The 65,202-nt window shown below is 42.1% G+C and overlaps 1 protein-coding gene across 2 annotated transcripts; it reads right to left on the reverse strand.

The window, feature by feature from the left end:
- Nucleotides 1-17,372: 17,372 nt before the first annotated feature.
- Nucleotides 17,373-45,951, reverse strand: LOC141148337 (up-regulator of cell proliferation-like). 2 transcript variants are annotated; one of them, XM_073635719.1, is made up of 3 exons: nt 45,748-45,951; nt 32,625-32,925; nt 17,373-25,125 (listed from the first exon to the last, which is right to left on the reverse strand). In XM_073635719.1, the coding sequence occupies exons 2-3, from the start codon at nt 32,917-32,919 to the stop codon at nt 20,450-20,452; spliced, it is 4,971 nt and encodes a 1,656-aa protein (XP_073491820.1). In that variant the 5' UTR covers nt 32,920-32,925; nt 45,748-45,951; the 3' UTR covers nt 17,373-20,449. The 2 variants fall into 2 exon arrangements, with proteins under 2 accessions (XP_073491820.1, XP_073491821.1); XM_073635720.1 differs by lacking the exon at nt 45,748-45,951 and having other exon boundaries at nt 32,625-33,195.
- Nucleotides 45,952-65,202: the final 19,251 nt, after the last annotated feature.

Here is a 65,202-nt window from a genome sequence, read left to right on the forward strand (position 1 = left end):
GTGTGAGTGAACTCTATTTCTATCACATTAAACCTAATTGAATTTGTATTGTTTTAAGTATATTCTTGTTTTGAAACAACATTGATTCTTTCTTAAAAATGGGGGGGTCGCAGTTTGCCATCTTCACCCTGGGCACCAAATGGCCTTGTCCCAGCACTGGTGGTCAGGCTCGGGGGGGCCCAGGGCTAAAGCTGTGTAAGGGGCCCAAAAATTTCTGATGGCTGCCCTGATTGCAAAGCTACAAAAATAAACAAACAAAACAAGTGAAAGCATATACTGTAAGTTGGAAAAATAAAGAGTAGGAAATACAAAAATAGGAGAAGAGGAAGAATTTTTAATTTGGGATAATTAGCATTATAATAAGGGGTTTAATAGAAACAAATTTAATTGATTTTTTTTTTTCAGGAGCTGACATTATGTTAAAATAGGTCAGTGTTGTATGTCACCACAGAGTGGTACTGTGAACATACTATATAAAGCAGTGCTTCATCCTAGATTACATAGTATATGTTGGAGTGAGGAAAAATTGACTTTTTTAGCACAACAACACTCAAATACGTTTAAAAATATAAGTATTTTATTGGACATACAAAAAATGAATTAAAAATCCTTTATCACTATTTACTAGACATATAACAATCTTATTCACTGGACTATATTCTAATAAAAAGATGGAGACAACCAAGTAGCTTGAACCACAGGTATAACATGGGAAAACATAGCCCTACTGTAAGCTACCCATGGAAGGCCATTAATAGGGTGATGATATCCAGTTTAAGATTCAGCTCTCAGCTCGACATGTTTCGTGCAGACCGCGCTTCTTCAGGAGTTTATCATATTAAAAGCGATATTTCTAAATATAAATAAATATAGAGGGTACAATTAATGTCAGGGTCACAGTCAAACAGTTGTTATATATACATTGTGCAAAAAGTGCCAGTGAACCTAGCTGTACTTACAAAATGATCTACAATAGCAACCAGGCAGAAGGAGCACAAGAGGTCCCCAAATAGGTAGAAGTTGGGGCAAACCTAGAGATGATAGTGAGGATCAAATGGCAATCTTTTGCCATTAACCGTATAAACATTCACTAAGCAAACATTCACCAATGGCAAATTCTACTTACTTTAGTTTTAGTGGTAACTTAGGGATAGAGCTGGTAGTAGTGTATGAATGGCCTCAATTTTGGGAAATGTCCTAGGGGTTAATGAAGATTAAAAGGGTTGTAAACCCCCCCCCGTTTTTTCACCTCAATGCATTCTATGCATTGAGGTGAAAAACCTCTTGTAGTGCACCAGCCCCCCAGAGCCCCCGTTTTTACTTGCCCGAGCCAGATTGTTCCTGCGCCGGAGATGAGCACACTGGAGTCTCGGGTCCTGATTTGATAGATTGATAGCAGCCATTGGCTCCCGCTGCTGTCAATCAAATCCAATGACGTGGGAGCTGGGGGGTGGAGCCGAGTCCTGCTATCTATGTCAATGGATGCAGCAGCAGGACACGGGAGAGCGCCCGCACGGGTGCCCCAAGGGAGAACGCTTCTCCGACAGGGCAGTCGAGAAGAGGAGGAGCCAGGAGCACCACTGAGGGACCCCAGAAGAGGAGGATCATGGCCCCTCTGTGCAAAACCAACTGTACAAGTAAAAAGTATGACATTTGTTTTTTTTGTCTTTAAAGCGAACCTTTACATATCCTTTTATGTATTATCAGAGCATAGCCACATTTGCTGAACAGCAATACTTAACATCTATTTCTAGATAGAATGCGAGGGTTAAGATGACTAGACTATGATACTTTAAACTCTTACCTCTAAATAACTGAAGCTGAGTATACTTTTTCTAAATGCAGTGCTCATTGGCATAAAAGCTTTCATATGTATATACACCGGCAATATCAATTGGTATCAATCAGTAAACATATAGGAGCTCAATCCACAGTGGAGACCTCCAGCTGTATCATCCCTTATTGGGGAATCTTCCCTCTATAACTGTTATATGTCTACTAAATAGTGATAAAAGATTATTTAATAGATTTTTTGTATGTCTAATAAAATATTCATATTTTTAAGCATATTTTTGAGTTGTTGTGCCAAAAAAGTATTTTTTTTCCTCACTTCAACATATACTATGACATTATGTGTAATCTAGGACCATCCTGTGATCTGCAAATTAGCTTTAAATTAAATAAAATACTCTTACAAGTTTTTATGAAAGAAGCCTGCAACATCCATTTGTAGGCTGCATTTAGAAAACTAGGGATGGGCGAACGGTTCAGGCCGAGCATTAGTTTGGGCTGAACATTGGCTGTTTGCCTGTTCGACGAACACCCAAATGATCGGGGCGTTGGAGCATTTGTTCGGCCCGCCGAATGACCACAATGCACTGCACCGCCACACAGTGCATTGGAATCCCTGATTGGCTGAAGCAATACAAGCTTTGCCCAATCAGGGCACAGAGCACTGTCAGAGCCATGATTGGAGCAAGTAATGATGACTCTATCCAATCATGGCTCATTGCTTAGTCCCACCTTACACGATAAAAGTATTTGTTTAATAGCGGCCATTTGTAGTGTGATATTGGTGTGGAAAGGGATAGAAGCGGGCTCTGTTCATTGCTATTAGACAGTTAGTGTGCTATTCTGAGTCTATTGTTAGTGTAGAATATCAGTTTAGTGTGAATCTAGTAATAGTTCAGTCAATGTGAGTGTAGAGACCATTCATTTTTACATTAGTAGCAGTTTATTTTGTCAGGGCAGGTTTACTGCAGGATATTTCAGTGTGTTACGTGTCTTTTAACGCAGAATATTTCAGTGCGTTACGTGCCATTTAAAGCAGAATATTTCAGTGCGTTAGTGCACGTTTAATGCAGTACATTTCTATGCTTTACTGCGTGTTTAACGCAGTACATTTCTGTGCGTTAGTGCACATTTATCGCAGTATATTTCAGTGCGTTAGTGCATTTTTAACGCAGTACATTTCTGTGTGTTGGTGCACGTTTAACGCAGTATATTTCTGTGTATTACTACACATTTAATGCAGTATATGTCTGTGCATTAGTGCACGTTTAACGCAGTATATTTCTGTGCGTTACTACACGTTTAATGCAGTATATTTCTGTGCGTTAGTGCTCATTTTACGCAGTGTATTTCTGTGCGTTAGTGCACATTTATTGCAGTATATTTCTGTATTGCTGCACACCTAATGCAGTATATTTCTGTGCGTTAGTGCATGTTTAACGCAGTATATTTCAGTGCGTTACGAGCCGTTTAATACAGTACATTTCAGTTAGTTACTGCACATTTAACATAGTATATTTCAGTGCATTAGTGCACATTTAACGCAGTATATTTCAGTGTGTTACGTCACATTTAACACAGTATATTTCAGTGCGTTACTTCACGTTTAACGCAGTATAATTCAGTGCATTAGTGCACGTTTAACGCAGTATATTTCAGTGCGCTACTGCAGGTTTAATGCAGTATATTTCTGTGCGTTACTGCACGTTTAACGTAGTATATTGCCATTTAACACAGTGTATTTCAGTGCGTTACGGCACGTTAAATGCAGTATATTTCAGTGCGGTACTGCACATTTAATGCGTTAGTGCACGTTTAACAAAGTATATTTTAGTGCCTTAGTGCATGTTTAACGCAGTATATTTGGTGCGTTAGTGCACGTTTAACACCAGTATACTTCAGTGCATTACGTGCCATTTAACGCAGTATACTTCAGTGCATTAGTGCACGTTTAACGCAGTATATTTCAGTCCGCTACTGCACGTTTAACGCAGTATATGTCTGTGCGTTACTGCACGTTTAACGCAGTATATTTCAGTGCATTATGGCACATTTAACACAGAATAGTTCAGTGCATTAGTGCACGTTTAACAAAGTATATTTCAGTGCGTTACTGCACATTTAACATGGTATATTTTGCTGCGTTAGTGCACGTTTAACGTAGTATATTGCAGTGCAGTTTTACTGCAGTGTATTGTTGTGTACAAGAAAAGGACAATTCCATAGCTCAACTCACCAACCAGTCTGCTGACCAACCAAATTTACCTGTCTAAACTAACTAACTAACTAAACCCCTGCTTTTAACACACGGTTAGACAGGTAAATTTGGTTGGTCAGCAGACTGGTTGGTGAGTTGAGCTATGGAATTGTCCTTTTCTTGTATGTATATGCCCTCCATGTGCTCCTTACTGTGAAGGCCAGTTATGGGTGTGGGCGGTGACCAGTGTCTTGTTACCGTTTGTATATTTGGGTCGGGGACACACTGGACGCCTTTGCTGCTCTTGCTGGGTGTCCAGTGTGTGTCCTGTCCCTTTAAGGGGGCTAGGGCGGCCTCCAGGCTCACCTGTCTCACACCTATCCATTCAATGCATGTGCTTCCACTGTGGAGACACTTATAAATTTAGTGTTAGGACTGCAAGTAATACAGGGTGCCTTGACGAGGCCTTGCAGCTTTCACATGCGTTTGCAAATGTGTGCTAACTAAACCCCTGCTTTTAACACACGGTTAGACAGGTAAATTTGGTTGGTCAGCAGACTGGTTGGTGAATTGAGCTATGGAATTGTCCTTTTCTTGTATGTATATGCCCTCCATGTGCTCCTTACTGTGAAGGCCAGTTATGGGTGTGGGCGGTGACCAGTGTCTTGTTACCGTTTGTATATTTGGGTCGGGGACACACTGGACGCCTTTGCTGCTCTTGCTGGGTGTCCAGTGTGTGTCCTGTCCCTTTAAGGGGGCTAGGGCGGCCTCCAGGCTCACCTGTCTCACACCTATCCATTCAATGCATGTGCTTCCACTGTGGAGACACTTATAAATTTAGTGTTAGGACTGCAAGTAATACAGGGTGCTTTGACGAGGCCTTGCAGCTTTCACATGCGTTTGCAAATGTGTGCTAACTAAACCCCTGCTTTTAACACACGGTTAGACAGGTAAATTTGGTTGGTCAGCAGACTGGTTGGTGAGTTGAGCTATGGAATTGTCCTTTTCTTGTATGTATATGCCCTCCATGTGCTCCTTACTGTGAAGGCCAGTTATGGGTGTGGGCGGTGACCAGTGTCTTGTTACCGAGTGTATTGTTGTGTATCAGTGGAGTGTGTCTGTGTACTAAATCCACAGGTTAAAGTGCACCAAACACCACTTTCTATTGAATAAAGTGCATCCACGTACACATTTCCACATATTAACAGAGGTAACTTCCCTGGTTATTAGCAGAGGTAATTTTCCTGTTATTAACAGAGGTCATTTCCTGGTTATTATCAGAGGTCAGATGCGGACGCCATCTCCCGCCCCCCCCTGAGTTCACGCACGTGGCGCTGGTGGCATACCTGTACATATACCCTCAGTCAGAGCCGGCTTTTCACATGGCCGGTCTCTGCCTGGGGCTCCTGCACACCAGCTACTCCATCGCCTGGTGTTGCATGACATGCAGCTTGGGTAAGTGTCCTTTGGTTCAGACCCACACACAACACGGTTGGTTTTTGCACTTTTTTGTTCATACCCATTTGTTTTTTACACTTTACTTCACTATTAGTTTTTTTTTTTTTTTTTTCTCAGACCATTTTCACATATAGGTTAGCCGACTTAATACACATTACACCATTCACACTTCACATTCCATCCTTTTCCTCCATTATTCACACATGCTGACACATTGGGCTTACAATTTTACACCACTATTACTTTTTCATCATTTCTTCATCATTCCCTTCACACATACCTTGCTTGTTTCTACACATCCCCATCATCTCACCTCACACACATTTTCATTCTTACTTTCAGATGTTTTGATTTGCCAATACTTCCAAGCCAGCACTTATATTCATGGGGACCACCTTAGGCACCATACCACCACCCCAAGCTGCCCATGTACAGTTACGCCGCCTCAGCTCCCGCGATGTGGTCTGTGCTTCCGGTTCACCGTGTCTCGCTTGCCCCTTATCGCTCCCACTGCCGGGGCTGGTGAGTGTATTTGGCTAATCTTCTTTAAATAACATTCTTTACTCTTATACATAATGTGGTTTCACCATAACCATTTAATCTACAGGAACCTGTTGCATCTGCTCCTGATGAGTGGAGACAATTCCACGAAACGCGTAGAGCTATTGGATGCTGCAGAGACACGCACTACGCTTTGACGATGTTATAACATGAACCTAACATTTGTAGATTCCTTCTATGTGATTATCAACACAGGTGCCGAGCATGCTGCGTTTAGCATTTTAAGGCCAGATTGCTGTCATATACCATTCATTCACCTCATGAATCTATCCTATTTATGTTTATATTTATATACTTTGTATCACTGCGTCTATACCTTGTGCTTTTATGTATATATAAAATTACCATATTTACCTTGTTATGAATAAAATTGTATATTTATATCATCACCTCCGCAGTTCAGCCGCTTCATTTAAAGTCCCATCTCCCTCTCGATTAGATTCAATTTAGGGATGGAGGTGCCCACCCGCGCCTCATTTAAAGTCCCAAACCTTCCCCCCTTTTTTTCTACAGTTTGTACAGGGATGGAAGCGGCTGGAATATTGGATTAGCAGTGTTCCCCTGCCATCCATGCGTGAGGTGCAATTTCAGATGTGTGCATTCCCTACTTAGGGATTTACACATCGGGATTGGCTAAGCAATGTTAGGTATATTGATACATGTATCTATTCATTTTATTAGCGACAGCAATTGATGGCATTCTCGGCATAGGTCTTACATCTAAACCCCATAAGTTACATTCCCTATATGATTACACAATTTATAATCCTTATATCCATGCGCTCCTGCCGCTCTGGCGATGTGTGCAGGTTTGGGGTTTGGAGCCTGTTCACGGTGTGTGGGGGTCTTTTCCTTATCGCGGGAGCTGCGATGCGCCTCGTGGGTCCTCCCTTTTCCCGTTGCACATTGGTGTTCGGGGGATCGGGAGGACGCCCCTTCGCGCATCGGCGCCACCGTCCTCACGTTCAGCGCTTGACGTCGATCATGACGTCATCACGCTGCCATTGAGAGCACCTTCTGCGTGACCTCTGTGGGAGCGGTTTGGCGCCAATCACCTGGCGGTTTGACCCAGGTGCGGACGCCATCTCCCGCCCCCCCTGAGTTCACGCACGTGGCGTTGGTGGCATACCTGTACATATACCCTCAGTCAGAGCCGGCTGTTCACATGGCCGGTCTCTGCCTGGGGCTCCTGCACACCAGCTACTCCATCGCCTGGTGTTGCATGACATGCAGCTTGGGTAAGTGTCCTTTGGTTCAGACCCACACACAACACGGTTGGTTTTTGCACTTTTTTGTTCATACCCATTTGTTTTTTACACTTTACTTCACTATTAGTTTTTTTTTTTTTTCTCAGACCATTTTCACATATAGGTTAGCCGACTTCATACACATTACACCATTCACACTTCACATTCCATCCTTTTCCTCCATTATTCACACATGCTGACACATTGGGCTTACAATTTTACACCACTATTACTTTTTCATCATTTCTTCATCATTCCCTTCACACATACCTTGCTTGTTTCTACACATCCCCATCATCTCACCTCACACACATTTTCATTCTTACTTTCAGATGTTTTGATTTGCCAATACTTCCAAGCCAGCACTTACATTCATGGGGACCACCTTAGGCACCATACCACCACCCCAAGCTGCCCATGTACAGTTACGCCGCCTCAGCTCCCGCGATGTGGTCTGTGCTTCCGGTTCACCGTGTCTCGCTCGCCCCTTATCGCTCCCACTGCCGGGGCTGGTGAGTGTATTTGGCTAATCTTCTTTAAATAACTTTCTTTACTCTTATACATAATGTGGTTTCACCATAACCATTTAATCTACAGGAACCTGTTGCATCTGCTCCTGACGAGTGGAGACAATTCCACGAAACGCGTAGAGCTATTGGATGCTGCAGAGACACGCACTACGCTTTGATGATGTTATAACATGAACCTAACATTTGTAGATTCCTTCTATGTGATTATCAACACAGGTGCCGAGCATGCTGCGTTTAGCATTTTAAGGCCAGATTGCTGTCATATACCATTCATTCACCTCATGAATTTATCCTATTTATGTTTATATTTATATACTTTGTATCACTGCGTCTATACCTTGTGCTTTTATGTATATATGAAATTACCATATTTACCTTGTTATGAATAAAATTGTATATTTATATCATCACCTCCGCAGTTCAGCCGCTTCATTTAAAGTCCCATCTCCCTCTCGATTAGATTATCAGAGGTCATTTCCCTGGTTATTAGCAGAGGTCATTTCCATGATTATTAGCAGAGGTCATTTCCCTGATTATTAGCAGAGGTTATTTCCCTGGTTATTAGCAGAGGTCATTTCCCTGATTATTAGCAGAGGTCATTTCCCTGGTTATTAGCAGAGGTTATTTCCCTGGTTATTAGCAGAGGTCATTTCCCTGGTTATTAGCAGAGGTCATTTCCCTGGTTATTAGCAGGGGTAATTTCTCTGGGTATTAGCAGAGGTCATCTCCCTTGTTATTAGCAGAGGTCATTTCCCTTGTTATTAGCAGAGGTCATTTCCTGGTTATTTGTAGAGGTCATTTCCCTAGGTATTAGCACCGGTCATTTCCCTGGTTATTTGCACCGCTAATTTTTCTGATTATCTCTCCTTCAAGATGTTTCACCGCAGCCAAAACTTTATTCCGCATCAGGTATGGGGAATGATGAAGTGTATGATTCTGTCATTTCAGGATAATAAATGTCCCTCCCATATATAGGCCCAGTTTACAAAATGCCATCTGCCCACAACCATTATGGGGGTTTGTTCCACCCAAGTAAAGGAAACTGAATTAAAAAAAATAACAAACAAGTCCCTATCCTTAAAGCGGAGTTCCACCCAAAAGTCAACTCATTTGTCTCCTCTCCCCCTCCGGTGCCACAATTGGCACCTTTGGGGGGGTAGGGGGGACAGGATACCTGCCCACTTCCGGGAGTCCGGGCCATGGCCTGTGGCATCACCGTGGGGCTCCCTCCTCCTCTCCCTGTTGCCGGGCCAGTAGGAGAATGGAGCGGGGCTTCGCGCATGCGCAGTAGGATTCCCAGTGTGAAGCCATAAGGCTACACTGCCGGGTACCCTTACCTGCAATGGGCTGATAGATGTTTCAAACCCTCCCCATACTGCTAAAAAAAATGCTTTTTTGTTGACCCTTTACCCATACCTCCTAACTTTTTGAGATGGGAACGGGGGACACCTATTAGCAAAAGTATGTAGGCAAAGGACATACCCCCTGCCACACCCCCTTAAAGGAGAATTATACAAAAAAATGATTGGTTAAACCCACAAACTTTTTTTTTCTTACCTCTACTATTCCTTTATACTGGGTTTTGACATTTACAAATTAAGCCATTTAGAAATCAGATGAAAGGTTTAGCACTGGGAAACACTTTTTGAAAGATAAATAGTGCATTTTATATACAACTATATTGATCAGACCAAAATGAGGGACAAATGAGGAAGAAAGAGGGACAGAGGGACATTGCTTCAAATCAGGGATAGTCCCTCAAAATCAGGGACAGTTTGTCTTGTGCTATACACCCAAAGTAATTGTGTCACCCACAATAAGTGACCTTCTTTTGAAAAGAAAGCCATAGTATGCTTTTTAAGCAAGTTATTCCTCATTCCTGGGTTCAGAACACCGTGTAGAAAAAACACCGATTAAAATATACACAAGTTCAAAAAAAGCACACACATCATGTTACTGCTATGATGTTACAGACCAGAGATTCCACTTTTTTAAAAACATTTCAAAGCTCTGGGTATTTTTTATTTTTTTTTGCTTGTTTTAAAATGGGCACTCAGAGTAAAAAATAAATAAAAAAACAGCCTAAGCTGCAAAACTCACCTGTTATCAGGAGTTTGTCCCCCCCACAGTACCTCTATTGTACCACAAGATCCCCTCAGTCAGGGTGAAGGATACCTAGCATCATTCAACCTCATTAAACCTGGAAGACTGAAGCCATGCTATAAATTAATGGGTATGTAAGCAGGTTAGAATTAGCTAGTTAGATGCTGCCCCGGATGGGTGAGCTAGGGTTAACTTAGTTCTCAGATTTTTCAGTTGGCTGGATCTTTGGGTCCAACCCACTGCTCCTGTGGATATAAAATGGGACAGTGGGCCGGAGCGAGGGAGCCGCTGTAGGAGTCTGAGAGCTATGCTGCTGGTTTGTCAGCCATGTGCCTGGAGGAGCACAGCCACCAAGGAGCTCCAGAGATGTGAGAACCATTCAACCTGGGGTTCACTTTGAAGATAACAGCCAGTGGAGCTTGCCAACCATGGACTTCTTTTCACATAGACACTACCTCTGCAGGTATCCTCGGGCAGCACAAAGCTTGAGTTAGGATTAGGGACTAGGGATCAAGGAAAAGACTGTTCTTGATTTGTTGGTACTGTTTTGCGCTTCATTCAGTAAAACATTAAAACTTAGATTTCTGCCTGGTCTGAATTATTTAAAGAAGCGTAATGCAAGTAACCGGCACACTTCTATAAGCTTTGGGTCTTTAGCATATTGGGGGTATGAAGAGTCAGCATTTTAAGAGTCATCCTAGTGCAGTTCTGCATGTGGTTACCATGGGTAATGGAAGATCTACAGTCAGTCAAGCAGGCTGTCAGTAGTGTGTACCTGTTATAGTTGGAACAGCCTCAAGCAGCGAGGGAGATGTTGTTAGCACTCCCTACACTGCGTTCTGTCTCCCATTGCGATGGGAGCGGATCTGCACTGTAGAGTTTCCCATCCTGTACAGAAGTACAGAAGTTTAAGAGTTAAGTCAAGTGCACGTGTGGAGCTAGGTGCACGGCAGAAACAGTACTGAAAAAAATTCTCAAATCGCTAGTCCACCCACCTGGCCGCCCAATAGTGTTCTGCATAGAATCTGTCACTTCCAGAGCTGGCAAATATATAGACAATTTTTTGCAGCCAATAATTGCCAAAACTCCTGCCTATCTTGTGTTTGTAACCCTAAAAAAAAAAAAAATAGATCCTGTTCCCATAAAGCGTAAATAACAGCACAGTGCTTGTGCTGTGTAATTTGGCCTCCTGTATAACCAAAAAAACCTGGCTGATCCTACCTGGTTCCGCCCTCCCCCATAAACTGACCTTTTGCTACAACGTAAAGTAGTGAATGTACAGCTTGTATAACAGTGTACATTTTCTGTCCCCTCAAAATAACTCAACACACAGCTATTAATGTCTAAACTGCTGGCAACAAAAGTGAGTATACCCCTAAGTGAAAATGTCCAAATTGGGCCCAAAGTGTCAATATTTTGTGTGGCCACCATTATTTTCCAGAACTGCCTTAACCCTCTCGGGCATGGAGTTCAGCAGAACTTCACAGGTTGCCACTGGAGTTCTCTTCCACTCCTCCATGACGACATCACGGAGCTGGTGGATGTTAGAGACCTTGCGCTCCTCCACCTTTCATTTAAGGATACCCCACAGATACTCAATAGGGTTTAGGTCTGGAGACATGCTTGGCCAGTTCATCACCTTTACCCTCAGCTTCTTTAGCAAGGCAGTGGTTGTCTTGGAGGTGTGTTTGGGGTCGTTATCATGTTGGAATACTGCCCTGCGGCCCAGTCTCCAAAGGGAGGGGATCATGCTCTGCTTCAATATGTCACAGTACATGTTGGTATTCATGGTTCCCTCAGTGAACTGTTGCTTCCCCAAGTGGCGACATGACACTCCCACCACCACACTTGACTGTAGGCAAGACACACCTGTCTTTGTACTCCTCTCTTGGTTGCCGGCACACACGCTTGACACCATCTGAACCGAATAAGATTATATTGGTCTCATCAGACCACAGGACATTCCATTAATCAATGTCCTTAGTCTGCTTGCAGGCTTTCTTGTGCATCATCTTTAGACGAGGCTTTCTTCTGAGACGACAGCCATGCAGACCAATTTGATGCAGCGTGCAGTGTATGGTCTGAGCACTGACAGGCTGACCCTCCACCCCTTCAACCTCTGCAGCAATGCTGGCAGCACTCATATGTCTATTTCCCAAAGACAGCCTCTGGATATGATGCTGAGCACGTGCAATCAACTTCTTTGGTCGACCATGGCTAGGCCTGTTTTGAGTGGAACCTGTCCTGTTAAACCGCTGTATGGTCTTGGCCACCATGCTGCAGCTCAGTTTCAGGGTTTTGGCAATCTTCTTATAGTCTAGGCCATCTTTATGTAGAGCAACAATTCTTTTTTTCAGATCCTCAGAGAGTTCTTTGCCATGAGGTGCCATGTTGAACATCCAGTGACCAGTATGAGAGAGTGAGAGCAATAACATCATATGTAACACACCTGCTCCCCATTCACATTCAGACCTTGTAACACTAATGAGTCACATGACACCAGTGAGGCAAAATAGCTAATTGGGCCCAATTTGGACATTTTCACTTAGGGGTGTACTCACTTTTATTGCCAGCAGTTTAGACATTAATGGCTGTGTGTTGAGTTATTTTGAGGGGACAGCAAATTTACACTGTTATACAAGCTGTACACATTAACTACTTTACATTGTAGCAAAGTGTCATTTCTTCAGTGTTTCCAATGCAATACTCCCAACACACATGTTCTTGCACAAACGGCTGTATTTTAAATTGGGTGCTGAAATGAACTTCCTACAGAAAACCGGTGTTGCCATGGGAGCCAATTTTACTACCAGTGTGGCCAGTTTATGGCCCACTGGGAGGAGACGGTTATCTTTGACACACCAAGGAAGGAGTTAATTTGTTGGCATCGCTACATAGACAACGCCTTATTTATCTGGAAAGGTCTGGTTGATACATTACTTGCATTCATGGAAGAATTTAGAGAAGGTCCAGCCTGGGTGAAAAAAACACTTACCTGTCCAGGGAGCCCACAATGTCAGCACCCCAGCCGATATTTGGATTGACTCCCGTGTGCTGCAGCCACCATTCCTGGTAAGGGAACCAGGCAGTGAACTGAGGAACCAGGCAGTGAACTGTGAAGTGAGGAAAAAGGAGGGGAGCTGAACTTCTGGGAGATTGGGCCGCGGCCTGTCTCCCGGAAGTGGGGAAGGGGACCTGTCAAAAACAGGTTCCCCCCTCCCTCCTGAAAGGTGCCAAATGTGACACCAGAGGCGGGGGATGTGTATAAGCAGAAGTTCCACTTTTGGGTGAAACTCCGCTTTAATTCAAATGAGTTGGGAATAAAATGAAATTACTGTATGAATATAGCCGCTCGGAAGTCAATTTTTTGGATTTAACTATAATGGGACAAAATTATGGTTTCAGCACAAAGAATTAAAAAAAAAAAAAAACACATAGGAATGGATACATTACACTGCAAAGCTGTCACCACCCTAGCTGGCTATTACATTGTTCTAGTACCAATTATTTTCTATGACAATCAGCGATTTGTGGAAAAGGGTTATCCTGAGAGCACTTTGCATAATACAATCCAACAAGTGACATCTATGGACAGGGGATAAATATTAGCACCTAGAAATAGGGGGGGGGGGGACTGAAGGAAGTTATGAATGTCCTTCTGTACTACCTATTCTAACCAGTACAAAGTGGTTAACAAACTACTTACTAGACATTGGGACATTTTACAAAATGATGAAGTCCTGGAACTGGTTCTTCCAGATCACCCTAAAGTCATTTTCAAAAAAGTATCAGGGTTAAGACATCCGATAGCCCTGAACGTTGTTGAACAACCGGTCAGACCTACATTTTTTGGGAATCTGAAAGGGTTCTTTCCCTGTCGCAGGTGTCCTGTGTGTAAATGTTGTGGGTCCAATTCTATTAGAACCCAAACATTTTCTTCCACTACTACAGGGAAAACATACAGGATAGACAGTTTCATAACATGTACCACAAAAAATGTAGTTTATCTGTTACAACGTAACTGTGGAATGCAGTACGTAGGAAGAACCAAAAGAGCCTTACATGTTAGAATAGAGGAATGTCTTGCAAATATTAAAAAATGGTTTCCTAAACTTTGTTTGTCTAGGCATTTTCCACTCAAACATGGAAAGGACCCATCTCAGGTAAAGGTTATAGGAATTTAGGCCTTTTCACCACACTAGTGGGGCAGCAATGTAGTTCACCATATATCCAGGCGTGAAACGCGCTGAATATATGAACTTGGATCCTATTGCCCACAGGGGTTGAACATTGAGAGGGATATAAACAGCTTTATTAGCAATAGCCAAATTAAATTAGACTATTAGTACTTTTCGAGCTGAAACATCTCTTCGGGTATTATGTCTTTTGATATTTATTATATAATGATGATTTATTGTATTCATTTTTTTTAAGTTGCTATTTAACTGATTGAACATCGATTTATCAATAATATTTATATAAGCCAATAACGGCCAGCAAGTTCCGCGCACCTGAACTTAATGTCCCACCACTGCGCTCATGTGAATATGTAATCCTCCTTAAAGCTGCCACTTGAATTAAAATTGAAATAAAACATATTTAAATGAAAAAATAGTGGCGCTGTGCTCACAAAATTATAGTGACAGCAAATCTACCTTTCAATACCACCACGTAATAGTGAAACTGTGAATTACTACTTAAGAATGTGTATCCTAAACATCAAATAATTGTGTATTGACAACACACATAGATAATAGAATATATATATAAGGTGTAGGATTTTAGGCAATTTTTGCCATTTATTGAGTTGTTAAAGGCTATTTACTAACAATAGCCTAATAATTAACTTGGTATGTGGATGTTATCTTCTAAGGACCCATATGGTTATAACATCTCATAGTGATTCTATTATTTAAAGAGTCTGGGAGTCCTATTGATTCTGTAGTGTTTGGTATAATACCAATTGGATATCTCCAGAATCAGTATATCCAAATTAGACTTTGAGTTTAGTGGCCGTTACAATTGTGTTTATTAACTTCGGGTATTAGTATTCAGCGTGGCTCCAATAGGGGTCGTCCCGTTTGAAATGTTAATCCACTTCTCATAGTCTTTTCTATACACTTTTTAATGATTTTAATTTTAAAGTATATTGAGAGTAACTGGATGTAACTCGTGAATTGTATTTTAATCATCTGTATTAATACCATTGCTGTTTGTTTTCAGCCATTAGATAGGGGCATGGCTCTGAAAATATGGCCGCCGTATATATAAACAATGAGCTACGGGAATATGGCTATGCGGTTCACGGTGGTTAGAGTATTAATTGTGGAAGCGATGCTGCCCTCTGGTGGCAGAAACCAAAACACGTAAAAGGAAGTAATGTGTACACCGATATCCCCGCTGCCTCACAGAAGCGTCTGTTATGACAAAACGTACCGCAGGCAAGGCAAAGGAAATAGCGGTGAGGCTAACACGGTGTAGGACGGATTGTGTTTTCCCATGCTTGTTTTAGCTTTGTTGCTGTAAGTATATTTTTAAATAAACTTCTGTTTAACTCACTGGATGTTGCGCAATGAGTTTTTCCTCTTCTCGTTGCCATGCTAATCCATTTGGTGTAATACAACTGAGGACAATTCTATGTGGTGCTTCCCGGTAATGCCAACTTAAGTGCGGTGGAAAAACGCTATGGTGGCATAAAAACCTGGAGTGAGAGGTGAAATTCACTAAGGTGATTATTGACCTTAATAGGTCTAATATCCTGGTAAGAGGCTATGTTTATTTGGAAAACAAAAAGTGTAGCGCTAATATATAAAAAGTGAAACCATAACAAATGTCAGAAAAAAAGGGGTAAAACCCAATAATCGATATTGAAAAAATTATAAGAATAAAAATAAATAAATATCAAATGCAATAGACCCAGTGACTGGTGATCAGCATCCAAACAAAACCCAAGTGAAAAAATAAATATAGATGTCAAGATGTGATAATGAGTCCCATATATATGAAAAACTTCATGTGGAAATCCTGACGGTGAGCAAAATGTAAACTTGAAGTGAAGAGATACCACCACCGAAAATAGGGAGGCTTACCAGAACGTTTGAACCCGAAAGAACATATGTTCAGTGGGTCAAACAGGCTTATGTTGTACGGACAACCAATGTAAACGTGGAATCCTCTGGAAACTCTAACAGGAACTCACGGCCGACCACAGAATGGTGTATCTCATAGAAGTAGTGACCCGATGTGCATGGACGGCAAGTGGATTTAAAAAGGGGAGAACAAAAAGGGCCACATAGCATGATTCCGTAAAATATGCAATAAAATGTATTTGAAAGTAGAAAAACTCACATTTGAGCAGATAAAATAGCGCTTTTGGTACATAAAATGACGGCAGTGGAGTCCTTCCCCATGGGTTAAATATGTTTATTTGACCTGAAGAGGTGAGCACTGAGTGTTTTTTTATCACTGGAGGATTAAAGGAGTCATTTTGGCACATTCTGGATTATCACCTTACGGACTTTTTCTGAACTAATTTTTCATACTTTATTATTATTTTCACTTTACGTTAATTATTAATGGAGGCATTTGTTTAACCACTTCCTGCCCACCTTATTGCAGAATGACAGCCAGAAAGTGGTTGTATTATCCTGACTGGGTGTCACATGACGCCCAGCAGGATAAGGCGCCAGCACGCGCCTGCGGGGGCACGCAGTACGGCGATTGGTGGTCTGGTGTGTCAGTATGACAGACCTTATCTCTGATCCTGGTAAAGAGCCTCTGATGCCCACTAGAGACACCCAGGGATGCCCACTAGAGCCCACCAGGGATGACAATCAGTGCCAATCAGTGCCCATTAGAAACGCCAATCTGTGCCCATCAGTGATGCCTGTCAGTGCCTCCTAAGCAGTGCTGCCTATCAGTACCACCCATCAGTGCCCTTTAGTGCTGCCTATCAGTGCCCATCAGTGCAGCCTATAAGTGCCCACCAGTGCCCCCATTAGTGCCCACCACTGCTGCATATCGGTGCCATATATCAGTGCCCATCAGTCCCACCTATCAGTGCCCATCAGTGCTGCGTATAAGTGCCTTATCATCAGTGTCCATCAGTGACACTTCATCAGTGCCGCCTCATCAGTGCCAGTCAGTGCAGCTTCATCAGTGCTAATCTTGTGAAGGAGAAAACTTACTTATTTACAAAGTCTTATAACAGAAATTAAGATCCTGTTACAGGAGCCTAGCATAGCCCAACTGGTTACTAAGGAGCGGGCCGGGATTTGTGAAAAAACAGCCTGGGGGTCCCAGGTCTACTTTATTTTTGGAAACCTTGCTTGCTTGGTCAAACATACTTGGATGTTTTTGCAAACTTTTCAGTCTCTCTGTGGGCTCATGGAGTCTTCTAGATTGTGCTACCAGTGACATCACAATGCCACCATGGAACTGCAATAAAAGACAAGACACCTTAACTGCATGATATCTCTATTTCTGTTTATTACACTGTAACTATCAAGTCAATTTGTGATCCAGGCTTACATACAGAGAAGGCAAAATATTGTCAAAATGAAAGCTTTCAGTGGATTACTAAAAATAAAACTTTTGAGAGCTTTAAAGCTCATTCTTTAGGCGTTATAACATATATATAATATATAAAGATGAAAATTACTATTTGATTAAGTCATATAATTGCAAATAGACAGTTTCAAGGCAACATGAGTCTACTGTAAACAAGCATCAATTGTGTTTAATTAATCATCAGTAAAAACATACCAGCCATCTGTGCCTTGACGAACAAAATAAAACTACTTCAATTATCAGTGGTGGCTGGTGCTCAAACTCTTTTGGGGGGGTGCAAACAAAACTGAAAAATTTTGCAAAGATACTGAAAAAAAACATCAATTGCAGCCTCACTGTTCCCATCAAATGCAGCCACTGTGCCATCAAATGCAGCCACTGTGCCCATCAAATGCATCGGCTCCTTTGTCCTCCATGCTTCCGCAATGCGTCTTTTCTTTCCTCCTGCTAGGCGTCCAAAAGGAGCGCCTGTCCTTTCAGCCAATCGGGTGATGGGTATCAGACCCGCGCTTCCTGATTGGCGGAGAGGCGGTTCAGTGTTAGAAAAGCAAATATTCATTTGCTTTTCTAACACACCTGGGTGGGCTCCAAGCGCAATGCTCTGCGCTCCAAGTCCACCCTATTTTGAAGCCTACTAGAGTCTATGGCTTAAATCAGGTGCTTCAAAAAAACACCCCGGCCGCTGTAATTCAGGCGCCCGGCATCCTAAAAGGGGCTGGATGCCTGAATAGGGGCTGGCGCGATAGAGGGGGCGGCGCCCGTGTGCCCTTAATGGATGGGCCACCACTGATAATTATAATAATAAAAACAAATGAAACTACTACATTATTACTCTGCTGATACTCATTAAAAAAAGAAATTCCAATACAGAATATAGGAATTAATATAAAATGTATTCATCATGATTTACAGTATATCCCTAGACAAACCTTTTAATGGTTTTACCTAGAGCAGTGAAGGTTTAGAATCTCTACAGTTTTTTTTCCTATCTGGGAGATTTAACTTCTTTTTCTGTGTACTCGACATGAAATAAGAGGAAATCCTATGTTAGTTGTCTCTTAAGCAGCTGCCCTCAGTGGAAGATTAGTTCTTTATTCCCATTCCAGTAACAACTGTAGCTATTTTGATTTTTCATCCTTTTTAAAGTTCCAATTTATGAAGAGGGTGAATCTCCCCAGAAAGGGCACAGAAAGCAATAAATACCAGAGAAAGAGAAAAGGGCTAGAGCTCCACATTGAAGAACTGAAGTCCAAAATCAAGTTTATTCCAATAAAAGTTCTGTAGAGTATGTACAAATATCTACTGCATATATATTGGTGGTTCAAAAGTGCCCCCTTCATTAGGGCTTGAGAATGAATGGAAGGTCCTAAGCCAGCCATGTATTGATCTAAATATCCAACACATGTTGGTGGTTCAAAGGTGCCACCTTCATTAGGGCTTGAAAATGAATGGAAAGTCTTAAAGTGGGAGTAAACTCCCTTGGTTGACTTTTACCTATAGGTAAGCCTATAGTAAGGCTTACCCACAAGTACAATAAATCTCTCCTAAACATGCACCGTTTAGGAAATATCTACTTGTGAAGCCGCTGGTGACGTCATCGGAATATGCATTCTGAAGGAATGGCATACCCATGCCATTCCTTCTGCATCCTGTGCCATAATTAGCGGCTCCCGTGACAACATTGTGGCTCGTCCAATCAAAGGACTGGAGCCCGCCAAACCCAGAAGGAAGACCGGGTGAAGATGGAAGCCCTGTCAGCAATGCATACTAGCACAATATAACATCGCCCTGCAGGTTTTTGTTTTTGTTTTTTTTTTTAAAGCTGGTGGTTTACTACAATTTTAAGTCGGCTAAGCATGGATCGAAATTCAGCCAGTTCAACAGGGACTGGACAAATTTTGATCTATATATTGGCAGACTTGTTGTACAACCAGCCTTGTGTTCAACCAGCCTGCTGGAAATTTTTATTTTGATCAGCCCCACCAGCTATAGCCTGTGGCGCTGATGTGTGTATTCTGATGGTGGGGAAATCTCCCCGGTTTGAGAATATAAAGGTTCAGTGGGAGGAATTCCCCCATCCACATACACAATCGAGGCATTTTCTTTCGCTCAACCCACTGGGCTTCATGGGCTGCCTTAATTCTTGGACTTGGGTTATTAAAGGTAACAGTATTGCCAATACTCAGAAGCAACAGCTGATGGTTGCATTGGCTAATTAAACAGATTCTACTTTCATTGGAATAAAATTGTTTTTTAAAGCTCCAGCTCTTCAGAGTGGAACTATAGTCCTCATTTCTTCCTCCAGTCACAGCCCAATGAAGTCTTTAATGTAGTAGGGCAGACAGCTAAGTGTCACCATACCATCAGGAGATAAAGCTTGGATTTCCAGTGCCAGTTATTTACCCTTCCAGCAACCAAAACCAGACCGGGGTTCTAACTTTTCTTTATTCTATCCAACATTGAAATGACAAAGTTTTGGCTAGAAATACACTTCAAAAAAGATTAAGGGAAAATACAGAAGTAGTTGATGTAGAAGGTATACAAATAAATATCTTCCTATGGAATAAATTACATTCCTAGGGTGATAGGTGATCTACAGACAAAAAGCTAATTGTACAAATAAAATACATATATGGGAGTTGTTTGGCTTGCCAAAAGATTTGTGATGATACTGAGTGGCTCAAAAATCATTGAATCAGGTTGTCAATTAGGCAACTAACATTTTCACCACTACAGACACTGCAAGACAGGTATTGTTGTTTTTCAGTTTGTAGAGAAACATGTTATTTTACCTTTTCATACTGGGGCCCAACCCATGGTGGGTTGTTGGAACATTTCATGTTATCACCTAACCTGGCCTAAAGAACTGAGAGGCTGGAAAAAAAAAACAATCAGTGGCAGGTGGGTTATTCAAGGGGGTGTCTTTGCTGTACTTTCTATCTAAACTAAAAATACTATTTTCCTAATTTATTAGTCAGTTGTCTTGATATTGTTCAAATCTTTTTTAAGCTGTAAAGAGCTTTTTCTTTGGTTATTAGCCCCCACTGGCTGGGCAGTACAGCTGGCTCAGTGCCGTACTCCTTTGCAAACTCCTCATTAAACATCACAAAAATGAACTTCCAGTAGTCTGTTGCCCCAGTGGAAGTGTCAGGTTTTATCTCCCAATCTGGGTAAAGTTCTTTGTACTTCTTATATTCGTGAAATTTCCACTCTGTATCTGAATTTTTGAATTTGTCCCCAGAAGCTACAGAAGTGGTGCAGATCCCCGTGGCCAGTGTGTTTGTTTTGATCATTTTTAATCTTCCCAATCCCTCTGGTCTGTGGATAGAAGCAGAGTGTTTTTGATGATTTATGCCTCCGTCCTCACAGGGGGCTTTACAGAATGGGCACTGCTTCCTGCAACCAATCACCTTCCTGAGCAGTTCCTCCTGAGGCTTCAAGGTGACCGATTCAAGTATACACTCAATTCTTATGGACTGCAAGTTTGACAAAATATTTTCTTTCCTTTCCTTTAGCAATGACTTGATGTATGATGAGAACTCTCCAACAATTGCTTTGCTGTGGAATGTGATGAACTTCAATCCCTTCTTGTTAATTACTAATTCTCTCTTTAGCATCTCATAAACATTGTCTAAATATTTGCCTATATCTTCACTCTGGAGACACCTTTCATCACTAAGAACAACTGTGATCTTTTTCTCAATGGAATTTAAAATTTCCTCTTCGAATTTTCTGAGAGTCGATGAATTTTGGTATTTGTCTGAGATGTACTGAAGTATCCAGTCAGCTAAAAATTGTTCGTATGAGTGAATGTAGCGGAGATATTTCTTAAATGACATTTCTTTGAGGAGACTCTGCAGGACAGTAAACTGAAAACATGTTCTGCTGGTGAAGACCTCCTTGTCAGAACTTCTTAGAATATCATCAACAATTTTTCCACCAAGCTGTTCAAAAATGTACACAAAAATAGCCGGCTCCAGATAGCTCTCACAGAAGACCTTGGCTCTGCTCTGACATTCATCTTTTTCTCGGAAAATGTTCTGAAACATTAAAAAATACAGAGGCTTCAGTTTATTCAGATAGGTTTTAGGGTCGTTCTCTTCTATGAATTTTTCATGCATCTTTTCAAAACTTTGTGCAGCTTTTGCTAAAATGAAATGCTTGATATCCAGCTCAAATATTGTGGTGAAGTTGAGCTTTTCACTGTTTGTGTTAAAGTGTTCATTGATCATGTGCAGTAAATCCTTACAGTACATATCTGTATAATCTTCAGAGCTGTTAACCTTTTCTGTCACATATTTATTGCACCATTCAGTTAGTGAATGTGCAAAATCTTCTAAAGATTTATAGTGTTCTTGATCAGAAAGTGGCACACCATGTATTTTTGGGGTCTGTGACAAATCAATGTACTTTTTGTCTTGTATTTCAAACATGACTGCATACTTTTCGAAATTGTTAATCTGACACAATTTTTCTTGTAAAGCAGATCCTTTATTTGTCATGTCCTTTCTGAGTTCCTGAAACATTTCTCTGCTTACGTTGCGTCTCTTTATTTTCTCAAAATGCGAATCTGAGAGTGTATTTTCCCACATTGTGTTAAATTTCTTCTGTAATTCTTCATCATTGAGTTCCCCCTTCTGACTTTTGATTTGTAGAAGCTCTGTGATTTTATCTTCAATCACATTCTGGTATCTATTTTGAATGTCCTCAATCTTAGACTTTCCCTTCTGAATATTAAAGGCCTCTTCAAGCTTATTAAGTGCATTTATTTGGTGACTTTTTATTAGAACAGATATATTTTTTACAAATACTTCTCTGTATTCTTCTATTAATTTATTTTCAGTTTTATTCTCATAATAATGTTCTAGCAATTCCACCATTTTATTGAATTCTTCAGCCAAAATGTTTTCAAGTTCTTGTGTGTACTGGTCATATGTATCGTCATCGAGAGTGTCTGCAGAGTGATTTTTAATATCATTTTTTATGCTGGTCACCACATTATTGACCTTTTTGCTCAGTTGCCATTCCCACTGAGAAAATTCACTGCAAAGTTTGTTGTAGGCATCCGCTACTAAGCTGTTTTTGAAACTAAATATAAATTTCTCATGCTTAACGGCCTTCCACAAATTTTCCATCCAGACTATGAATTCTCGAATGTTGAGTGCTTTGACGGTAGATTTTTGGGTTTTCATGAATTGAAATAAAAACGTTTTCAATTCATAAACATGTTCACTGTAGCCAATATTTACTGAAGCCATAGGGGGCACTCCTTGAAATAATGCTGGAATGTACCAGTTGTGATTTTCAAAGTCATAATCCATGACATCACCAAAAATCACTTTACTGGTCTTCTTTTCCATTTTTGCTGCCAGTTCTGTCATTTTGTCCAGTAGATCCAGAAGTTTCTTCCTGTCTCTCATATTCTTATCATGTGCAGACACATCACTGACATTATGATGTACAAACTGGCAGTTGGGTTTCTTTCCTACTTCTCTCATTCGAAGAAAAGCATGGACCACAATATGTAAAATATCCTTCATATCTGTGGTGGTTTCCATGGCCATATTGATGATGGTGATATCACTCAAACCAACCACTAATGTGGCCAGTTCATTGTCATGTTCATAACTGTCCTCCAAAGAGGCCAACTCAGGAGCTTTCAAACCTTCTGTGTCAATCACCAGGATGAAGTCACAGCCCAGCTGTTCCTGGAGGTTCTCTTTCACTTTTAGGAGAGTCATGAAGGCTCCTCTTGTACATCTTCCACTGGCCACTGGGAACTGCAGACCAAACATGGTGTTGAGAAGGGTGGACTTCCCTGTACTCTGCACTCCCAGTATAGATATTACTCTCATTTTACATTGTCCTCCTGTCTTGTTGTCCAGCTCAGTCAGAATATCAGTTATCCATTGTATAGGAATGTTGGAGGCATCGCCATCAATCAGCTCTAACGGAAACCCATCCAACAGAAGATCAGCTGCTATTCCTGGAAGCTCCATAAATTCTCTCTTTTCTTCTCTAGCACTGTTATATCTACTTACATAACACTCAGCCTCATAAATCTGCCCTATCTCCCGAATGAAGTGTTCAGTTCCTAAACAGCTGTGGGAGGTACTTTGATCTAACTGCTTAAGTTCTTCTCTGTTTCGCCCATTATATTTCTTGTATTTTTCTTGCAACAGCAAAAGATTGTTTCTAGTAATTGAATCTAGCAGACGTTTTACCCATTTTAAAAAGATCTGTCTTTCTTTCTGAGTCAAATGAGTTATTGCATTTATAAATAAAAGTATGTTACCTGGCAGGTGTTGCTTATTTTGTGTGGTGCGTATTGAAAGGCATTGCTGTTCCAGTTCAGAAAGATATTCTTGTGTATCTTTACCTCCTTGCCTTTTCATTCTGCACAGCTCTTTTTCAGTTTCTGACAGTTTTTTCCACAGATCTCCTTGTAGTATCAATGTTTTCTTCCTAAATTCTTCTACATTTTCTATTTCAGCAGTAATATTACGTGCATACTTTTTTGCTCTCTGACATTCAAGAAATTCTTCATCTGCTAGGATGGCAAAGCCATGAGTTTCTTTACCCACATGCTGCAATAGTATCCGTTTATTGTTATGTAGGATACTAATGCATTTTTGTATTCGCGTCACAAATTCTACATTATTACCTGTTTGTGCATTGACTATGATGTTTGTTTTATATAAGTTCAATATTGGCATTAGTTTTCTTAGATATTGCAGTGTCTCAATTTTAATTTCTTTACCAGAACCGGGAGTAACAATGAAGTAATACTGGGTACCAGGGTTACTGCAAGATGATAACAGTCTGAATTCCCTTTCAGAAATATTCTCAATAAATATAAATACAGCTGAGGAAATTTGAGCTAGAAACATAAACTGGTCACAGTTGGTCTCCAGGTCTCCTCGAAGGTTGGTTACAGCGATGGGATCTGGGAAGACATCAGATTTACCGCAGGGAAAATACCAGGACATTTCCACAAGGCCATCAGATATTTTCCTCTCAATGTTTCCTCCCTCCATATCATGGTGAATGAAGAAGTTGTTATGTTGCTGAACTGGATTAAGAACTGTGTTCAGGATTTTAGATTTAGATAATTTGCTTTCCCCCAGCCTGGCAAAAGAGAAGATTGACATGGGTATGTTGACCACATTTTCTTCTCTGAACCCTTTATTGTCAGCTAGTAAATTAGGTTTCCATCTCTTCACTATATCTCTCATTGCCCCCAGCATGAGGGTGCATTGTGACCCATCATCAGCAGGAAGTAGCAGGGGGACAGCAAACTGGCACATGGACAATTTGTTTACAATCTCTCCTTGAACAAAGCTGTCTGAACAATGGAGAAGTGCACATAGGACATCCAGAGGGTGAATAGAACGGGAATAATGTTTAACTGTATTTTTAAAAATTTCAAGCAGGTCATCATCTTCATTCGACCCTACACATAACAATTCATTTTCAATTAAAGTGTTTCTTGCAGTTATATTCAAAGCCATTAACTTCCGTAGAAAATGCCAGGGAAGGTCTTCTATCTTTTTAGGCTTGTTATTCTCTAGACTTTCTGGTCCAATAGCAAGGATATCACTCAATGTTAATTTCTCATCGCTTTTCAAATTCAACTGTGTTAAAAGATCTAAGAAGGTCTTTCTTCTGTCTGAAAAAACATAAGAATACAGTCAGTGTTCAATGAAAATTAAAAAGTTACACATTTAAATTAAATTAAAATAAAAAAATTAAAATTAAATTAAAATTAAAAGTTACAAATTAAAATGTAAAAATTACAAAGGTGTTTCCTAATAAATGTACAAATCATCATTATTATTATTATTATTATTATTATTATTATTATTATTTTTCAGGATTTGCAGTTAGGTCCATATATATTTGGACACAGGCACAAATTTAGTTTTTTTTTTCAGGTATTCCTGAACATATTCAAGCTGTATGGGATATGGGCTGAAAGTGCACCCTCTCAGGTTTAATTTGAGAGTATGAACATCCAAATCAGAGGAAGGGTTTAGGAATTATAACTCTTAAGAATAACCACCCCCCAACTTTTTTCAAGGGGCCAAAAGTAACTGGACTCCTTCATTATTTGATTCTAAGTGTGGAATTTGCATTTGGAATCTATTGCTGTGAACCTACATCATGCGTTCAAAGGAGCTGTCCAGTCATGAAAGTGAAACAGGCCATTGTAAGGCTTCAAAAATGAAACAAATTCATCAGAGAGATAGGGTCAGAAACCATGAATCAGACTGAGACAGAAGTACAGTTAAATCACACTTGTTTAATAATAATAATAAAAAAAGATAAACAGAGTAAACGTAGTGAAAACATAGCCATTAGTTCAGGAACCGGAACGGAGAATCAGACAAGCCAAAACGTCAGAGAGCCAGAGATGAGCGTAGAAGAACAGCAAGCAGGATCTGGAGCCAGAAGGAATTCTTTAACAGGAACACAGGAGAGCGTCTCTAGAGATGTGACCAAGGTGAAGGCAGAGATCATCTGGACTGGACAGCTTAAGTAGGCAGGACTGAAGAGCAGGATATCATCAACAGGTGAGTCACTGTGGAGAGATAGTAGCTGGCAATTAGCCGACAGCTGAACGGCCAGCTTTGAGAAGGAAGGGCTGAGCCCAGCCCTGACAGATAGCAGCAACATAAGTAGTGGACAAATCAACAGTTTGGTACATTCTGAGGAAAGAAGAATGCACTGGTGAGCTCAGCAACATAAAAAGGCCTGGACGTTCAGGTAGAGAGCAGGAGATCTTGGGAGGAGTGGAGATGATGGTTTGGGTGATATATTGAGACAGGATTGGTGATGTAACCTGGGGCAGAGTTGTAATTGGCTTTATATGTTGTTGTTAGCATTTGAATTTTATTTTTTGGACAATCGGAAGCCAGTGGAAGCATTGGCAGAGAGGGGAGGCAGGCACTGAGCACTGAGTAAGGTAGATAAGTATGACAGCAGCATTTATAACAAGGGAGTGATTAAAGGGGTTGTAAACCTTTGTGTTTTTTCACCTTAATGCATTCTATGCATTAAGGTGGAAAAACCTCTGTCAGGACCGCCCCCCCAGCCCCCGTTTTACTTACCTGAGCCCCGTAATTCCCTCCGCGGAGACACGCTTTCCCTCTCTGCACAGGGTCCTGGCTCTTGATTGGATAGATTGATAGCAGTGCAGCCACTGGCTCCTGCTGCTGTCAATCAAATCCAATGACGCAGGCACTGGGGGGCAGGGCCGAGTCCGGCATTCGTGTCTATGGACACAAATGCTGGACTCGGGAGCGTGCCCGCTCCCGAGTCCACTTCTCCTAGGGGTTTATCTGATGCGGGGAGGAGCCACGAGAGCCACTGAGAGACCCCAGAAGAGGATGATCGGGGCCACTCTGTACAAAACGAGCTGCACAGTGGAGGTAAGTATGACATGTTTGTTATTTAAACAAAAAACACAAAGGTTTACAATCACTTTAGGTTGCTTAGTTGGTTTTATTGGTTAAAAAGGGGCAAATTTTAGAGATGTTTTGTAGCTGAAGTACCCCGGCATAAGTGGGAGGGACTGATAATATATTATTGATCGTGATGGAAAAATCCAGGAGGAGGCATGGGTGGGTTGAATATCACAAGATCGGTTTTAGAAAGATTTAGTTTGAGGAAGTTGTGTGACATCCATGCTGATATGTCAGTTAGTACGTTAGTAATGCAAGAAGAAACTAACGAAGTGAGGAGTATAGAGATAGATTTGGGTGTCATCAGCATAGAGATGGTATTGGAAGCCATGGGAGGTTATCAAGTGACCAAAAGAGGAGGTGTAGATAAAGAAGAGAAGGGGTCCAAGGCCAGAGCCTTGAGAAACCTCTACAGAAAAAGGAAGTGGGGAGAAGGAGACAGAGTGGTTGGCAACACTGATGGAATGCTGTGAGAACCAGGAATTAGCAGAGTCTTGGAAGCCAAGGGAGTGGAGTTTATTGAGGAGGAGCAGGTGGTAACAGTATCAAAGGCAGCAGAGAGGTCTAGTAGTAAGAGTATGAAGTAGTGGCCATTGGTTTTATCAGTTAGTAAATCATTAGTAAGTTTTAGTAGGGCAGTTTCTGTGGAGTGCTGCAAGAGAAAGCAGGACAGTAAGGGGTCAAGAAGGTTGTTGTCAGTGAAGTGAAGCTCACATGGTTGTAGACTTATGCCCCGTACACACGGTCGGACTTTGTTCGGACATTCCGACAACAAAATCCATGGATTTTTTCAGACGGATGTTGGCTCAAACTTGTCTTGCATACACACGGTCACACAAAGTTGTTGGAAAATCCAATCGTTCTGAACGCGGTGACGTAAAACACGTACATCGGGACTATAAACGGGGCAGTGACCAATGGCTTTCATCTCTTTATTTTTTCTGAGCATGCGTGGCACTTTGTCCGTCGGATTTGTGTACACACGATCGGAATTTCCGACAACGGATTTTGTTGTCGGAAAATTTTATATCCTGCTCTCAAACTTTGCGTGTCGGAAAATCCGATGGAAAATGTGTGATGGAGCCCACACACGGTCGGAATTTCCGACAACAAGGTCCTATCACACATTTTCAGTCGGAAAATCCGACCGTGTGTACGGGGCATAAGTTTTCTACAAGTTTAGAGGTAAATGGAAGCAAGGAGATGGGGCTTAAGTTGTTCAGGTTGGTGGGATTCAGTGAGGGCTTTTTATGTATGGGGGAGGCCAGTGCGTTCTTTATACTAAACACTAAAGCCTCATTCACACAGGCGTTGATAGCCATTCACCATGAATGGACTATTTGTTTACTATATGTATCTCTAGGTACTTTACGCAGGCCGCCCATTGGGGCACAGCGCCTGCACGATCACAGCCGTTCATCCTAGTGTGACAGGTCTGCTGTTAAGCGGCCATGAACGATTGTGTAAATGAGGCCTAACAAATATAGGAAAATCTGAGAAAATCTATTTATTGGCAGTTTGGCATTAATTGGTCGCATTACAATTTTAGTATACAATCTTAATTCAACTCCCTTTGGGTCTACCAGAAACTATTCAGTGTAAGCCCCTGCCTATATACAGTGCCTTGAAAAAGTATTCATACCCCCTGAAATTTCCCACATTTTGTCATGTTACAACCAAAAATGTAAATGTATTTTATTTTGATTTCATGTGATAGACCAACACAAAGTGGCGCATAATTTTGAAGTGGAAGGAAAATAATAAATGGGTTTCAAATTTTTTTATCAATAAATACGTGAAAATTGTGGTGTGCATTTGTATTCAGCCTCCCCCCCCCGAGGCAATACTTTGTAGAATCATCTTTTGCTGCAATTACAGCTGCAAGTCTTTTTGGGGATGTCTCTACCAGCTTTGCACATCTAGAGAGGGACATTTTTTCTTCTTTGCAAAATATCTCAAGGTCTGTCAAGTTGGATGGAGAGCGTCTGTGAACAGCAATTTTCCAGTCTTGCCACAGATTCTCAATTGGATTCAGGTCTGGACTTTGACTGGGCCATTCTAACTCATAAATATGGTTTGATCTAAACCATTCCATTGTAGCTCTGGCTGTATGTTTGGGGTCGTTGTCCTGCTGGAAGGTGAACCTCCTCCCCAGTCTCAAGTCCTTTGCAGACTCTAACAGGTTTTCTTATAAGATTGCCCTGTATTTGGCTCCATCCATCTTCCCATCAACTCTGACCAGCTTCCCTGTCCCTGCTGAAGAAAAGCATCCCCACAACATGATGCTGCCACCATCATGTTTCATGGTATGTTCAGGGTGATGTGCAGTGTTAGTTTTCCCCCACACATAGCATTTTGCTTTTTGGCCAAAAAGTTCCATTTTGATCTCATCCGACCAGAGCACCTTCTTCCACATGTTTGCTGTGTCCCCCACATGGCTTCTCATAAACTGCAAACAGGACTTCTTATGGCTTTCTTTCAGCAATGACTTTCTTCTGTTCACTCTTCCATAAAGGGCAGATTTGTGGAGAGCACGGCTAATAGTTGTCCTGTGGACAGGATCTCCCACCTGAGCTGTGGATCTCTGCAGCTCCTCCAGAGTTACCATGAGCCTCTTGGCTGCTTCTCTGATGAATTTTCTCCTTGCCCGGCCTGTCAGTTTAGGTGGACGGCCATGTCTTGGTAGGTTTGCAGTTGTGCCAAACTCTTTCCTATTTCGTAATATGGTTTGAACAGAGCTCTGTGAGATGTTCAAAGCTTGGGATACTTTGTTATAACCAAACCCTGCTTTAAACTTCTCCACAACTTTATCCCTAATCTGTCTGGTGTGTTCCTTGGCCTTCATGATGCTGTTTGTTTAATAGGGTTCTCTAACAAACCTCTGAGGGCTGGCCTCTATTTACTAATCAGGTGACTTCTAAAGGCAATTGGTTCCACTAGATTTTAGTTATGGGTATGTGCACGTCACACTTTTCAAATATTTATTTGTAAAAAAAATTGAAAACCATTTATCATTTTCCTTCCACTTCACAATTATGTGCCACTTTGTGTTGGTCTATCACATAAAATCCCAATAAAATACATTTACCTTTTTGGTTGTAACATGACAAAATGTGGAAAATTTCAAGGGGTGTGAATACTTTTTCAAGGCACTGTATATACCAGGAGTGGGCAACTTTAAAGAGGTGAAGATCTACCTGAACAACATGGGAGAAGTCAAAGATCACCGGGCACAGTGTCACCTCCTCACACCTGATTTCAACCTCTAATTGCTGTACTACCATGTCACAATCACGTGTACTGCATGGCAATCATGGGTTTAAATCAGGTGGTGAGGAGGCAACATATCGCTGCCTGTCAAACACACTTGGATCGCTTTTCAGGGGAGAAGCAGTGCTGCTGCACTTATGACTGCAGACTGCTTTTCTGCAGCAAAGAATAACATTTTCCGAACCGATTTTGGGGGCCCCATATCTCGGGACCACTTGGTGCTAGGAACCCCACATTTGGTGTGCAAACCCAGTGGAATGAGCACTACAACATCCAGCTGGGGTTCCTAGCACCAAGTGGCCCCGAGATACGGGGCCCCAAAGTCGGTTCAGAAAATGTCATTCTTTGCTGCAGAAAAGTGCTTGACTCGAGTATAAGCCGAGGGGGGAACTTTCAGCACAAAAAAATGTGCTGAAAAACTCGGCTTATACTCGAATATATACAGTAAATCTTTCAGGAGAGGTTGAACAACGTCCCGTGTACATGAAGCCTTACTGCCACTGCAGACACTTTACTGGGTCAATAAGAACAGGAACAGTTGTAGCTCTTTCCTCCAAAGATCTAATACGTGTTATGAGGCTGGACAAGTTTGGGGGATTGTTGAAAAAAAAATGTCAGCTATCAGAAGCTGTAAGCATCATGGGTGTCAGGTAGCCATTACTGTTATACCCATTGGAGGCGGGGCAAAGAAAAGTATATTTTTGTCCCATTACCAATAAATTTACCATTATAATGTTATTATTAGCTATAAAAAGCTTTTATGGTCATCACTCTGTATTTCATAACCTGAGCTACTGTATGTATGCGTTCTACTGCCAATTCACATGATCCAAGCCCTTTATCCCTTTCCAGATGGAACAAAACTCACGTTCTCCCACCTCAGTATAGGTACATTTTTAATAAGATATGGGTATGTTGCCTTGCAATATAGAACAAGCCTACAAGACTGAACATCACATCCCCATACCTTACTGACCTTCCATGGCCTGCGTCTTAGAAACAGTGGTGAAGGGTTGGAGCCTCTGTTCGGTATTTATTGCACTCAGTATTGGAGGTGACATAGATGTCCTTCACTTCATGACCCAGTGACCCCTGTCTTTGGGGACAGGAAGTGGGGGGGGAATTTCCCCAAAAGGTGCCTATTACAGATTTCATGTCTGTTGAAAAATAGCTTTTGCCATTGTGGCCTAACACATGTGGAATAGAATGTTTGCCTTTGCCATTCATTGGCCAACACAAGCAGATAAAAGCATAAAAAAAAACATGGGTTTAGTTAACCGCTTCAGCCCCGTAAGATTTTACCCCCTTCCTGACCAGAGCACTTTTTTGCCATACGGCACTGCGTCGCTTTAACTGACAATTGCGCGGTCGTGTGACGTTGCACCCAAACAAAATTGACATCATTTTTTTTCCCCACAAATAGAGTTTTCTTTTGGTGGTATTTGATCACCTCTGCAGTTTTTATTTTTTGCGCTACAAACAAAAAAAGAGCGATAATTTTGAAAAAAAAACGCATTATTTTTTACTTTTTGCTATAATAAATATCCCCAAATAATATATAAAAAAATAATTTTTTTCCTCAGTTTAGGACGATAAGTATTCTTCTACAAATTTTTGGTAAAAAAAATCGCAATAAGCGTATATTGATTGGTTTGCGCAAAAGTTATAGCGTCTACAAAATAGGGGATAGTTTATGGCATTTATATTATACATTTTTTTTTTAATTAGTAATGGCGGCGATCTGCGATTTTTATCGGGACTGCGACATTATAGCGGACACATCGGACATTTTTGACACTATTTTTGGACCATTGTCATTTATACAGCGATCAGTGCTATAAAAATGCACTGATTACTGTGTAAATGACACTGGCAGTGAAGGGGTTAACCACTAGGGGGCGATGAAGGGGTTAAGTGTGTCCTAGGGAGTGATTCCAACTGTGGGGGGGATGAGCTTCAACTCACATGACAGCGATCACTGCTCCCGATGACAGGGAGCAGTGATCTCTGTCATGACACAAGCCAGAACGGGGAAATGCCTTGTTTACATAGGCACTTCCCTGTTCTGAGGCTCTGTGACACGATCGCCGGGAGACCGGAGGACATCGAGTCCGCCAGTCCCGCGGGCATGGCAAGCGCCCGCTGTCCCCGGCTCTTAAAGGCTCTTAAAGGGGACATACAGGTACGCCCATTTGCCCACCACTGCCATTGTGCCGACGTATATCGGCGTGCAGCAGTCGGCAACTGGTTAATCAAAGACATTCACATGCAGCATTTTCATTACCATGGATTATTTCCTTTTTAAATTCACAGTCATTATAACTCAGACTAAATGATTTGATCGGGGTAGATGAACTATACAGTCCTGGTTAATTCAGGACCTATAACATATAAACAGACACTTTTATAATTTCAGTAGCCACAAATTACTCACAGTCATTTATGTATTGTGATAAGCCGGTCAGTTCAGGATAACTTGGTGTCATTTTCTTTAAATTCATGAGAAATTCTCCACAGGCCTCTTCTCCTTTGTCCCATAGAATGTGTAGCAACATTTCAGTCCTGTCTTTTGGGGTCTTTGCTGCATCCAGAATTTTTCGGTCCTCCTGAGTGATGGAGTGCAAGTCCTTATATAACCAGCTCGCACCTTTTTCCAGTATTTCTGGTAATTTCCCCCTCAATTCATCAATGATTGATAACGCCGATCTGTCTGTAGCCATGGCTATCATAGAAGCCTGTAAAAAATAGAACGATAATATTACAAAATGTGTAAAAAGTTCTTTATTTTGTATTTTTTTTTACATTTTTGTTTTGTTCAAATCAGTGGCGTATCATTCATCCTGCAAGTGTGTGCCGGTAACACGGGCCCCGAGAGAAGGGGGCCCACCCTGCCCTGTTACACACTGCCCACTGGAAGTAATCCAATCCCCTGCAGCACCACCAATGCCTCCCAGCTGCCAGCTCCTCCTCCTCCCTTCTCCCAGGGCTGCAAAGAAGCCACAGGGGGATTTAACTGTCTAAATAAATCCCTCCCCACCCTGCCCCCCCCTTGTACTGGCACACCTGTGCATCCCATTTTCACGTAAACACAGCCCCCTCATGGGTGTATTCTTTAGTATGCCCCCTGTGAATGAAGCCTTAGTAGGAATGTAACAGGAATTTTGTAAGTTATGTTGCGCTTATGTGTGTTAATAAGCATTTTAAAGTATTCTTAGTGAAAAATCAACTATGGTGGGGATTGTACTGGGAGTCAGTCTGTCCCCCCGGTGCAATCCCCTCAGGTCAGTCAGACTGACCTGGGGGGATTGTACTGGGACAGACTGATTTGGGGAGATTATACTGGGGACAGATTGACCTGGGGGATTATACTGGGGGACAGACTGACCAGGAGGGGATTATACTGGGGGACAGATTGCATTTGGACTCAACCTGAAGATCTGTTGTGTGCTGGCAAATATTTTATAATATAGCGGGGGGGTGCAGACTAACCTGTAGGAAATTATAATGGGGCCCGAGTGACCTAGGGGGGAAGGATTATACTGGTGGACAGACTGACCTAGAGGGGATTATACTGGTGGACAGATTGACCTTGGGGGGATGACTGTACTAAGAGACAGACTGATCTGGGGGGGGATTATACTGGGAACAAATTAACCTGGAGAGGATTATACTAGACTACAGACTAACCTGGAGGGCATTATTTTGAGGGACAGATTGCCTATGGGGAGGAGGACTGTACTGGGGGACAGACTGATCTGGAGGGGATTATACTGGTAGAACAAATTGACCTGGAGGGGGAGGGTTTTACTGGGGGGGCAGACTGATCTGGAGGATTGTACTGGGGGACAGATTGACCTGGGGGATTATACTGGGGTACAGATTGACCTGGGGGGATTATACTGGGGGACAGATTGACCTGGAGGGGGGGAAGAGGATTATACTGGGGGACAGACTGCCCTGGAGGGGGGAAAAGGATTATACTGGGGGACAGACTGACCTGGAGGGGGTGAAAAGGATTATACTGGGGGACAGACTGACCTGGGGGGAAATACTGGTCCCCGGTCTTTCACAATCCTAGCAACACCCCTGGCCTGAAAACCTTGAAAAATGTGCCCAAAGTCATGTAAAATAAGTAATTTTCTTGCTCTCTATATTGCTGAAAGAACATATATGCTTATGTAGGTACCGTGCCCTTCGGTCCTCTTTATTTGTATGGATCAATAAAGTTGAAAATGATTTGTAGCATACCAAATAAAGTTATATTTACATTCTAGAAGCCCAGTTATGTTACAAAATATATTATTTTATTTAAAGAGAACATTTATTTTAAGTTTGTGGCACGTAAAACAGTACACACCAATGCAGTAAGAGAAAATCCAGACTAAATTGAATAAAAAACATTCACAGCTATAAGCATATAACAGAAACTCTAGATCTGACAAAGGACAGGGTTTGCGTGTGAATCCAACAGGTGTCGGGCTCAAGCGACCTTGAACAGAAGCCGGGTGATGGCTAATGTCAATTTAGATGTGAGGAGGCCGCTGATGACTCCAGTCAGATTCCCTAACCTCTTAATGCGAAGTAAAACGCCCATAGAGGAGCATTCCGAGGCTGTCTGGATCCAAAGCAGTTGAAGGCCATATTATTTAAATTTTTTTTAAAGAAGTAAGAAAGAGAAGGAATGGAAAAGCAAGGGAAAAAGTACAAGTTAGTTTAAAAGGGGAAATGAAGGAGAAGTCTGGCAGGGTGGGAAGCACCCTATAGGAGCATGTCAAACCATTATTTGGACAACAGTGAGGAAGGGTAATCATTTAGGTGACGTGGAAACTTCTATCCATCTAAACCACCGTTCACTGAATTTGTTGTAGTTTTCATTGGCCATGGAAAGCAGCTCTTCCATTTTCATCAAATGATTCATTTCAGTAATCCATTCCCTAATTGAAGGGGCAAGAGAAGTCTTCCAATATCTGGGAATCAAGGCCTGACCTGCTAGGATGAAAAATCGGAAAAGGCCCCTTTTTGATTCTGGTAATAGACCCCAAGATCATGGAGAGAAGTGCTACCTCCAGTCTTTTCAGCCAGTGTTTACCCGCAAGAAGGTGACTTAGTTTAAAAATGGTATTCCAAAATGTGGGATTCTCAGGCAAGACCACCACAGATGGAGATGCATACCACCTGGCTCTCCCCACATATCCAGCCTTGGTCAGGGATAGAAGGAACTATTTTATGAAAGAGTGACGGGCTCCTGTACCACCTTGTCAATATTTTGTAATTCCTCTCCTGCGCCTGAGAGGCTAGAGACAGTTTAAAGGTAAGAAAAAAGGCTTTATCCCAATCATCTTGGGTGGATTTGTGCCCCAGTTCCCTCTCCCAATCTCAGATATAGATGGGGCAGTTGGAGAAGGTATTCAAAAGCAATATACCATAAACTTCTGAAATGGCAGGGGAGCAGTCCGAGCCAGGGATACAAAGATTTTCAAAGGGGGTCAGGTCTCTATGGAGGCCACTCCAGCCCTGTTGAGTATAGGAATGTCAGAGCTGAATATAGCTGAGCCATCTGCCATAATGTAACAGAGCTTGATTTATTAGGGCACGTAAGGGCTGTAGTCCACTGGGGCTGAGTGCTTGACAAAAGGGCGATGGAGAAGAAACATCCCATCTCAAAAAACGAACTGCAGCCCATCCCAGGTGGGAAATCTGAGTTGCCCATGATTGTAATCAAGGGGCTAGATTAAGAAGAGGTGCCGTATATGCGAACCATGAGTCCCAAACCTGAAGAAGTAGCTAAAAGCAGGGTTTTTTTTCAGCGGGAACGCGGGGAAATGCAGTTTCGGCACCTCTAGCACTGAATGTATTCCATGGCAAGGTGTGCTGGAGGGTCAATTGATGCTGACTGCTGGGGGATCTATTGTCACTGGGAATATATTTTTTGTGGGGATCTATTGTTGCTGGGGTGGTATTTTGTTGCGGGGGGTCCATTGTTGCTGGGGGGAGGTCTGTCGTTGTGTGTGGGGGGATCTATTGTTGTTGTGGTGGGGTCTGTTGCTGCTTGGGTGGGGTCTATCAAATTCCATAAAATTTAGTAGCACAAAATGATACTTGGTTCTGTACTCTCTAAAAGGAGCAGTACTTGGAGGTCGGTAGGGGGTGGAGCCAAGAGACAGTGCTCGGGGGTGGGTACGGGGGCAGAAACGAAGGGGGGACTCATAAGGGGGGAGTTCCTGCACCTATTCTCTGAGAAAAAAGCCCTGGCTAAAAGGGTTTGGGATGTCAAGTGTGGGTGGCTCAGAGGGTGAGCCCAGGGAAACAGTGTCAAGGGTAGCAATAAAATGCCTCTTTCCAGGGCTACCGACCTCTCGTTTTGATCATTATGATGCCCATCCAGGATTCTGCACAATACTACAGCGGCATAATAGAGCTCAAGATGGGGAAGTCCAGCGACACCCTCTGATTTGTGCTTGACTAAGATATCATGGCATATGTGAGCCGGAGAGTGAGGCCACAGAAATGTAACTAATGCTGATCAGGCTGAGTGAAAAAATAGGAGGGGGGCCTGAATCAGAACAGTCTGGAATACATAGAGAAACCAAGGGAGAATATCCATCTTAAAAAGGCACTTTCGTCACATCCAGGAGTGTTTTAGATGAGACCAACTCCTCAACCTGTGTTGCATAGCATTGAGAATGGGAAGCTATGTGTGGATAAAGCAGAGCCTGGCTAGGAAGAAGTTGGGAGGTATGAAGAAGCCCTATGTCTTGTCTCCTGAAGCTAAAAAAAGTCACGTGTCTAGTGATGAAACCCGTCGGGAGGAGCCAGTGACGAGCAGTGCTGTGTGTACACTGTTGGCGTGTGAGGAGATCCCAACTGTTAGCTGTATGCAACTGACCTTACCATATGCGATTTATTCTGCTGAAAAGTGTGAGTGAATTTTTACCCTTATTATATAGGGATTACATATCACACTGCCTGCTCAATGGTCTTTCTTTTTTTGTTGTTTCATACTGCGGAAGTTCTTTGAAAGTCAGAAGCCAGCCCCTGCTAATGAGCAGCTGAATATATGAGCAAGCCAGCTATCACTGGGGATTACTCTTTGAAACCTGTCTATATTCATCAAATCACCAAAGGCGTTATATTTTTTCACAGCAGTATGCTGTCCTATTGAGATACCTGTGCACTGTGGTTCATCACATTAATATATCTCATCTTTATTTTTCTCTTTTTAATTGTGTTCAATAATTTATTATCACATTGATATTTAGTTATAGGATTTTGTTATGGTGATGTGGCCTGCTATGCAACACACGATACTGGACGGTGTGACATTCTGAAATTTCCTTTTTAAAGTGCAATCATTACCATCATTTTCAAGAACGTGTATGAAAGACGTAGGGGGAAGTCTTATGGTCAAGTTACTTGGTCTGCAACTAATCCAACTGTTACAACAAGGCATTTAAAAACCATGTAAATCACTCTCTTGTTGATACCTTCATCCATTCTCTCAAATCTTCTTCCCTTCCTCCCATGTTCCAAGGGTGTCACCACTAGTGCTAGCACCAGCAATATGGGAAATAAAAACTGCTTTTCTCAGCTTCAGTTATCTCTACTGCAGGGACATACTGTACATCCCAGAAGACTGGTCACATTCTAACATTTGTTAGTCTTCCCAAAGATATTCTGGCCACCCCAGTAGCAATAGTTGGCTGCTTACTTTCCAGCCCACCTACAAGGCAGCCCTTGAAGGTTTCAGGGGCAGGGCCAGCATTTAGGGAATCAAACTGGGACCCCAGAAATTCATCCCTACCTACAGTCTTCCTTTTCCTCCCCTCCCTATAGTGACACTTATCTCCTCTCCCAACCTTCTTCATAGTGATACTTATCTTCTGCACCTCTGCTCATCTTCTTGGTCTCCCCTCTCCATGCTGTCACTCAACTCCTCCACCTCCCATCTATTCAGTTATCTCTTCTGCCTCCAAAGTCACTGCAATTTCTTTCTTGCCCCTTTCGATAGTGATACTCATCTTCTCTCCTCTTCATACAGTCTCACTGATTTCCTCCCCTTCCCCATTCCATTGTGGTGCTCCTCTATTCCACCTCCCCTCTCTATAGAATTTCCTATTTTGTTATCCTACCCTCCCTATACTGTCACCCATCTTTTCCACATCTCCACTCCAAAGCTACACTCCTTTCCTCTGTTTCTTCCCACAATACAATTGTTCAACCCCTCTACCTCTCCTCCTCATGGTGATGATCATCTCCTGCGCCTTCCTTCTCCATACCATCAGTCATCTGTTCTGCCTCTGCTCTCCACAATTATACTCATTTCCTCTGCCTCCTCTCTCAGTAGTGATGCTCATATTCTACACTTTTCTGCTCCATAGTGACGATCATCTCCGTCCCCAGCCCTCTCTGTTCTTTATCTCCTCTGTTTCCACTCTCCATAATGTTACTCTTCTCCTCCAATTCCCTTCTATAGCAACACCTCTGCACTATCTTCCTTCCCTATACTATCGCTCTTGTTTATCTAATCTGCTTCCCACCTCTATAGCAGTGGCAGCTGGTGGTCAAAATTTTTGGGGGGGTGGCAAACAGGCCTGGCCCCCTCACTTGCGATCAATCGATCACAGTGGCGATCTGCTCGCACTGCACACCACCCCCGGGGCTCAATAGACGTCAATCCTTGCACTCCTGCCACCTCCCTGTGCGATCCATGGCCTCCCTACCCTATACAGCGAGAGGTGCGGGGAGGAGGGTGAGGTGGCAGTGCACTGCTGAATCAGTCTGGGGTAGGACTCTAGCAGACACTGCTGCTGCTGGGGCCAATGCTTCTCCCCCCGGCCGAACAGGAGGAGGGACCTGAGACCCATCCTAAGACACCCCCGGCCAATCAGGTCTCAGGAGCCGCTTCCTGATTGGCCGGGAGGAGAAGCAAGAAAACATTAGCGAATATTAGTTCACTAATGTCACATAAGTGGTTGGGCCCCGAGCCCACCCTTTTTTGAAGCCAATTAGAGCCTCTGGCTCTAATCACATGGTTAAAAAAAAAAAACACATTGAAATCAATGCGTCTGGAGCCCTGCATAGAGATTAGGGGCCGGGCACATGGATTGGGGGAGGGGGCAGCCCCCTAATGGATGGGCCACCGCTACTAGTGTAACTTGTCTCCTTCACTTCCCCTCTCCATACCATGGCTCATTATCTCTGCCTCTCATCTCTGTAGTGTGTTTCATTTCCTTCACTTTCCCTCTCCAAAGTGTGGCAAATTTTCTCGATTTTCGATTGATCTCCTCTACCTTCCATCGCCATAGTGCGACTCATCTCCATCTCCTCTCTCCATAGCTCTATCTGTTGCTCATCACCTCTTTCTATAGTAATCATCTCTGTAGTGTTAACCACTTAAGGACCAGCCTCGATTTGGAATTTAGGTGTTTACATGTTTAAAACAGGTTTTTTGTGCTAGAAAATTACTTAGAACCCCAAAACATTATATATTGTTTTTTTTCTAACACCCTAGATAATAAAATGGTGGTCATTGCAATACTTTTTTTCACACCGTATTTGCGCAGCGGTCTTACAAGCGTGTTTTTTTTGGAAAGAATTCACTTTTTTGAATTAAAAAAAAAGGCAAAAGTAAAGTTAGCCCTATTTTTTCTATATTGTGAAAGATAATGTTACGCTGAGTAAATTGATACCCAACATGTCACGCTTAAAAATTGCGCCCGCTCATGGAATGGCGTCAAACTTTTACCCTCAAAAATATCCATAGGGGACGTTTAAAAAATTCTACAGGTTGCATTTTTTGCGGTACAGAGGAGGTCTAAGGCTAGAATTATTGCTCTCACTCTAACGATTGCGGCGATACCTTACATGTGTGGTTTGACCACCGTTTTCATATGCAGGCGCTACTCACGTATGCGTTCGCTTCTGCGCGCAAGCTCGTCGGGACGGGGGGGTTTTAAAAAAAAAAACAATTTATTTTTCTTATTTATTTTACATGATTTTATTTATTTTTACACTGTTTAAAAAAAATTGTGTCACTTTTATTCATATTACAAGGAATGTAAACATCCCTTGTAATAGAAAAAAGCATGACAGGTCCTCTTAAATATGAGATCTGGGGTCAAAAAGACACTAAAATGCAATAATAAAAAAAAAAGTCATTTAAAAAAATGACATTGAAAAAAATGTGCCTTTAAGACGTATGGGCGGAAGTGACGTTTTGACGTTGCTTCCGCCCTGCAGTGTCATGGAGACGAGTGGGCGCCATCTTCCCCTCACTCGTCTCCAGGCACAACAAGGGGACAGACGCGATCGCCTCCGCCGCTACCGACGGCTCCGGTAAGCGGCGGAGGGCACTGGATTGCGGCGGGAGGGGGGGCCCCTCTCCCGCCACTGATAAAAGTGATCTCGCGGAGATTCTGCCGCAGAGACCACATTTATCTGAAAGCCGACCGCCGCACAAAAACAGGGGTACCGGGGTTATGGCAGCTAGCTGCTGCCATAACAACGATATCCACCGCCAAACTTAGGACGTACATCGGCGTGTGGCGGTCGGCAAGTGGTTAAACTCCTCCACCTCCCATCCCCATAATATCATTCATTTCCCACACTGTCCAACTCTATAGCAACATTCATTTTCTCCATCCTCATATTCCTTGCCTCTTCATAGTGGTGCTCATCTCCACCACCTGCCCTCCACATTGTGATGCTCATCTCTCTGCTTTCATCCCCATAGCAAAGGTCACCTCCTCTACCTTCCCTATCCATACTGTTGCTCAATTCTCCTTCCTTCCCTCTCCATAGTTATGCTCCTCTCTTCCACCTCCCCCTGGAGATGCTGATATCTTCCACCTCCCCTCTCCATAGTGATACTTATCTGTTTAACGTCTCTCCTCTTCATAGTGGCGTTCATCTCCTCCACCTTCCCTTTCCATTTCATCATTCCTTTCCTTCACTTCCTGAGCACACGTTGGATTGCGTGGAGCAGAGTGTATTTGGATACATTGTATGGTTTGCTTTAGGGTTCTTTGTGTATGGTGCAGTGTGCATTGGGGTGTATGGTGCAGTGTGTAATGGGGTGCATGGTGTGGTGTGTAATGGGGTGCATGGTGTGGTGTGTATTGGGGTGCATGGTGTGGTGTGTAATGGGGTGCATGGTGTGGTGTGTATTGGGGTGCATGGTGTGGTGTATATTGGGGTGTATGGTGCAGTGTGCAATGGGGTGCATGGTGTGGTGAGTATTGGGGTGCATGGTGTGGTGTGTATTGGGCTGTATGGTGCAGTGTGCAATGGGGTGCATGGTGTGGTGTATATTGGGGTGCATGGTGTGGTGTGTATTGGGGTGTATGGTGCAGTGTGCAATGGGGTGCATGGTGTGGTGTGTATTGGGGTGAATGGTGTGGTGTGTATTGGGGTGTATGGTGCAGTGTGCAATGGGGTGCATGGTGTGGTGTGTATTGGGGTGAATGGTGTGGTGTGTATTGGGGTGTATGGTGCAGTGTGCAATGGGGTGCATGGTGTGGTGTGTATTGGGGTGCATGGTGTGGTGTGTATTGGGGCATATGGAGCAGTGTGCAATGGGGTGCATGGTGTGGTGTGTATTGGGGTGCATGGTGTGGTGTGTATTGGGGTGAATGGTGTGGTGTGTATTGGGGTGCATGGTGTGGTGTGTAATGGGGTGCATGGTGTGGTGTGTATTGGGTACACCATGCTGTGGGTATCACAGTGCATAATGCATACCTCCCAACTTTTTGAGCTGGGAATGAGGGACACCTATCAGCAAAAGTATGCAGGCATAGGAGACACCCCTTGCCACGCCTACTTAAAGGAGAATTGTACAAAAAAACAAGATTTGTTAAACCCACAAGTGCTTTTTTTACCACTACTATTCCTTTATATTGGCTTTTGGAATTTACAAATGCAGCAATTTAGAAATCAGATGAAAGGTTTAGCACTGGGAAACACTTTAGGATGGATAAAAAGTGCATTTTATATACATCTATATAGATCAGACCAAAATGAGGAGGAATGAGGGACATTGCTCCAAATCAGGGACAGTTGGGAGGTATGCATATTGTTGTGTATAATAGGGTACATAATGCAGAGTGTATCAGGAAGAATAGTGCTATATATATTAGGGTACATTGTGCAGTATGTAATGAGGTGCATGGTGTGGTGTGTATTGGGGTACACCATGCTGTGGGTATCAAAGTGCATAATGTGGTACATAATTCTGTGTGCATCAGGAAGCATAGTGCTATATATATTAGGGTACATTGTGTAATGGGGTGCATGGTGTGGTTTGGGGTACACCATGCTGTGAGTATCAGAGTGCATAATCTTGTGCATAGTTAGTAAGGTTGAATAAAGACACCATTCCATCCAGTTCAATCTGAGTGAGTGTGGCTGCGTGTCTACAATTTCCCTATCCCTATACATTGTGTATCATTAAGATGCTCATCTATTATCATTATTATTTATTTAAGGTACCCATATAGCGCCGTCAATTTATGCAGCGCTCCACACATCGCACACTCACATCGGTCCCTTCCCTCAAGGAAACCACAACTCACATTCACATATAGGGTACATAATGCAGAGTGTATCAGGAAGCATAGTGCTATATATATTAGGGTACATCGTGTAGTGTGTAATGGGGTGCATGGTGCGGTGTGTGTTGAGCACCTTGTGCAGTGTAGTATTTGCAGTTTAATCATAAAGACCAGTTTCCTTTTCGCACAAGGATTCTCTGCACTCCCGTGAGATCAAGCAGTCAAGTGCCAAGGCACAGGAAGTGCAATACTGTTTTTAGGGTAGAATTCAAGACAAACTGTAGACTTTTCAGGGTACTTAGACACAAATAATATTTGTAGAAGTTTTTTGTGATAATACACTTTTGGTAATGAGGTCAAATAAAGAGAATCTGTGTTTCTTTTTGTTTTTTAGTTGGTGTTTAACCACTTCAATACCAGGCACTTAGACACCTTCCCGCCCAGCCCAATTTTCACCTTTCAGCGCTGTTGCAATTTGAATGACAATTGCGCGGTCATGCTACACTGTACCCAAACAATTTTTTTATCATTTTGTTCCCACAAATAGAGCTTTCTTTTGGTGGTATTTGATCACCTCTGCGGTTTTTATTTTTTGCGCAACAAATAAAAAAAGACCGAAAATTTCGAAAAAAACCAAGTTTTTCTTTGTTTCTGTTAAATTTTTTTGTAAATAAGTACGCTTTCTCCTTCAATAATGGGCACTGATATAGCTGCACTGATGGGCACTGATACGGCGGCACTGATGGGCACCGATGAGGTGGCACCAATGAGGTGGCACTGATGAGGTGGCACTAACGGGCACTGATGATGGGCACTGATAGGCGGCACTGATGGGCACTGATAGGTGGCACTGATGGGCACTGATAGGTGGCACTGGTATGCGGCACTGATGGGCTCTCATAGGTGGCACCGATGGGCACACATAGGCGGCACTGATGGGCACTCGTAGGTGGCATTGATTGGCATATATGGGTGGCACTGATGGGTACTTATGTGTGGCACTGATGTGTGGCACTGATGGGCACTGATAGGTGGGCACTGATGGGCACAGATGGGCACAGATGGGCACTGACAGGTGGCACCGATGGGCAATGACAGGTGGCACAGATGGGCAATGACAGGTGGCACTGATATAGCATTGCTGGGCAGATCTGGGCATTGCTGGGCAGATCTTTGGAATAATAGTGCCAATCAGTGCCCATTTGTGGGCACTGATTGGCACAGATTGGGCACATGTGGATGGCCATGGGGTACATACCTGGCCATCCACGTTGCCCCTTCCCTGGTGGTCCTAGTGGCATCCCTGGTAGTCCAGTGGGGTGATCTGCGGGGGGACTGCGCTGATAAACAATCAGCGCAGACCCCCCCTGCCAGGAGAGCCGCCGATCGGCTCTCCTCTACTTGCGTCTGTCAGACGCGAGTGAGGAAGAGCCGATCAACGGCTCTTCCTATTGACAGCCTGATCAGCCGTGATTGGACACGGCTGATCACGTGGTAAAGAGCCTCCGCCGGAGGCTTTTTACCAAGATCAGTGTAGCGGTGTGTCAGACTGACACACCGCTCCACCGATCGCCGCGATGCGCGCCCCTGGGGGCGCGCTGCGGCATGTTATCCTGAAGGACGTCATATGACGCCCAGTCAGGATAACACAACCACTTCCCGGACGTCAATCCGCTATAGGGCGGGCGGGAAGTGGTTAATGTAGCTTGATATTGGCCAGATTTGGCAAATCCCAGGCATATTTTGCAGTCACACACAATGCTCTGTACATCCTTTAACACTTTTCCAGCAGACTGAAAAGAGCCATCAACTCAAAGGACATGGACAAGCCAATCATCTCACTATAAAAGGAGGGGGGTATTGGGGAAGTCATAGTATCAGTGTACTGAAACTGCTTTAAAGAGAAGATAAGGACGGCTGACAAACTGCCATCATCAAACGGTACTTTATTTATGTGAGTTACAGTGGTGAAGGTTCATTGTCTTGTGTGGCCACCCAACTGTGTTCACTTAACCCAAAAGTCTTTTTAGGACTACTATCTATATCAGCAAACACTAGGTTTTAGGCAATCACCCTCATTGTTGGCTCAGTCTATTTTGTATTTTTATTTTTCAGGGCTTTGGAGTGCTCAACATGCAGAATTCACTTGCTGACAACCATCTGTTCCCAGACCTGCCTTCTGTTTGTAGCATGCTGCTGCAACAGTTGAATAAAAAAGTAAAAAAACAGTGTTGTGGGGAAGAGGCCAGGACAAGGTGCTTTGTGGTGGGGGGCAGAGAGCCCCCCCCTGCCCCAAACCCCCCATGTTGAGGGCATGTGGCCTGGTATGGGGGGCACTCGCTCGTCTCCTCCCTTTCCTGACCTGCCCGGCTGCATGCTCTGATAAGTGTCTGGTATGGATCTTAGGGGGACCCCACATTGTTTTTTTTTGTTTTTTTTAATTTTGGCATGGGGTTCCCCTTAAAAACCATACCAGACCCAAAGGGCCTGGTATGCATCAGGGGGGGACCCCATGCTGTTTTCTTTTTTTTTTCATCATTTTTAATCGCCGGCATGTTTTCCTTACATTCAGCTGTCAGCGGGGAACCAGCGGCCGGCTTTCCCACCCGCTCCTTAGCAACCAGCTATTGGAGACCCCCACGCTGTTAATGACAAATACCACATGTGATACCGCCAGCAAAACCCTGGTAATAAATATCAATTTTTTTTTTACTCATTGTTCCGTTTGTGAATTGGACTTTAGAGCTTAGCGCATGGTTTTTATGCAATATTTACCGTCACATTTTTCATTCAGCGTTAAATACTGCACAATCATTATTTTTTTTAATGAATTGAATTTTTTTTTACCGCATGCGATCATTTATGCAAACGAGTCATGTGATCATGTTAACGTGCGGTAACCGTTAGTGAATTGACCCCATATTTTGTTTGTTCTTTCACCACTGAGCCCCTTAGTATAGAAGTTGCAAAATATCAATTTTTATCAGACTAGTAAAATAAACCACCTACCTTTCATTCAAGGTCGCTGTGCTCATCACTAGTGCCCCAGCAGAGGAAAGTAGAAGATGCTTCATGCAAGAGAAGTAGATGGTGACTACAAAATATTTCCCCGTTTGGCAATATGTAAGCTTGGTTCTTCTTTCTAAGCCTCTTCCACTTTCACATGCTGATCTGTCAATTATTTTCTCTTTAGATAGTGTGGCTGTTACAAGCTCTTCCTGGCTTTTTGTTTCAGAATTCAATTTCCCAAAACATCAAAAATGTATTCCATGTATCTCTATTGAAAGGAAATGCTGTATAATACAGAGTAATATACAAAAATATGGAAATAAATGTCCAATACAGACCCAGATGATACAAACACAACCGCAAAGGAAATTCATTCATCTATGATTTAAGAATTTAAATAAATCTCAATAATTAGACCATTGGGTCTTAATGTTCACATGGTTAATTTTACGAAAACTGGAGAGTGCAAAATCTGGTGCAGTTATGCACGGTAGCCAATCAGCTTCTAACTTCAGCTTCTTCAATTAGGCTTTGACAATAAAATCTGGAAGCTGATTGGTTTCTATGCAGAGCTGCACCAGATTTTGCACTCTCCAGTTTTAGTAAATAACCCTCATTGTCTTCCTATACTACAAAAGCTTGGAAAACATCCCATTTACTGCAATTACCGTATTTATCGGCGTATAACACGCGCCGGCGTATAACACGCACCCCATGTTTAGGAGGGAATTTTAAGGAAAAAAAACTTTTAGGAGGGAAGTTTAAGGAAAAAAAACTTACATTAAAATGCCCATCAATGCAGCCTTATCTGTCCATCTGCAGCCTTTTCAGTGTCAGTGCAGCCTTGCCCCAGTGCAGTCTTGTTAGTGCAGCCTTGTCAGTGCAGCCTTGTCAGTGCAGCTTTGCCCCAGTGCAGTCTTGTCAGTGCAGCCTTGTCAGTGCAGCTTTGTCAGTGCAGCCTTGTCAGTGCAGCCTTGTCAGTGCAGCTTTGCCCCAGTGCAGCTTTGCCCCAGTGCAGCTTTGTTAGTGCAGGTTTGCCCCAGTCCAGCCATGTCAGTGCAGCTTTGTGCACTCGGTGTAGATTTAAATATGGCGCAGAGACTGCAGGGAGCCGAGATACACATACCCGAGTGTTCTCGGCTTTTTCCGGCGCCGCCGTCACGCCCAGTCCCGCCCCTGGATCTGTGTTATGTCCATCATTGGGCGGGACTGGGCGTGACTGTGAGCGGCGCCGAAAAAAGCCGAGAAGACTCGGGTATGTGTATCTCGGCTCCGACAAGAGCCGAGATACACATACCCGAGTGTTCTCTACTTTTTTCGGCGCCGCTCACGGTCACGCCCAGTCCCGCCCTATGATGGACATAACACAGGTCCAGGGGCGGGATGGGGCGGGACTGGGCGTGACGGCGGCGCCGAAAAAAGCCGAGAACACTCGGGTATGTGTATCTCGGCTCCCTGCAGTCTCGGCGCCATATTTAAATCTACCCAAAGCTGTGTATGTCGGCGGCGACCGCGGCAATCGCCGCGATCGCTCCGATGACACAGAAATCGGCGGGGATCGGCCTATAACACACACCCACGATTTTCCCCTGATTTTCAGGTAAAAAAAGTGTGTGTTATATGCCGATAAATACGGTAGCTGAAGTACAATTGTGTTGGATTCCAGGGTCTAGTATGGCTACGATTCTGTCCAGGGCTCTGAAGCTGCCAGTGAAGAAACGGTCCATCCCTGAATTTGTGGTTGATGGTGCTGCATGGCCGTGTTATATCTTGCTGTGGAATTGAAGGTTGAAGTTCATTGTCCCCCAGAATCGTTGGAAGAGAGCATTGTGGAGAGTGGTGTGATACCCCATTATCTGGTGTTTATACACCCCCGTCTGTTTAGACCCATTCAGCATAAGCCAACTGGGTCCATACTATCTGGTAAGCCTCCGTTTGTCCCTGTGGTGGTGCCACCCCCTACAGTGGTGACCCCTAAGCAAGGTTTTGGGACTGATCAACCTTTTGTAAATCATCATCCTGATCATTTGTTCACTTTCACTTGGTTTGGACCTTCATCATTAATTTACATTTTTTGGACTGCACTTTTTCCTTAATTTGTTGTCACACCAAATCTGCCTTATAGGAAGCTCCTGTACTGTTTCGAGCAACAAGAGTCTAGCGACAGGCAACTGAGTGCTCAGGAGCGAACAAGCACTACTTAAAACGATGGGATTGTAAATGTTGAACATTTTATAGCATTGAGCTTCAAAGTGCTCAGATATGAATAGGGCCTCAACCTTACAACAGAGACACTGAAATCTCAGCTGTTTTCTATAGCTGAGATCTTGGCAGCCTTCTAATGCAACCACACAGCAGGGCCCGTTTACACTTGCTGAAGCCTTTGCCCCCTCTGACAGTGATCTGCAGTGTATTGGTTTTCAGGGGGCATTTGACAGGTGGCTGGGAGGCGATATGTCCTGCCTGTTTAATCCTGTAAGTCCTCACCACGTCACAACTGAAGGCATCACATGGGGTTGCAGGGTAGTTGCAGAGTGACCCTGCTCAATTTGTTCTTTTGTGCAATATAGGGATGGAGGTGTCTCATGTTCAGGGAGCAGTTCTCAGCCTTTCCCTTTTTTTCTGCTCAATTAAATGGGTCAAGTTCCGCAGTAGATCTCCCTGGGGTATCATCTTTGCCTTGACATGTGTACAACCCCCTTCGGCTGCTGTGTTGGGTTAAGGGGGTGCAGTTGAGTGGCTAAACCATCTATTTTTATCCTTTTTATCCCCCTGGCTACATGTGTAAACAAGGCGTAAGAAACCAACCGTTAGACCCATAAGGTTTCCCCTGCACTGAACTGTGGCTAATTGAGCACAAATCGTGCTGCTTCTCCTTCCAGTGCTGCCAGAGAATGACAGAACCTGGAAGTCATGTACAGTACGTCAGTTCTGGGTTCATTCACCAGTGGAAGGGTCAGCAAATACATGTTCTCCTATGTCCCTCTGATCTACCAGGCAACACCTACCATGCCAGTCCCGGGCCAGCGGGTGAGACAGCAGAGCACAGAATATATGGCACATGGGTTAACTGGTGGGGGCCGCATGTTCTGGTGGTTGTGGAAGTGATCTGGTGGGTTTTTTTTACTTTAGAAATCCGACTGTCAGCTTGATAAGTATACAATGTGAGCTGCATTTAAAAACAGCACTGGGACTGTCTTTGCAGATGACACCAAGCTATGCAGTGGAATAACGTCCTTACAGGATGTCTCCAATTTACAAGCCGACCTCAATGCACTGTCTAATTGGGCGACTATGTGGTTTAATGTTGAGAAATGTAAAGTTATACACTTGGGGGCTAAGAATATGCATGCATCATACATGCTAGGGGGAGTACAACTGGGGGAATCCATGGTGGAGAAGGATCTGGGGATTTTGGTAGATCATAAGCTCAAAAATAGCATGCAATGCCAAGCTGCGGATTTCAAAGCAAGCAAACTCCTTTCTTGTATTAAGAGAGGTATGGACTCCAGAGAGAGAGATATAATTTTCCCTCTGTTCAAATCATTAGTAAGACCTCATCTGGAATCAGCTTCTTCAATTATTGGGCATATTGGATTGTACGATATTTTTTATTTTATTTATTTATTGTTTTTAAGGTTGAACTGGATGGACTTGTGTCTTTTTTAAACCTGACTAACTATGTAACTATGTAACTCAAGAGGGTAAGCTTTCTACTTGTTCTGCCCATTGTGATATTTGGAAGTTTCCCTTAAAGTGGTTGTAAACCACAGATATAAAACATTAACAAAGCACATCCCTCTATAGTTTGTACTTGTCTCAATCCAGAGTCACTTCTGACAAGTTTCCCTGACACAATGAGAAAAATGGTGACAAGGAAGGGATCCTGTGTAAATGCTTCACTTTGAATGGAGGCAGGGGACAGACGACTGTAGTTAAACAAGTACAACTTAGGCTGATTTGTTTCATTTCTGTGTATCACCTGAGGTCAGTCACGTCATTGGATATATGTCAGGGTTTACAACCACTTTAAGGTGTAGCGCTTTCCAGTGGCTTCAGATCAGTCAGGAAATACAGTTTCAGGGCTTGATGGCCCACTTTTAGGAAAGGAAAAGGAAAAATTCTTACTTAAATGAAACAGTTACCCTCACAGGGGTGTTCATGTATACAGTGGGGGAAATAATTATTTGATCCCCTGCAGATTTTGTAAGTTTGCCCTCTTACAAAGAAATGAAGGGGCTATAATTTTTATCACAGGTGTATTTTAAATACAGAATAAAATATGGATGGATCATGGATGATCGTAAAAATAAATAAATAAAAAATATCAAACAATCCTATATACCCAATCCTATACACACATGATCCATCCATACAATATGGATGGATCATGGATTGGCCTTCCAGCATGACAATGACCCAAAACATACGGCCAAGGCAACAAAGGAGGGGCTCAAAAAGAAGCACATTAAGGTCATGGAGTGGCCTAGTCAGTCTCCAGACCTTAGTTGTATAGAAAATTTATGGAGGGAGCTGAAATTTCGAGTTGCCAAGCGACAGCCAAGAAACCTTAAGGATTTAGAAAAGATCTGTAAAGAAGAGTGGACCAAAATCCCTCCTGAGATGTGTGCAAACCTCGTCACCAACTACAAGAAACGTCTGACCTCTGTGCTTGCCAACAAGGGTTTCTCCACTAACTACTAAGTCATGTTTTGCTTGGGGATCAAATACTTATTTTACTCACTGAGCTACAACTTTTATAACATTTGTATCATGTGTTTTTTTCTGGATTTTTGGTTGATATTCTGTCTCTATCATTTAGAATACACCTATGATAAAAATCTTCTTATAGCCTAGGGCCAGTGTTGGCCAACCTTGGCACCCGAGATGTTTTGGAACTACATTTCCCATGATGCTCATGCACTCTGCAGTGTAGTTGAGCATCATGGGAAATGTAGTTCCAAAACATCTGGGGTGCCGAGGTTCGCTATCCCTAGCCTAGGCTATCTTTATGTAGAGCAACAATTCTTTTTTTCAGATCCTCAAAGAGTTCTTTGCCATGAGGTGCCATGTTGAGCTTCCAGTGACCAGTATGAGAGAGTGAGAGCGATAACACCAAATTTAACACACCTGCTCCTCATTCACACCTGAGACCTTGTAACACTAACGAGTCACATGACACCGGGGAGGGAAAATGGCTAATTGGGCCCAATTTGGACATTTTCACTTAGGGGTGTACTCACTTTTGTTGCCAGCGGTTTAGACATTAATGGCTGTGCGTTGAGTTATTTTGAGGGGACAGCAAATTTACACTGTTATACAAGCTGTACACTCACTACTTTACATTGTAGCAAAGTGTCATTTCTTCAGTGTTGTCATATGAAAAGATTATTATTATTATTATTATGCAGGATTTATATAGCGCCGACAGTTTACGTAGCGCTTTACAACTTGAGGGTAGACAGTACAAATACAATACACTTTGATACAGTAGGAATCAGAGGGCCCTGCTCCTTAGAGCTTACAATCTAAGAAAAGATAGAAGAAAATATTTATAAAAATATGAGGGGTGTACTTACTTTTTTGAGATACTGTATGTAGGGGTCTATATAAATGTGCAGAGTGGTCACAACTTTTTAACACCTCAATTGTTATCCCTATCGATTGAATAGTGCAGGTGAGTGACCAGACTCCTTGATCTGTAATGTAATTGACCAAATATGATCATGTAGCTAAATTATGTCAATGATGTCACAAGCATCCCCGCCCCTTTGTATAAGTACAGCTGTGGGGTGGGGAATCTCCCACCCACAACTAATAAGCACAGCAGTGACAGCTTACAGATTTGGTCTGAACCCCAGCTCCCCCCCACTTACAAGCAGCCATTATGTAATTTGCTTTATGCAACATCGGGAAAGCTTTAGAAGATTCTGCTAATGCTGTGATTTGAACATCTGCTCACTATTGGAATATCATTTCTGCTTTTGGACACTTGTACTTCCCTATAAACTGTCTGATTGTCACGGTTTGTATATTTTCCGATCCTAAAACAGAACTTCAGGTTCAAATGTAATACCTTGCTTGGCTAGCTCAGAGTGCAGTGGTCCCCGACTCCCCATGAATCACCTTCTTCATAGTTGCATAGTTAGTCAGGTTGAAAAAAGACACAAGTCCATCTAGGTCAACCATAAAGATAAATAAATAAAAAATATCAAACGATCCTCTATACCCAATCCTATACACACAGTTGATCCAGAGGAAGTCGAAAAAGCCCGGCAAAGCATGATCCAATTTGGTCCAGCAGGAGAAAAAATTCCTTTCTGACCCCCAAGAGGCAATCGGATTTTCCCTCGATCAACTTTTACCTATAAACGTCAGTACCCAGTTATATTGTGTGCATTTAGGAAAGAATCCAGGCCTCTCTTAAAGCATGTAAAGTATGTAACTATGAAGAAGGTGATTCATGGGGAGTCGGGGGCCATTGCACTCTGAGCTAGCCACGTAAGGAACTGAAGTTCTGTTTTAGGATTGAAAAATATCCAAACCATGACAATCACACAGTTTTTATAGGGAAGTACACATGTCCAAAAGCAGAAATGATATTCCAGAACCACCTCTGGAGGGACTCTATTCCACATTTTCACAGCTCTTACTGTGAAGAAACCTTTCCGTATTTGGAGAAGAAATCTGTTTTTTCTCTAGATGTAAAGAGTGCCCCCTTGTGCTCATTGTTGACCGTAAGGTGAATAACTCAACACCAAGTTCACTATATGGACCCCTTATATACAGTATTTGTACATGTTGATCATGTCCCCCCTTAATCTCCTCTTCTCAAGAGAGAATAAATTCAGTTCCTCTAATCTTTCCTCATAGCTGAGCTCCTCCATGACTCTTATCAGTTTGGTTGCCCTTCTCTGCACTTTCTCCAGTTCCCTGGTGTCCTTTTTGAGAACTGGTGCCCAAAACTGAACTGCATATTCCAGATGGGGTCTTACTAATGATTTGTACAGATGATATCTCTCTCTCTCTCTGGAGTCCATACCTCTCCTAATACAAGAAAGGACTTTGCTCGCTGTGGAAACCGCAGCTTGGCATTGCATGCTATTATTGAGCTTATGATCTACGAAAACCCCCAGATCCTTCTCCACCATGATTCCCCCTAGTATGTATGATGCATGCATATTCTTAGCCCCCAAGTGAATAACTTTACATTTCTCAACATTAAACCTCATCTGCCTCATAGTCGTCCAATCAGACAGTGCATTGAGGTCGGCTTGTAAATTGGAGACATCCTGTAAGGACGTTATTCCACTGCATAGCTTGGTGTCATCTGCAAAGACAGAAATGTTACTTTTGATCCCAGACCCAATATCATTTATAAAAATATTAAAAAGTAAGGGTCCCAACACTGAACCTTGTGGAACACCACCGATAATCTTGGACCATTCAGAGTAACAATCATTAACCACTACTCTCTGAATTCTGTCTTTTAGCCAGTTTTCTATCCATTTACAAACTGATCTTTCCAAGCCTGTAGACTTTACCTTACACATGAGCCGTGTGTGCGGAACTGTGTCAAACGCTTTTGCAAAATCCAAGTATACCACGTCCACAGCCACCCCTCTGTCCAAGATTTTACTTACTTCTTCATAAAAAGAAATCAGGTTTGTTTGACAACTTCTGTCTTTCATGAATCCATGCTGTCTGCTGCTTAAAATATTCTTTTCCAGCAAGAACTCATCTATGTGGTCTTTTATTAAACTCTCCAGTATCTTTCCGATAATAGAAGTTAAACTAACAGGTCTATAGTTACTCGGTAAAGACTTTATTCCCCTTTTAAATATAGGCACCACGTTCGCACTGCGCCAATCCAGTGGTACTATTGCTGTCATTAACGAGTCCCTAAAAATTAGATACAATGACTTTGAAATGACAGAGCTCAATTCTTTTAGGATCCGTGGGTGGATGCCATCTGGTCCAGGTGCTTTATCGACCTTTATTCTGTCTAAATATTTCTGGACCACATCACGTTTGAGCCATTGTGGATCATTTGGGGCTGTGTCACTACCACCCCCATTATGGACATGAGCTCTCCCATGCTCCTTTGTATACACAGAGCTGAAGACAGTATTTAATAAATTTGCCTTCCCTTTGTCCCCCAGTCACCCACTCTAGATTATTTTGTAAAGAGCCTACATGCTCAGACCTGACCTTTTTACTGTTAATATATGTGAAGAATTTTTGGGGGTTTGCCCTACTATCTTTTGCAATCTGTCGTTTGTTTTGCATTTTTGCATCCTTGATTTCCTTTTTACATATTCTGTTATATTCTTTGTAACATTTAAACGACAATAGTGTTCCTTCATTTTTATATTTTTTAAAAGCTCTTTTCTTATTGTTTATAGCTTTTTTTAACTTTGCCCGTGAGCTACATAGATTTTTTTTTTAGACTTTTAAACTTATTGCCCATGGGAATATACTTTGCAGTGAGTTCACAAAGTCTTTTTGAAGAATTCCCATATCTTTTCTGTGCCCATTGATGACAATATTCCCTCCCAGTCCAAGTCCTGGAGAGCAGCCCTCATCCTTGGAAAATTTGCTCTCTTAAAGTTAAGTGTTTTTCCTGTATGTGTTTTTTGCTTACAGCTAACATCAAATGAAATCATCACTGCTACCCAGATGTTCCTTTATATGAACATTAGTAATAAGCTCTGCATGTTTTGAGATTACCAGGTCAAACAGAGCGTCATTCCTAGTTGGGACCTCAATAAACTGGACCATAAAATTGTCCTGTAATAGGTTTATAAATGTTTGCCCTTTAACTGATCCAGCAGTGCCATTACTCCAGTCAATTTCCGGGTAGTTAAAATCCCCCATTATTATCACCGTCCCAGCCCTTGCAGCCCTTTCCATCTGTGCAAGGAGCTGAGTCTCTACCTCCTCATTAACATTGGGTGGTCTATAACAAACTCCAACGATTAACTTTGAACTGCGCACATCTATATGCAGTTCCACCCATAATGCTTCAGCCACATCACACTCTCCATCAATTAAGTCCTCATTTACACTCGCTTTGAGATCACTTCTCACATAGAGACAGACCTCGCTAACTTTCCCTTTTACCCCGTCTCTCCGAAAGTGTGCATAGCCAGGAATATTAATAGCCCAGTCATGTGAGGAATGAAGCCAAGTTTCAGCAATACTCAATACATCATAGCTCTCCTCATGCACCAGAGCTTTCAACTCCCCTATTTTGCTTGGCAGACTTCTGGCATTGCTGAACAAACACTTTAATGCATTATTACATTTTGCTTTGGTGTTTTTGATATCTTTTTTAGTAGCACAAATGGCACTATAATTTCCAATGGTTGATTGCAACATGGGAACTTTCTTATCACCTGCCATAACCCTCGCCCCATCTATACCAATTCCACCCTCCATAAATGTCTGACCCCTAACTGACCTGTCTGCCTGGTTGAATTATAGTTTACCCTCCCCCACAATCCTAGTTTAGATACTCCTCCAACCTTCCTTATAGGTTGCACCCCAATGAAAAGTCAGCCCAGTGTAGTGATCGAATATATTGTGTATATACTGGATATGATTGCCGTGGAGTAGGTATGATAATTAATTAGTAAGTATTATTATAATGATGATGTAAGTACTCTTCCGCAGCAACCCAATTCTTCCAGAGAGATGCACTTTATTGACTTCCAACACAGAACAAAGTCCAAAGTCCACAGATGACAAAGAAATCCGACAGAGGAAATATAATTCAGAGACCCATATTATTCAGTCTTCCCATATAATTCAGTCTTCCCAGCCATGCACAGACAAGCCTCCCTCATACACAGACAAGCCTCCCTCATACACAGACAAGCCTCACTTCCCCCCAAACCTATAGACTGAATGCCGTGTTATATTCACTAAATATTGAATGGCTGAGCAATTTAGGACTTTGATTAGCTTTAGTCTTTCAAACAGACAACAACCCCCAGCCGTGAACAGCTGTAGTCATAAACCACCCCAATTTGCACTCCCGCATATCAACATCAACAAGTCCTCTTTAGATATGTGTATACCACCTGAACACCCTTTTGAATACCTTTTGGAATACCTACATTCCTGCATATCAACAAGCCCCCCTGATAAATTAGCCCCACAGGAGGGAGCCTCCGCTAGGCCAACCCAAAACATTCCCTGATCCCATTGTTACCCCCTCAAGTCTAATTACCATCAATAAATATTTCTTCTATGGTCCTTTAAACAATGTACCCTTTAAAATGTTCAATTAGGTTAACAGCCCATACCTCACACCCCTAGGTAGACTTGCATGAGATTAGCACATCAAAGGATCTTCAACTGTTATCTTAAAATTGAGTTGGCTTGGACAATTTCTGCTCAACCCATACTCCAATACAATATTATACATAAATTGGCCAACATATTACAACATATACCCCCACTTGGGTCGGTTCTAACAACTAGAACTGACCCATAAATCAAACAACAAAAAATATCATTACGATTTAAGGTACTGGATGCTTTACAATGGCTTATATAAAATATGAAGTTGAAACTGGTTACATCTCTCTTCGCCAGCCTCTAAAATATCCCCATGAAACAGTTATTAGATAATATAACTTTTAGACCATGACTGGAAAAGGATTTGGTAAATGTCAGTGGCCCATATAGCTGTTAGGCCTTATTATATCACATCAAGATCTTGAATATTGCGCAAAGACGAGCTGATGTCACAGTCCATCCTTCGGTCTGACTTCATCACATCTCTCACCATCTCACTGAATGTAAACTTGGTATGCTCTGGGAACTCCAATCCACAAGTCCAGGATTCTCTCATCTCCAGGCTCAAGCTTTTCATTTTTAAAGATGCTTTTACGCAAACACTCTACTTTCATCTTTATAGTAAGAAGAACCATCAATGTACCAGCACTCACTTTCAAGGTCAAAAAGGTTTGGATATGGCAGTAAAAACTGTGCTTCAAACTATTTTCTTGCACTTGACATTCATGAGTCCATCTTTGTTGATTGCCAGTCACAATTTGCTTTTGTAATTTGCTGTAGGCTGACCCCTCATTGCCTTCAATAAAGCAGTTACTTGGATCATTCAGTCCACAATTACACTTGAATGGTATACCAACATATACATATACCCCCACAAGATGGTTCAGATAGAATCAGCTTGACATCAGTGTTTATCAGATCTTCTATCCAGACAAAGAGGCAGTGGAAATTCTTGCCAGTATCTTCACCATGAAAGGTAGAAAGGTCTCTTTCATCCATATATGTCATAGCCTTTAGCATATTATAAACAACTGAATCAACAAAGTTTCAAATCATGACTAGAGTGATGAATTTCACTCACCCCTCTTATAAATTTAGGAAAACCACCCAACATACTAAAATTTATGCTATGCCAAGCCATTGTGCAGCATCTCACCTTAGATGTAAATATATTGATCAATACGCATTATGTAATATGTACAGATGTTATGAAAATTATTTTAGGTTAAAATGCTTCTCTTTGGTTTTAAGATAAAGTTCAGGAAATAAAACATAAAGAAAATTAAAAAAAATGAAAAGCAAAATATATCAGGAAAAAGGAGAAAAATTAAAAATTAGGGCGTTGAAGAAAAAAAGAAAAAAAAAAAAAGGTCCATTGCTTGATGAATTTCGAGAGAGTCCATACTTGATTTGATTGTAGCCGTATCACGGACAGTACTCAATTTTCTCTGAGAGAGTCCATGAATGCTTTATAATTCCTTGTTGTCTTTTCAGCATTTCTCCCATAATTCTCCCTCACTAGCCAGCAATTTCAGACTGTGCTTCTGCTATTCACCGTCATTTAAATGTCAATATCTGAAAGACAAAAAAACTCTCCAACAAAACTCATTAGCAAGGTCCTTAAACATTGTTTGAAGTTAAAACAAAACACTATTTACACGTTTACAGTTTGGAGCTAATTCACCCCTACTGCTAGAGAAGTGTCATCTGCATTCAAAGACAGATCTGGAGAATATACATCTTGTACATTCATGACACCCTGTATCCCCTTCAACTGCTGTAATAATTTATCACGTTCCCCTCTCATCTTGTCATACTCAATTTTCAGGTGGTCATATTTCTGTTTTAACTGAGAAAACGGTATCCAAGTCTTGGACCTTTTCTTATTATTATTTTGGTCAGCTCTGTTTTTCATATTAATATCACCTATGTTTGACCCGGAGTGTCCTCTCTGGGTGTTATCATAGGATATTATCTTCTGATCTTTATGCTCAGTATTTGTCCTAAACAATGTGGCTAAATCAACTTTGACAGCCTGCTCATTTGACTTTCTCCATAAATGGTCTGCTCTCAACAATATGTCTTTTAAATCATGAGGATTTGGGGTAACTAGTAAAATATTTTGTTTGATATCTTCATGCAACGCATCTAGAAACATACTCATATGTATCAAGCCACCACGCTCAAATGCAAGATTATTACCGACCAATAATTCCATAATAGTTGCTATCCTGTGTGACAATTCATAGGGAGATTCATTTTGCATTTGTTGGATCTTCCCATGAATAGTAACATCAGAACGTACACCATACAAAACACATAATAATTCCAGTAATATGTCCCTTGTCCTCAGAGGCTGAATACAGATTTGTTTAATTCTCATCCAAAGACCACTTCCTACAGAATGTTGCAAAACTTTTTCTAAGTCAGATGGGTTGAGATTGTACATATCTCTGACTTGCTGCACGTCACAAAACCATTTTAAAAATCTGTTTAAATCATGGTATGGAACCATTCCTATTTCTTTAAGAATTGCGTCTAATAATTTTGATTTCAAAGGCTTCATTACAAGCTGAACTTCACCTGTATTATTATTATTGTTATAAACTGTGGTAGTCACAGTGGGGGCAGCTGGTAATGAATTATCAGATTTAATATGAGGTTCTGTTTGCTGCAGATTGCTGAATCCAAGATTTGATGCATATCTGCATTCCTGAGATCTCTTCTCTAATTCCATAATTCTTAATTTTAATCTCTCATTTTCCTCTGATAATTCATCACAACGTTTAGATTTCTCAATTAAGGCTTCACCAATGGTAACCGCATGCAACTTTAAATTTACTGTCTCAGTGTCTGATTGGTTTTGTAACCTCTCACAAACATTGTTGCTATTATCAACTGCCTTCTGTAACTGGGTAATTTCCTCAACCTTACCATTCAAAGAACTTTCCATTGTTAAACAGCAAGATAACAAGCCCTGTATAATACAACCTTTTCTTTTACTTTCTGAAATTTTGCTATCAAAAACATTTTTCTCTAAAAATTCCTTCATCATCGTCCATGTCTGCTTACATTTTTCTGGAATTTCATAAGGACCGCCATGGCGCTTAATACATTTTAATACCCATCTGTTAACTTTATCAGAACTGATACTGGCTTCACACTGAGTAAGCATTTTGACTATATTACTAATAATTTTAAAAAAAAGGAAATATTTTACTCACCACATTAATTACTCTTCAGCTTCCAGTTCAGGTCTTCTGGTACACGACACAGTCCTTTTTTTGTTGTTGTTTCCGGTCTCCAGAGAATAATTCTGGGGTTCCCAACTTGTTTAAATTTGTAGATCAGATTCTCTTATGTCACAACCAGACATTAGAGTCACAGCACAGTTCTTGGTTCTTCATCAGACTTCTGTCCACCTCACAGGATTGTTGTCACCACCGACTTCTGTTACTAAGTCCGAAAATGCTCTTCTGGTCGCTTGAACGGCACCAGTGTAGTGATCGAATATATATTATGTATATACTGGATATGATTGCCGTGGAGTAGGTATGATAATTAATTAGTAAGTATTATTATAATGATGATGTAAGTACTCTTCCGCAGCAACCAAATTCTTCCAGAGAGATGCACTTTATTGACTTCCAACACAGAACAAAGTCCAAAGTCCACAGATGACAAAGAAATCCGACAGAGGAAATATAATTCAGAGACCCATATTATTCAGTCTTCCCATATAATTCAGTCTTCCCAGCCATGCACAGACAAGCCTCCCTCATACACAGACAAGCCTCACTTCCCCCCAAACCTATAGACTGAATGCCGTGTTATATTCACTAAATATTGAATGGCTGAGCAATTTAGGACTTTGATTAGCTTTAGTCTTTCAAACAGACAACAACCCCCAGCCGTGAACAGCTGTAGTCATAAACCACCCCAATTTGCACTCCCGCATATCAACATCAACAAGTCCTCTTTAGATATGTGTATACCACCTGAACACCCTTTTGAATACCTTTTGGAATACCTACATTCCTGCATATCAACAAGCCCCCCTGATAAATTAGCCCCACAGGAGGGAGCCTCCGCTCGGCCAACCCAAAACATTCCCTGATCCCATTGTTACCCCCTCAAGTCTAATTACCATCAATAAATATTTCTTCTATGGTCCTTTAAACAATGTACCCTTTGAAATGTTCAATTAGGTTAACAGCCCATACCTCACACCCCTAGGTAGACTTGCATGAGACTAGCACATCAAAGGATCTTCAACTGTTATCTTAAAATTGAGTTGGCTTGGACAATTTCTGCTCAACCCATACTCCAATACAATATTATACATAAATTGGCCAACATATTACAACACCCAGTGCTCTAAAAACCCAAACCCTTCCTTCTTACACCAGATTTTAAGCCATGCATTCAGCTCTCTAATCTCCCCCTGCCTTTCCTGTGTTGTGCATGGTACAGGCAATATTTCAGAGAATATCACCTTGGAGGTCAGAATACAATAGCTGGCAGTGGGGATTCCTTCATCCACACTGTCTAGCATGGATGGAGGCTGAAGGAAAGAAAAGTCTGAGTGTAAGGTCAGCTTAAAGAAGGACTCCTGGAATTATGTCACTTTAAAAATTTGGAAAAAAGTGAATTCTGCAAATGCTTTATTAATATGGCCATTAGGGGGCGTCACAATGCACTGCTGTAGCATTTGCTACAAAAAGTAACCTGTGTGCTGTTCCTGAGAGGTAGAACCGACCTATAACCACTAGGTAGCACAATTATTTCATATAACAGTCAGCACCATCTGTTGGCCATAATGCAGTATTTTTCCCATTCACACATTCTCGATCTGCAGAAAATGTATTCTGAGAACATTCAGTTTTGGCCCATTCTTCCAATGCAATTCATCCATTCAACGCGTTTCATCCAATGGGACATCATTAGGGGCCCTTGATGATGTCACGTTGGACAAAGCATGTCGAGCGGAGATAAATACACTGACATCACACTCTGCTTTCTCCCTGTAAGCAGCAACACTCATGTAATTGCTTCTTGGCCAGCTTGTTTCTTTTAAATCACTTATTATTTTATCAATATAAAGTTGTTACACTGTGAGAACTTTATTCTTATCCCTATGATGAGTGTGAGATTTCCTTTCTTTGATGTGTGGAGCAGCAGTGTCCTGGTGGATCTGAGCAGTGCTCCCATATACACAGGTTCTCAATGTGGGAGCCGCCTGTCAGCAGGAGGATAGGGGATCATTCTGACACAGCAACTACAGTACCATTTAGTTATTAGGCATGTTATACCTCTATGTGTTTGAGTTATAGAATCTGGTGAGTGTGATACCTATAGGGTCTCTCACTGGAGGAATATTGCTTTCATTCATTGAATCAGATGGGAGCACATACTGTATTGGGCACATATTGAATGTTTTGAAGGAAGTATTTATATCTTTATAAACCACATTATGGAACTTTAGACATACAGGATGCCTTTTAACATACACCGATCAGCCATAACTTTGACCACCCACCTAATATTGAGTAAGTCTTCCTTTTGCCACCAAAACAGCCCTACCTGTTGAGGCATGGACTCCACCAGACCTTTGAAGGTATGCTGTGGTCTCTGGCACCAAGCTGGCAGTAGCAGATCCTTTAAGTCCTGTAAATTGAGAGGTGGGGCCTCCATGGATCATACTTGTTTTTCCACAAATGCTTGATTGGATGGAGACTTTGGAGGCCAAGTCAGCACCCTAAACTTGTGTTTCTCAAACCATTTTTGAACCACTTTTGCAGTGTTTAAGTAGTTTGACACCCGTAGCCCACTTCTAGGGTGTGAATAATTATCTGTTGTAAATTTTAATATTCTTGGTTTCCTGTATTGAAATCAGATGTGTTGAATTTATGGTTGCCCTTCCCTCAAATGTACTGTCAATAAATCATTTTCTCCTTCAAGCAACAATGTCCCTTACCTGGGAGGAATATCCACAGCAGCATCAAAATAGCAGGTGTTAAAGTGGTGTTCCGGCCGAAACTATACTTTTTGAATAAAAATACCCCTATAATACACAAGCTTAATGTATTCTAGTAAAGTTAGTCTGTAAACTAAGGTCTGTTTTGTTAGTTTATAGCAGTAGTTTGTTATTTTATAAACTTACAGCAGGCCGTGGCCATCTTAAATGTGGGCATCTGAAGCCAGACTGTATTTCTTCCTGGATCTCATCCTTGCCGATCTCGCACATGCTCAGTGCAGCACAAGCAGTGTAATAGGTTTCAGGTCAGGTTCCCATAACAATGGCAGTGTCAGAGAAAGTTGCCGCCCCTTCCCAGAAGGCATTGCAAACAGGAAATGATGCGATGGGCCACGGCCAGGGAGGAGGAAGTGAAAAATGAATACAGCAGATATACAGTAGGTGCTGAGAAAAAAAATATTCAATTCGTTTACAGTGCACAGTTTAGTGAGGGATGCTGAATAGTTGTAAAAGTGGGTGGAACTCCACTTTAAGCTAACCATGAACTATATATTTCACATGGGTTGGACTTGATGGATGTGTATCTTTTTTCAACCTCACCTTCTATGTAACTATACAATCTGATTGTACAATCTCCTTTAGATCTATCATCAACTATGTAGTGCAAGGGGCCTTCCTGATTGGGTACAGATGAAATGTTCGAATCTAAGGTCTTAAAAATTGTGTTTTAGCTGAGACCAGATCCTTTTTTGTGACTAGATTAGGGAAGATTAAGGCTAGGTTCACACCCATCAATACGTGATTGGGCGTTTTTGCAAGCTTTTTCTGAGCAACACGCATAGGGCAGCCCATTAATTTCAATGATTTGCCCCGTGCGTAACAAATTTGCCAAAGTGGCTCATTTGATCTTCTCACGTTTCTTTAACCTCATATCTTGGCTTGTGTTGAGTGTTCTGCTGCACAAAAAACATCCACCTGCTTGCTGCATTTGGGGTGCCATTAACAACAAATTGGAGTGCAAGTGCGACGTGTTTGTCACGTGTTCAGGAACACATGCAAAAATGCACACGTTTATGAAATGCACTGTTGTGAATGCTTCCTTATGCCACGTACACACGGGCGGACTTTTCGACCGGACTAGTCCGACGGACCGAATCCGGCGGACAATCCAACCGTGTGTGGGCTCCATCGGACCTGCAGCGGACTTTTTCGGTCAAAAATCTGACGGACTTTAGATTTGAAACATGTTTGAAACATGCTAGTCCGACGGACAAACAACGACGCTAGGGCAGCTATTAGCTACTGGCTATCAACTTCCTTATATTAGTCCGGTGTACGTCATCACGTACGAATCCATCGGACTTTGGTGTGATCGTGTATAGGCAAGTCCGTTCATTGGGAAAGTCCGTCGGAAGTCCGCCGAAAGTCCGTCGGATAGACCCTCGGACCAGTCCGGTCGAAAAGTCCTCCCGTGTGTACGCTGCATTAGTCTTGGTTCACAACTATGCGTTTCTCGCAGGTAGGGTGACCTATTGAAATGAATGGGCTACCCTACACACGTCAAAAACCATGAAGAACAGCACATGCACGTGAGGTGGCACCGTACTTGTGTTACTAAACCCACAACAGCAAAATCAGTCTGTATATGCAGTAAAGCATGCTTGTTATACTCACTGTGGAACCTAAGGGGTTTAATGTTCTGCATTGTGTAAAAAGGCAATTTGATCCTGTATGCACAGATCCTTCCCTTTCTTCCACTGACCCCAGAACAGGTTCAGATAAGACAGAGTTACTGGAGTCAGGCTGCACATGCTCAGTTTTGTGTGTATAGATAGTTTTTTTTTTTCCTTGGGAGAGTCCATGTGATCAGCACAGGGCCAATCAGCACTGCCCAGAGGGTCAGGGGTCCTTGATCCTAATAGGACAGTTCGATGCAGTATGAAAACTCCTCCTACAAGCTTTAACCAGACACTGATAGAAGTCACAAGACTGCTATATACTGCTGATGAGAAAAGGTATTTAGCAGTTTATATTTACTAAAACTATTGCATTTCCATGTTCTGTGTACCGTCTTTGTCTATTCTTAGACAGTTTTTTATTCAGTACTTTTTATTATACTTCTTTATGTATTTTCTGGTTTCCAACCTCTGCCCATAAAGTCCCAGGGGGCATTCCTTCTATTTTTTCTCTCCGTATTTTGGGATGTGGCTATAGGTTTCCAGCAATTGACGAATAGTTGGCTCTCTTTTAAATATACATTGTTAAGCTGCCCCTCTTTCTCCTTTGAACCCGGGTTGGACCTATGGGTGTATGGATAGAACTCTCTGATCGATCGGGTAATCAAGACACACACATCGGATGGTGAATCAAAATTACAATGGTTTACTGGGTTTGCATATATATTATACACTTACAGAGAGAGAGAAAAACCTCCCTCTTATTATCAGCCAATGAGATTGATAATAAGCATAATGAGCATAGACTTTATGAAAAAATAAGCATAAAACGTCATAAATTGCATATTCTGCCTATAGATATCCCTCAGGCTATATCTAAATATAAGTTTATATATATATGTGACCACGTATGCTAGGCAATCTGCCAATGTTCCAGACACCCAACTTCTAACATGTTATAACTATGTTATTCATTGTCTATATTAAAATGTCAGGCTAACCACACGTATATCCTATTCAAGTACATAGCTCGCAAATAACCTTTGCACTTCTAATTTTCTGCATAAGAAAGCAAAATACATTTCTTCTTGTATAACATATCTTAAAGCAGCACTCTAACATCCTTACATACATTGTTCTGTGTACTGTGGGAGACCAGATATAATGAATGCAGGGTCCTGGGTTTAGTAACACTTTAAGAAACAATAGTACATTTTTATTGTGTGTCCTCCCTGGGAAGATTTTTTCACATTTATTTCCCTGGGTGACACAAAGAGCCAGAGAAAAACACTCAAACGTAAGGAGAAATTTCATCAACCAGCAGCCAGTGTTCTGTGTTCCTTTACACATGCTTGTCAGGCTATTTTTACTGTTTGACTAAAAAAAAAGTGTTGTTTATAGAGCTCAATAGTTCAAGCTCAAATTTACACATACAACTGAATAAATCAAAGGAGTGGTTCCTCTCCTTCCCTGCCTGCTTTGTTCAGACAGGGTTAT

The sequence above is a fragment of the Aquarana catesbeiana genome, linkage group LG06, assembly GCF_042186555.1.
Source record: "Aquarana catesbeiana isolate 2022-GZ linkage group LG06, ASM4218655v1, whole genome shotgun sequence".
NCBI classification, from domain to species: Eukaryota; Metazoa; Chordata; class Amphibia; order Anura; family Ranidae; genus Aquarana; species Aquarana catesbeiana.

Excerpts from the sequence above, each read along its gene's own strand:
- LOC141148337 (XM_073635719.1), bottom strand. The coding sequence starts at position 32,919 with ATGATAGCCATGGCTACAGACAGATCGGCGTTATCAATCATTGATGAA. Across the intron at positions 25,126-32,624 it reads ATCACAATACATAAATGACT|ACAGAAGAAAGACCTTCTTA; the intron begins GTGAGTAATTTG and ends ATGTTTTTTCAG.